The sequence below is a fragment of the Rattus rattus genome, chromosome 4 (assembly GCF_011064425.1).
Source record: "Rattus rattus isolate New Zealand chromosome 4, Rrattus_CSIRO_v1, whole genome shotgun sequence".
Lineage (NCBI taxonomy): Eukaryota > Metazoa > Chordata > Mammalia > Rodentia > Muridae > Rattus > Rattus rattus.
The window spans coordinates 131,816,427-131,888,515 of NC_046157.1; the positions used below are offsets into that span (position 1 = coordinate 131,816,427).

General features: G+C 45.0%; 1 protein-coding gene and 1 long non-coding RNA gene across 2 annotated transcripts; one reads left to right on the top strand and one right to left on the bottom strand.

Moving 5' to 3' along the window:
- Positions 1-3,448: 3,448 nt before the first annotated feature.
- LOC116899400 lies at positions 3,449-60,312 on the bottom strand. The gene is made up of 3 exons (XR_004387728.1): positions 60,166-60,312; positions 35,492-35,541; positions 3,449-3,475 (listed from the first exon to the last, which is right to left on the bottom strand). It is a non-coding gene; the product is annotated as an uncharacterized LOC116899400 (long non-coding RNA).
- LOC116899399 (60S ribosomal protein L30-like) lies at positions 26,791-27,187 on the top strand. Its single transcript, XM_032901130.1, has one exon. It carries the CDS (start codon positions 26,840-26,842, stop codon positions 27,185-27,187), a length of 348 nt encoding a protein of 115 aa, XP_032757021.1. The 5' UTR covers positions 26,791-26,839.
- Positions 60,313-72,089: the final 11,777 nt, after the last annotated feature.

Sequence of the window (72,089 nt, forward strand, 5' to 3'; positions counted from 1 at the left end):
AGTAAACTAATATAAAATAAGGAAAAAGGAAAGAAAGGGATTTCTTTGAGGACCAGGGCATACATATGAACATTACTTTCTTAATTTCCTTAACCTACTTTTAGTAATTTACCAGACGCAAGCACTCCTCCCCAGGACACTACCGTTTGCTTTCAACATGAGATAAAGATAAAGCCAAGCTCTCCTTTGGTACAGCTCTTCATCAAGGGTTTTCCACCAAGTACCTGAGTCATCAAATCACTTTTTATTGGCTGTGATTTGATTGCAGAAAAACAATAAATCCATTTGTCTTCACCGTTTCCTTGGATGCGCTGTTAACAGAATATGCTCTGTCCGCTCGGGGTCACGGTCTTCGACCCGGAAGTGTGCTTTGCTGAGTCAGCAGGGTCAGACAGCATTGTGACTACTGCTCAACCAGCAGCTTATCACGAAGTAACGGGGGAGGGGGCCCCCAACGCACCTCACATCAGCACAATAGTTGTGCCCACAGAGTTTCGTCCAAAGATAAAAGATATTCTGCATGAGGCAATAGAACGTTTAACCAAATATAAACTAAGTGTCATTTGTAGAGAGTTTATTTGGAGCACTACTCTTTTACCTCCCAATATTATTATTTCAAAAATACTGAGATTTTGCAGGAAGGTAGCTTATGGTGGCAGTGTGTGCCTGAGTGCATTTACAGCTACCCAGGAGGCTGCAGCAAACGGAACACCTGAGTCCAGGAGTTCAAGGCCAGCCTGCACAGCATAGTGACAGCATGTTTCAAAAAAAATGAAAGAATAATTTTAGTTTATTTTTGAATCTTTAATTTGTCACAATTGACATAAAATACAGGGGAAATTTTAAGACAAATTAATCCCACCTTTTAAGAATCTTGGACAATCACCTCTTTAATTAATTATATGTAAAGTATTAATGAAACAGCTAAGTGTTTAATTTACTAGTGAGAAGCACCTAGAACATGATAAGGTTCTGGTTCCTAGGGTAATATCTTTAGGGCTACCGGAGAGAACAAGCTCTAAAATGTGAAATTCAAATCCCGTCTTTTCGGCTGACAGACTCCTCTACACAGAGTTAGCAGACACCACTGTGAGCTGCTGGGGCTGTTTACAGCTGACGCTCTCACGCTCAGGACTGTCAAGCGAACAGTAGGCGCTCTCCCTTCTATCTCCACAGCGACTCTTCCACAGTTAATCACTTACGTTACCAATGCAATCTTAGTGTAGCTAAGCTCTCATTAGCTCGCTTTGAGAAAAATTAATAATAAAGATAAACCTTCAGACAAAAAGAGGACGAAGCAGACGGGCCTTTGCTCAGGGCCGCCTGTTAGAAGTGTAGAGAGTATCTTGTAGGAAGGAGAGTCGTGTTGTGGGCCGAGGACGGAATAATGAAAACATAAATAGGTGAGTCTGCTGACCATCAGTGGGTTTGAGTGGGTGGACGGAAAGACTTCAATTCATGTTGGAGGAATGAAACCTGCAACAATGCTCCCAATTTACAGTTTGTAGGAGACAACCTCTGACTTAGGAGTGTGGGGCAGGTAATGAGCTACATTAGCATTTCATATTTTATTTATGACATCAGCATTTCAGTATTTCCTGAAAAGAAGTTTTGGCCCTTCTCAAACTTTTCATTTTTCAAATGAGAAAACTTGGACCCCAAGTGTCTCAGTTAAGGAAGCTATTAAAAAAATCACATGGTGAGATGGTGGGCAAGTAACAGAGCCCGGATCTGAGTCTGAATCTTCTGTTCCTGATTTACTCATTCAGGGAGAGTTTACTAAGCATGTCCCCCAGGTAAGCCTGTGCTAAGCACTAGATGAAGAAAAATGAGCGCGGTACAGACCTCAGGGAATGGCGCTGCGGATTACCAGGCAGGGTACAGAACCCTGGGGTAAGCCACTGCGGAGGAAGCACAATGCTTTTCAGAGCACTCTGGGTGGAAGTGCAGAGAGAATGGAGCCTAAGAGGCCAAGGAGAGCCTCCAAGTGGCCGTTACATCTGAGCTGGGCCTTGACTTTGCCAGTGAATGGGATATGGTGACAGAGGAAAAGGGACAAGTTAGCCAATAAGGTTTCTCTTTGTTCTGGATCCCATATGAAAACTCTATCAGCCCTTATCACTGTATAGTCTAGACAGTTCTGAGCTCACAGAGTCCAGTGCACGGAGGATGGTTTAACACCCGTCTTTAAACTAAAAGGTTTAGTTGGCTGTTGGCCAGCAGCAACACTACACTTGTACAGCAGTTCTAGCCTGGCTTGCAGCAGTACCATCTTCCGAGAGCCCTTATTTTTGGCTGCAGATAGGTGAAGTCCTATCTCCCACTGTTTCACATTGCTTTGAATGTTAGAAGGTGGCATGGAAACTCACACGGTATTAGCATTAGGGCAGTAGAAAGCCTGTAGCACTGGCTTCTTTCCCTGATGGTACATTGTATAGATGTGACTCAGTGGACACAGCACTGTGACCTTCAGTTCCTTTGCCTCAGGTGCTGCTCCAAAGACATCACTGGCCACAGGTAAGTCAATGGCTGAGAAATGCTTCCAATTCACAAAGTTTATTCTTCCTATGTAGCCAGGTCTTGGCTCAGTAACTACTGCTCTGGAAAGGCAGCCCTCCACCCCCACCCCAGCTCAGGGGAACTCCACTCCCTTACCCGGGTTCTTAGAGACTAATTCTTCTCACCTCTGCTGCCTCCTCAACCTCTCCACACACCCCGACACATTGCCAGACACTCCTCCAATGGGAAAGGACAATTGCTTTGAGAATGGGTCTACAAAAGTACACGGGAGACATCAGAAGGAACTTTCCAGAAAAAATGTATTCTGGGAACTGAATCACAACATCAACAGAAGACAAATCCAAGGAGAGGTCTGCAAAGTCCCTTTCAAGTGTCAAGGTCACAACCAGGAACCCAGAGGTGGGCTAAGTGCGCTCAGGTTCAGACCGTGCCCACAAAACAACTTATTCTCTCCGCCAGCACTTCTGTGAGCGACTCTCCCTAGTGTCCACAACACACAGGTGACATGCATCAGTCTGGATGCCCAGGGCCGCACAGAGAACTGGGTATGTGCATTCCCTAGGGAAGCTGCAACAAGTCAGGATGAACTTGGTGCAAAAACACCTCTCAGTTCTAACAGCCAGAAGCACATGGTTCCTTCCCGAAGGGACCTTAGCTTTCCTGCACTCTGACAGACACCACCTGGCTACTGCCGTTCGCCTGTGCCTCCATCTCTCCTTCTCCTTCCAAACCCAGCAACACATCGCATCTCTGACTGCCTCTCTCCAACCTTATCACAGTTGCTGATTTTTCTACTCCCCAACAGTTTTTATCACTCTCGTTCGGAACACACAATCCGTCTGAATGGAATGGCACACCAAAGTGAGTGGAGGTTGTTTACTTGCTCGTTGAAGCTCCGGTTTCCTGTGTTCCAGCCATGTACTTGCAGCGGGGCCTTCAGCTCTGACCACAGGACCTGGGGAAGAAAAGGTCTGTATTAACCACTCCACTCCTGTGAGCAGCCATCATTAGATTATTTCTACGGTGTTCAAAATGCTAGCATTTGGGCGTCAAGCAAATGACCAGGTCAGAATCACACTTGTACATGTGATCTAATACCTCTTAGGTTCTGAAATTAACCCGATCCCAGGGTGGAGGCTATATATTAACTTTTCGTTTCTAGCTAAAATCATAGATATCCTTGATCCAATTACATCCTGCTTTTATTGCTTTTCCTAATAACGGAAGTAAGGGGCAAAATCAGATTTTTTGCTTCCACCAGCTTAAATAGATAAAAATCAGCCTGACTGTCAAAATCCAGGTTGGTCTTGTCTGGATGAGATGAGAAACAGAAAGATAACTGAAGGTGATGAATGTGGACATTAACAAGGGAAAGCTCTTGGCTAATCAAGTAAACAAACGCAGGTCCCAGATGGAGTTTCTACAGCACTGGAGGAAGCAGAGCGTCTTTTTATGGTTATTTTCCTACAGCAGACATTCCTTAAAGAGAAGCACATTTTACAATATGGTGTGAGCAGCAGTAGCATAGTTTTTTGTTTGTTTTGTTTTTCCACAAGTTTTTCATTCACCAGCACTGAAAGCTTAATTGTGATCATGATGGGCCTCAAGGCTACTTTACCGTCCCTTTCATGAGGGTGGAGCCTAGACTCAGAGGAGGATGTAAACAGCAAGGTCAGTGTGGCCTGGAATCACAGACTGTACGGTAGCCATAGGTACCTGTGGGAATGCCCCCACCCCTCCCCACTGCCATGTGTGTGCACATGCGCATGCCTGTGTGCCAATGTGGATGCCAACCTCAGGGATCATTTCTCAGGAGCCATCCTTTTTTGGTTTCTTGGCTCACGACAGGGTTGGAGTGGAAACGTATGGGTTCTTTGGAAAGTCAGGTGTGTCAGATAACATTTTGTTGGAGCAGACATGCAAAGGAATGTTTACCTGAAGCAGAATGGGTGAAAGGATGCGGCTCGAGACCCCATATGAACAACAATGCCAAGCAACCAGAGCTTCCAGGGACTAAGCCACTCCCCAAAGACTATACATGGACTGACCCTGGACTCTGACCTCATAGGTAGCAATGAATATCCTAGTAAGAGCACCAGTGGAAGGGGAAGCCCTTGGTCCTGCCAAGACTGAACCCTCCGTGCACGTGATTGTTGGGGAGAGGGTGGTAATGGGGGGAGGATGGGGAGGGGAAGCCCATATAGAAGGGGAGGGGGAGGGGTTAGGGGGATGTTGGCCTGGAAACGGGGAAGGGGAATAACAATCGAAATGCAAATAAGAAATACTCAAGTTAATAAAGATTAAAAAAAAAAGGAGGAAATAAATATAAGCCAACAGTCGGTGGACAACACTGGATGGTACTGGTACGCCTTGCCATCCCTTTAAGGTCATGACCTCATAGAAAGAAATGCACCAAAAGACTTCTGGTGGTGTTTGGCTTTTGCTAAGACAGACTCAAATTGTGTTTGGGTGAGCAAGGACCCACAGGAGGACAAGTGATACTTGGAGGGAGTATAAGTAGACAGTGAGTGACAGGGGCTTGCATGGCTAGCTTTGCAACACTCCGTTAGTCTAGTGTCTTCATCTTCACTAATCTTCACTTCATTGAGAGAGGCATAGCAGAGGACTTCAGGTGTCCCACCTGGTCCTGGTTGCTCTATTGACTCGTGCCAATTCAGCTGAGGCCTGGCTGTTTCTGCTGGGTCATGGCGCTGCTGCCGACATGCTTGCTGTCTTGACTGCTGGTATAGATCCTGACAACACAGATTGGACTTGCTCCAAAGAACTATTTCTAAGCAGGCCCACTTCCCTTATACCTTTATAACCTTTCCTTTCCTTTACCTCTGGTGGGTGGTGGACTAGAAATGGAGTTAAAGCATTTAAGAGCCATCATTAAAAGTAGGTTTTGAAAATCTAGGCCCACACAGGGTCTCTTGCTAGGACCTGGGGCTCACTAGTGAGGTTGGGCTGGCTGGCCAGTAAGCCTCAGGAGTCCTGTCTCCATCCTCATCACTGTGCTTATAAGCACGTGCTGCCTTCACTGGCTTTCCACATGCAGGTGCTGGGGCTTGAATTTGATTCTCGCTCTTGCACTCAAGCACTCTGCAGGTAGACTAATCTAGCCCCCCAGAGTGCTCTCTCTCTCTCTCTCTCTCTCTCTCGTGGGAAAGAGATTATCTTGTCACAAGTGTGGAGACCCGAGACACACAAATTTGCAATACCAAGTTCCTACTACATAGGAAGATTTTTCTCCTACTCTAGATCCTAAGGCGTTTTCTGTTCTGTTTTTAAGTCCCTTCGCTGAACTCAGGGTCAAAACATGCTTCACAGCCCAGCCCAGCAAAGCTGGAGGCAGAGTAAACTGTTGTCCCAACATCTATTCTTGCCTTCAATGCAGAGACCCAGGCTTCCAATGTCAGCTTTCCTCCCCACCCCCACTCTCTCTATCCCTCTTTCTTTTTCTGGGTGGAATAGAATCTTGTGCTTATCAACAACTAGAAGGCATCACCCAGGTCAAAGCCATAGTTCCCAGTCTCCATGCAAGCCCACAGGGCAGGCAGCATGTGATGGCCAAGGGAATAAGAGCAGAGGTGATCTGCAGGGCTGTAGGGCATCCCACTCTCTTTAGGTCCTCCCCTGGAGTGATGTGAGGCGAGGTCTTGAAATGGAAGCCAGAAAGTGAGGGCAGCAGCTGACAAAAATGTAAGTCTGAGACCCCTGGTCACAGGGCTTTCCCCATCAGAGCGCCTGGGCCATTACACTATAGAGAGACAGACTCACTTGTTTTCAGACCAAGGTTTCTGTTTCTCTGATCTTCTGCTATAGCAACTAAATCAATTTCCCAAGCAATATTTACCTCCAAAATTTCCCACACCACCTTCTCTGGATGTCCAGCATCCATGAATCTTTGGCTAAGGCTGGATGCCTTCAATGTCAGTATACACACATCCCTGCACGCTGAAGAGATTATATGGAGAGGCAGGGAACTGATTTTTGAATCACCATTAGAGTCTTTGGAAAAGCTGAATCATTGAGATAATAAACAGAGACCCAGGGAAAACATCAAGTAGTCCCTGTGTTTAATTTCTACCATGAAAGCAGGGTGCGGAAATCAGAGACAATAAAGAGAAATGCGTATCCCAAACAGTCATGTGATGACAGACGGCTGGCTTGCTGGGTCCTGAACAGATAAAATGTGGCGGTAAACCACCTCTTCCACAGTGGAAAGGAAACAGTGCAAAACTGAGTGAGTTGGGTAAGAGTTCTTTGATCCCTTATTCTATCACTTCAACTGTTGGGTCTTTCTCTGGAGATATTTTCAACTGGATGGATTTTCATTTTCCACAATAGTAGAGCTCTTCCCTGCAAGGGCAGGTAACCTCTGGAAAGCTTTTTCATGCAGGGGCCTGGGCTTCTTGTTTTAAAATGTGATTCCAACATCTTCTTTCCTCACCCCATCACCCTCCTTCTCTTATCCCAGTTCCTCTTTCCCCCACTGCATCTGCTTTGGATTCTCAGCAACTAGAAACAAGGTTTCATGTGACCATGTCAATTCTACACTGTGCCAGGGTCTGAAGAGTGAAATATTGGGGACAGGATGTACACATTTGTGTCTAGATGTGAATACACGGGCAGGTGGGTGGAGCTAGGGAGGGGCTTCAGAATGTGTGTTCAGATATGACGAACAGCTATGCCATGTTAAAGACAGACACACATATAGGTAGAGGTATGCATGGGCATGCATACATGTGTTCATGTGCGTGCACGCGCGCGTGCGCGCACACACACACACACACACACACACACACACACACACACACACACACACCAAATAACAGGAGTCTCAGGCTTCAGAATGGATACATCTTCACTGAACACAAGTCTGTTGGTTCTAACACTGGGTCTTTGTACATCTCATTAATTCTTTTGAGAAGAGAAATAGTGTCATTGGTTTGGAGCAGATATATTTGAAACTCCAGAAAACAGTATTAGAACGCAATAAAAGTTAAGCAGTGCAGGATTACTTACTAGGAAAGAAAGCACATCACCGGGACACTGCTGAGCTCCCGCTACCCATTTCTCCCACTTAATTCACATGTGTGTTTGAAAAGATAAAGCAGCCGCGCTCCACTAAATCTCCTCTTGCTTTGTCAGCAAAGCCTGCCTCACTTGTTCGTGGCCTTAAAGTAGGTTTGGGGGTAGAGGCTCTGAACCTGGTTATGGACAAAAGAAGTAGAAAAGGGGGTGTGACTGCCCTCTTTGTCCATGACTCATCTGCCCAATGCAAGGGTAAGGTATTTGCAAATCTTCCTGGCTCCGTGTTGTGCGTGACCGTTCTCTAAAGCAAGCAACTGCCACTGTCTTAGACAGTTTTGACAAAGCAGAACTTCCTTGTAAGAGAATATCTCACCTGGGCTTGCCAACTGTTCACATCTGGTTGACCTTAACCCTTAACAACAGGATCTGGGGGAAAGGCTACAGTACGTAGGCTGCAAAAGATTAGGGAGAAGACTCCATTCATATGTTTCTACTGGGAAGGCCTCCCCAATGGGCTTTGTAGGTGTGGCCTTTTAGGAGAGGTGCATCTACAATCCTGCGAGGAACCCCTCATCTATGCTTTGTAAGGAAGTTCATTCAGTAAACTCATCAGTTCCCCTGCAAGAGCTTAAATAGATTCATGCTTTGGTTTCTTGGGACTTAAGGGGGAATAGAGGTTGCTTAGGTCTCCCTCTGGGAAGGAACTTTAGGAACAGGGTTGCTCTGAAGCTTCTAGAAAAGCATCTTCTAAGTGTAAAAACCAGGAGTTTAGTGTCCTTTTGCCTGATTTCTCCAATTCAACACTGTATGGAACACCATGGTATATTGCTAAATAATTTCTGATTAGTGGATGGGGGTGGGACTCCCTGAAACTCCAATAAAATTGTTCTGACACTGAGGCTCTGCAGTTTTTGATCATTCACTCCACTAACTACATTGCTTGCACATGGAATATACACACACACACACACACACACACACACACACACACACACAGAGAGAGAGAGAGAGAGAGAGAGAGAGAGAGAGAGAGAGAGAGAGAATCATTCAGTACATTCCAGTACATTCAGTAACAGTGAGTTAGTCATCCCAGGACACCAAAATCCATGAATTCTTAATCCTTATATAAAATGATATGGCATTTGCATATAAGATATTGAGTTTTTGATATACATTAAATCATCTAGATTAACTATACTACCTAACAAACATAAATGCTATGTAGAAAATTATTACACTGTATTATTTAGAGAATAAGATCAAAAGAAAAAGAAATGTATACGATTTCAGCAGGCTCTTTATTTCTGGGTACGTTTGATCCACAGCTGGTTAAACCCACAGAATGGAGGACCCACTATGTACATTTATAAATGTCAAACATGTATTTCAGTATGAACATGTCTTATACTTTATAGGATTATTCAAATAGAAATTGGAACATGTCAGTGCATTGCAGTGGCAGCCCACTGGTTTCCTTACTCTCTCCCGGAGGCCACTGGTCCAGACTGTAAATGCGCTGTAGAAGCTAAGAGAGGAACTTCCGAAGGATTAGGGGAGTCCAGAGGGGCACCGAAGGGGCACCAGGCCATGCCATGCCATGAGCCCATCCCTGTGCACTGTCAAGCAGCTCCCACCTCAGTGGGAGCTGAGTTAATAACAGCTGACTGGGTGGGGCTTACAGAGACTGAAGGAAAGGGGGAGGGCCCAGTCGAGACTCATTTTGAAACACCTTGTTCAGGAGAAGACTTATGAACAGAGATGGGATAGAGCCTGGCTTCCATCACACTGCCAAGGTCACTAACATGCTGGAGAAGAGCAGGCACCAGAGTCAGTGACTGGGAGAGAGCAGGAGCTCTCTGGGAGGAGCTCTCTGGGAGGAGCAGGAGCTCCATCCTGTAGGGTGAAACTGAAACCGAGAAGTCTTGGTTCGGTTTGCTATAGGACAGTGGGGATTCACTGGACATTTAAAGTTAAAAGCAAAATCATGTCAATATTTTATAAAGATCAGATGGAGATCAATATGCACTGTGGAGAGAAAGGTTTGCCTTTGATTAGAGTGGCTCAGAAGTCTACTGGATAAAGCAGCAAGTGAAACAGCATGGAAATGGAATCCGCTAACGGAACACAAGGGTCGGCCATGAAGGGAGAGGCTGTTTCAGATGCCAGACCATGCTACCCTTGGCCAAAATCACAACCCAAGTGGTTTCTGGAAGTTTCTATCCTGGTTTTCTATGATAAGTAATCTCAATATGAGCTGGCGTTCCATTGCTTCTCCTTAAAAGCTTGGAGTTTGCTCTACTGTCCAAAGACCAAGTCTCTAACACAGGAGATGGGACACGTCTTCAAGGTTTGCTGGAAGAAGCAATGTCAATGCTGTTCTGCCTGGAGGGGGCATTCCCTCTGCGTGTGTGCTGTGAGTCTGTGCTGGGTTTCTGAGTGTAAGCAAATATTCTAGTCACCTACCAGACAAAGACCAGGAGGAAATTTGTGAGCCAGTTCAGTCAGGGTTTTCCTGTATGTGACCTTCTGTACTTTCAGTTTTGAGGTTTATCTGTGGGGTAAGTTGACTGGGTGGAAATGAGCTGGCCTGAGAGGGTCAGATGGTAACAGTGCTGCAGCTAAGGAAACCCAGGCCTTTCCATGGACAGGCTGATTGTGTACACAGTTACATGATGGGCCTGGGCCGGTACACTTCGGCTTTCAAACGCTGTGTGCTAGATTCTTCTACGACTTCTTCTGCAAATGGTCTGCATGTGACCAAAGCCTACTTTCCAAGTAGAGTTCTTCAGAAAATACACCCACAGTCGGGTCTGCTGGCCATCACTGCCGCTTCACTGTGAGGCAGACGGGATTTAATCCAGACCATACCATTCGTTCACTTAGTTGGTTCACGGGGCTCTCAGGACACTAGTGTCGCAGGAGTGCTTGGCAAATGACAGCCACCCTGCTCCACATGAGGGCAGGATTGTTTCTGTGTCAGCAGTTAAGCAACTGTGTTTGGGTGCCTTCAGCTACGAATGGATTAGCCTTGTCATCTCTCAGGAGAACATCTCCAATACTCGCGGAAACGTACACCCATGCTCTAAAATAAACGGAGACTTCAAACCCCCGCGCCGTTTCACACAGCGCGTTCCGACGGTCTACTTACATGTAAACTGATCTAAACCTAGTTGCTGTATTCAGTACATATGAAATGAGAATAGCTTTTTCTTTGTTCTCGCCACATAAAACACAACTGTGCTTTAACGCCTAGCCAGGAAGAACTGAAGCATGGAGAGAGGAATTCAGTCCTGGGTTATCTTTGCAAATCTTGTTTCAGCTAAGAAAGTGGGCATTCGACAAGAATAACAAAAATCACATGGCATGTATAATTGCTTTCTTTTCACTACTCCTCCCCCCTGCCCCAAGGGAGAAATCATTGATCTTTGTAACTCCTGCTTGTCTCCAAGGACAGTGACAGGCGGAGCTGAGGGTCTGAACCTCCAAACTCCTGCCAATGTTCAAGTGGCAGGGCAGCTTTTAGTGATGGTGGGTATGGCTTTGCTTCTCAGTAGCTCTCTTAGTCAGCCAGGAAAGTGACAGACTACAGCAGAACCCACACCTTGGTTCTATTGCTACTGTTAAGAAGCACCATTTGGGCTGCAAGGATCTCTCCAGAGAGGCAGATCAGACGGATAAGTACAGGGCTGAGAAAAGCCCAAACCAGAATTAGACAAAACTCATGAAATTGGACATTTGTGAAGATAGATATGTTGCAATAGTTTTTATCCTAACAAAACTCTTCTGCATCCTAGACAACGATAATTCCACGATTATTAAGGCTTCGTAAGTCCTTTATCAAGCCGTCTTCAGATTTTTATTTCCTAAGTCAGTTGATAACAAATTTATCATTCATTTATAATAATTCCATTTCCTTTGCTTTATCCTCACTCAGAGCATGACATCATAGCCTTGGAGAATGGAAACTTTCTATTCTTTGGGAGGGAAAATAGGTAATGTTAGTGACTGCTTGTTTTTTCCCTCTTTATAAGCTAAAAATGTGTAATTCTTAACACTTTTTTTTTTGGAAACCATTTTTACTTCTAGATTTATGGAAAATGTGAGGATTTTCTATCTCAGGATATGGCGCTAGCTAGTTCATCTGCTCTGATGTTCCCATTGTTCTCTCTGTCTGCAGGTCAGTGTGTAATGACATCACTACTCCTCCATCAGACCTATGCAACGTGCGTGCACAGTGGGCTCTGCTGTGTGTTCTCACGTTCAGAACTATGCTACAGAGACTTCCATCAGAAAGGCTACCACATGCAGACATTTAATGAGCTTTGCTTTCTGGTATGGAATTCCAATAAAACATAGATAAAAATGCTCACTTACCAAGAATATACTGGGTGAGTCATTCAAAATCACAGGCATAAATACAGTCAGTGTGGGCTTAAGTCAGTCTGTAAATAGGAATATAAAACAGGAACACTTGCGTGTGTGTGTGTGTGTGTGTGTGTGTGTGTGTGTGACATGTATGTGTGCAGTGAATGTGTGTCCACATGTATGTGGGTAGCATTCCCATGCACACACTTGCAGAGACCATAAAGGGACTTGCCAGCTCATCCCCGAGTCAGTGTCCCAACCCCTGAAGCTTACTGGTTTGGCTAGGCTGGGTAGCCAGGGAGCTCCCGCCACCCACCAGTGCCAGTCTTCCTACCACCACAGTCCCACCCTGGATTCACGGGCACTGACAACTAGGTTCAGCTTTTAAGTGGGTGCCTGGGACTCAAATCCAGCTCCCTGTGCTTGCACAGCAAGTACCCCTAACCACTGAGCAATCTCCCCACCCCTAAGGTGAAAAGTCTTAATAGACAAGTTTTAGTGTGTTGTATAGGTACAGACAAAAAGATCAGTCTAAAGAACTAGAAATAAAGAAAGAACTCTGCCCAAGATTAGTCTAATTTTCAACCTTCCATATACAAGGGTCTTGTAAAATAGCCAAACATTAGAATTGGGGACGGCTTGAGATTCTCTGAGTTATATTCTGTTTGCCAGTCATGTGCAAGTGCATTTGCTTCTCTGTTTAAAGAGGCAATGGCTGCACGATGCAGTGCAGAACGGGAGCAGCACACAGCTCAGAATCTAAAGCCGGAGCTCCAGGCTTGTTTTTAGCAACTCGAATATTTCAAGTTCTCTGAGCACTGGTTTCATCCTTTGTGAAGTAGCTCCAAAGACCAAATGCCCATGTAGAAATCTTTCCAAACAATGAACATGTAAACTGCCGAACCTATGCACCGATATGTGGTCAGGCATGTGTCTGTGTGTGTAAGTGTGGTCATTAGCATGACCCAATGCGTGTGAACACCTCAATGAAAACGCCTCAATGAAAGGGGATTTTTTTTCTCTTTTTCTCTTTCACAAACACCTGGTTTTTATAGAAAGTTAATTTTAAGTCCAAAAGAATCACAACATGTTAGGACAAGAGACCCTGGTAATCTATACCTGGTCCTATTTCTGGGTCACCCTTTAACTATGTCTACTTTCCACAGCTCTCCTAACCTTAGAATCCATGGCTTTCCAAGAAAGGCCGACTTTCCTCACAAGAGTTTTCACAGAACTCAAGGGCTGACAGTGGAGGGCTGCCACAGGGAGATGAAAGGGTTTACCAGCCCGGGAGAAGGAGGAGGGGCGGCCTTTTATTATGTAGACTGGAAACTTGTTTGTCAAGTTCTTGTAAATCTGAGATTGTAGGAATATCCAGCCAGACTTTACAACCATTCTTTAAAAAGTCACTCACAGCTGACATTTCCTAAATGTCATGTTTAGCTACGAAACACAAGCCCGGCTAGACGTCAAAGGTGCACCTTTGTTCCTGGAAGTTGGTTTGTTCAGTTACAAGCAAAGAACGAACACACTCATGGCTGTTTTCTCTTGAATTGGAAATATTTTCCTGTGTATACCCAGACAGTACTTTAAAATGCAGTCAGGAACAAAAGCTTCGTGCATTTCCCACAAACTGTCATCCAATGGGAGGGCAGAACAACAACAAGAACCCTTGGCAGTAATCGGTCTCAGTTCTGGCGGTGGCCTGTGAGTTACAAGAGTGAAGTCGTAAGGAGGTTGGACGAAGCCTCTCCCAGTTCTTCACCAGCGATTGTAATTGTCCATCAAGGAATGTAGGCAAAGGCCAAAGTCACCCCACTGTACAAAGCGAGCACCCCCAACATACTTTCCCACTGATGATAGAGCTTGCACAGAAACTCTTGGCTTTAGCCAAGATGGAAAGCAAGGTCTGAGCTAATGAGTCACGCTGTCAAAATTATGGACATAGGCAAATAATTGCACATGATTAGTTAAACTTAGGTCAGCTCCAAAACGCCTTTCTGAAGCAACTGCTTTCAAAACAAACTCCCTAGGTAAATGTTTAATTTCATTTAAGCCTCACTGACACCAAGAAAGTGTACGTACTTGGACATGCTAGGGGAATATGGATGGACTCAGTATCTTTATCACAGGCCTCGTGAAATGTGCCCCTCACAAAAGCAGCCCCTCAATAATAGTCACTATTTCTACTTCAGAACTATTATTCAGTACAATAGTCCTTGTTCAATACAGCCAGTTGTGTGTTTAGTCCTCAAGGGCAATGGGCACTGGTCTGAAGGACAAACACCTGTCCCCCACCCCATCCCATCCTGTTTACACCAGGGAAGAAGCTAAACAGAGAAAGACTTCTTTAAGAGGTGATATGGTTATATTTTAAAGTCTAAAAGTTAAGGGGTCATCACATCTACTGTGGGCGGAAGATAGAAAAGGGCTACATGGACTAAAACTATCTGGGACCCACCTCCATTTGTTCTTGCTTTCTGCAATAATGGTAGTGACTTCATTTAAAATGTTAGGCTTTTTTCCCCTTTTTCATAACAAGCAACAGAGAGGGGGGGGGAGGTGGGTCGGTTCTGGCCCTTGATTAGCGACAGCAGTGGCATTGCCTTTAAGATTCACCAAAATCATCTACTGGAACATAGAAAGGGGGCCTCCTCCTGAGCTGTGCAATCAAGACCCCACATTTCAATGAAGTGATTGTGCTCCTTTGAGCAAGGTTTAAATGGGGCCAAGTTTCCTTTTCCACAACCGTCCTCTGATGTGGTTTCTAGACTAGACTTTTCCATCCTCATTCCTTTGCTCCCCTAGGTTGAAAAGTCTGGAATGGAGATGTTTGGAAAGCATCATCTGTCCTTTGATCAGGAAGGGAGCTGACATGGGCCAGCTATAATTGTACAGTAGTGCTGAGCTAGAGGGAAGGGAATCCTTAAAACAAGAAGGCTCCAAGCTCCAAAGAACCATACACAGCATGGAGATCCTCCTGCCAGCAGCTGCAATTACATGTGGCTCTGAGAACACCCAGGAAAGCTCCTTCGATGGCTGTGTTTGTGTATCTGTGTGTGTCTACCCCTCCCCCACTTTCCCATCCCCCCCTCCAGTACACAGGGGTTTGTGCTGTGAATTCACTTGGAATGTAGCTCTTATCGCTACCTAGAAGAATTCATTACCCTTTAACCTTCTCTGCTGCTCTGGTCCACCAGACTGCAGAAGGAGCTGGACTGTCTGGGGAGTCGAGCTCTGAATTCAGGTGTGCCAGCACCGAGTTACCCTGCAGCTGGCTGCTCCTATCATCAACACAGATGAAGAAATTAAGAATGGTTTCCCCTCCGACTGAGTGACAGGAAAGGGAACTGGGGAAAAGGTGCTGAGGGTCTCTACCACTACGTCCAACCATTTAAACTAAAGACTCTTTAAAAAGCAGGAGATGCTCATCATGAGACAGATGCCTGTGCACAAGCCCAGAGAGATGGATCAATACTGTGCGGGTGACTACTTAAGTCAGGCGTCGTAGGTAATGATTAGAACAGAGAGAAAAATCTTGCTTACTCCTCCCTGTCTTTGTCTCATAGCCATTGCTGGGTATACCCAAATGCTTTATGTTTGGTTTCCAGAGAAAATTTGCAAAACTCATTCCACGTTTTTTCTATAGTTCTTAAACCATCAGTTTGTCCGGACAAGAAAACAAACTCAAAACACAAATGAAGCAAGTGCTTTTCTTGGTTCTAAACTGGGAGACATTGTCCCAGAGTAGATATGTACAAGTGGTGGGGCCCATGAACCCATTTTTAGTCTCTGGTTTTTGTTCAAGCATGTACAGACAAAATCAAGATGTACATACATTGAAATGAAGAACTACTTAGGGTAGGAAGGGGATCAGACCGACAGCACAGGGGCTGGAGGGATGACGCAGAGCTTGGGGACACTGGCTGCTCTCGTGGTGGAGGCAGGGTCAGTCCCCAGCACCCACACTGGCACTTTCAACTGTCTGTAATTCCAGTCCCAAGGTATCTGACACCCTCTTCTGGCCTCTGTGGGCACCAGGCATGTACATGATGAATGTATATACTTACAGGCAAAAATATTCATATTCATAAAGTAAAGATGAATAAATATTTTTAAAAGGATGCATAATATGGCCAGGATTCATTAGAAGGCAAGTCATCAGCCGAACACAGAATTTGGTCGATATGCTGGAGCTGAAATGGCAAATGGAGCTTTGACACTCTTAAGAACTGTGCCAAGAGGCAGGCCATTTATAACCAAGCCTGTAAGAAAGCCAGAATCTAACGTCTCCCGAATAAGGAGGTACACAGAACGATTTACACTGAAGTCTATGTTACTGACAAACTCATCATGTTAGTTCAAGGTGGAATTGAGGTTGCCTCAAAATAAAGACCCAATCAATAACCCCTCACTCCTGGGGGAAAGGCAAATATAACAATTTTACGGCCCCATCCTTCATAGCCTAAAGCTATGTAAATCAACCATCAACTCTGAATGTCGAATTAGTTGAATCCCTTTGGTAACAACTACACAAGTCAGAACACCAGGACTAATGTAGTGGTAGCAAAATATATCAGGTGTTGGGGAAAAGTTACTGACAAGTTAGTGTATTTATATTTTTTGTGAAAAAACATTAGTTCTTGGCAAAATAAAACATGCAAATTCACTTAATTTCAATTCTTAGGATTCTGAGGGGTTTTCTTTTTTACTTTGGATGTTTTTACTGCAAACATGTGGTTGCAGCCACAACATCCCCCATACGTTGTCTTAGCAAACATTTGTTCCCAGTGTGAACGCGCTTGAAGGACAGTTTTCCCTTGCTGCTCAGTAAGTCGGAGAATACAAACACTCACAGGGAGGCCTGCAGCTCCCACCTGCGAATGCTGGGAGCCACAGGAAAAATAGCCTGATTTCTGCCCTTGGACTGCATTGCGGTTCACTTCATTTTCAAAACGTGTTCATAAATATGATCGTGGACCATGCTGTGAGGTTAATTTTTGGTGATAACACAAAACCTGAGATGATTCATTTTGTCGTTGTTTTCTTTTCTGAAGGCTGAGCTTATGGTGTGATTTTCACGGATGGCAACTCCTTGTACATCTGAGCTGAGACATCCTTTCCTGTAGTGCTTAAGGCTATGATCCTTAACATCTCATGAAGGAGCAAACAAACAAACACAGAACCACACTCAGCCTAGGTTATTCCTGCAGTGGGAAGACGGTGTGGGGAGCTCTGCTTCCTTCCAGAGCCCACTAGATAAGAAAGATTAGAAAAATATACACCGAAAATAGCTGAGACCTGAGGCAACATTCTTGGGAAACACAGACACAGGATCTGCAGACAAGAATACAAAGAGGGCACCATGTGGTCTCCCCGCCCCAAACCCTAGGAAAGTATCAGATCTACTCTACTCAGGGCAGCTAGCCAACCCTTTTCCATCTCTGGTGAGACAAGAATGGTTTCTTTCCCAGAAAAACTGAATCCACCAGGCTTGAAGCTCAGCCAGGTGAAGGCTCTGAGAAGGGAGGGCTTTCGTTAAAGACTGGAACTAGGTCTGGGCATGAACAAAGAGCCCCGCCCCAACCCTTCTCTTCCTCTCAATCTAAGATGGAGGGTTCTCTTGGATACCTCCTACACAGGAGGTGAAGACATCGCTCTTGAGAAACCCAGGGACCACAGTGGAAAATCTCATAAACACTGACATTTTGAGCAGGGATAGTTGGCTTCTGACAACTTGAATTTGCAAAACAAATGAACTATCTTTCCATGACTGGATAAGACTGTTGACTAGGGAAGCTTTCTAGACATGCAATGTTGTTTGGTGGCTGGCACCGCCTGCACATGACCTGAAAATGGAACTCTGCCTGTGTCACTGCCTCTCGATGTGGCCTTTAGGTCACTTTTCCTTGCCAGGCCTCATTTGCAGACTGAAGGGTCATGGTCACTGGGTCCTGTTACTCTGAGATACTGAGACACTCTTCCAGAAGGCCTGGGATAAGAACATCAGTGTCCTCATTAGGGTGCCAAGAGCCTGAGGCTTTCTGTAGCAAGTGGGTGACATTCTTGGATGGGATACAGAACCAAGTCTGCACCCAAAGTATAGGACAAGATCCTGAGATTGCTAAAAAGGCTATGTGCTGTATGCTAACCCACTTCTCCCATAAAGGAAAAGCATTTTCAGCATTAATGCTTACCCACCCACAACTTCTTCAAAGATACAACGTAGTGTTTTTTAACTCTTCCCTAAAATGAACAAAGGGGAAAGATGAAAAACCCAACACTCTCCTCCTTCCTCCCAAGGTTTAGCTCTGATGGGCATGTATTGAAAACTTGGGACAGATTAAAGCACTCAGCTGGATGCATCAAGTGCCTTTTCCCATTAGTGTCCTGTGTGCCCAGTTCCAAGAGACACAGTGATGTGGTGCACACGAAGTCACAGTGTCCAGCTGAGGCCGTGCACGTGGTGCAATCACGCTCTACCTTTCTACTTCACCACCATGCTGTCACTCAGCTGTCTCCAGCCCAGTTAGATGAGCCCCAGTCACTGAAGAAACTTTTCTCCCAGGTCACTCCCTAAGGACATTCCTTGTGGTTTAAAGGATCAACATGACCAGACTTTCTGCTGAAAGGCTAGGAGGCATTCTGAAGATTTCCGCAAGAAGTTGCCTTGCCCAGAGCTGACCAATGGCCTTCTGAATATTTTCAGAACTGCAGCCGTAATCATCCCTCCATGTCCCAACATGCCTCTGAGACCAAACGCTTCAAAATCACCTTTACACATTCTCTCATACCAAAGGAAAGACAACAGCATTTTTGTCATTGCTCCTGTAACTCATCCATCTAGACTCAGAACGCTAGTATTATGTTGCATAACAGGGAGCCTGCTGACACTCCTACTTTAAAGCATTGCATTTTCAGGGTTTATCACACATCATTTTAAATTTCATTTAGCTCTAATGTATTATACAACTTTATGTTCAGAATCAACGTTCTCTGCTACATCAGCAAGCTATATTGGAAAATAGAGTTGCTGTGAGTTTGAAACTGTTTTGTTTGCTAACTTTTGAATTGATCCTTTTAGAGAGACACATGGAGAAAGGTAATGAGAAAGGAAATTTTTTACTACATGTTGTTAAGACATTGCTTTGGAAAACTAAAAGAAATATATTTTGATATCTAATTTGGATTAATGGTATGGCTTTCAGCTTTCCACTTAATTTACTGTAAACAAATCTGATGGCCAGATCATTGTTTATGAAGCTTTACAAACCAAGCAATTAGTTTAACTGTATTTCTAGTAACTGCAATGATTTGAGAAACTGGAAAACTTGGTGAGAGGGTATTCGTGGCTTGAGAACGGTATCCATCCATCCTACTTCACTAGTCTCAAAAGTGAGTGTGTTGTTTGTGAGATGCAGTGAGGACATCAAAGACCGGGGCTCTGGGGTAAGTTACATGACCCAGGGTAAACCCATTGATACCTCATTCCACGTGTCTCAGCTATGGGTTGAATGCAGCCCTCAATGGTCCATGAGGGCATCAAGCAAACATAAGACTCTACTAAGTTGTGAGGAAAATGAGCTTTCTCCTTCTTGACCATGTCTCTTGAATGGAGCACATAAAGGGAGTTACACTGTCTCTGCCATCTCATAATAATGTAGAGCTCAGAAAGGGACAAGAAAGAACTTGAGTCAAGAAGGATATAGCCCAACCAGCTCTCACTGATGATGTTTCCTGAAAAATTTCACCTGATGATTTTTTGTACTGGTCATTGCTGACTACCAGGGAGGGGAGAGCAAGCAGGCTTTCCACAAGATGCCTTTACGCCACAGACTAAAGTTTGCTCTACCAGGAAAACAGAAAGAACAGGCCATGGGCAGGCAGTTGGTGGCTTCCTCTGTGCTTGTCTGGGTTGAATGTGCTGTGCTCACTGCAGAGAACAGGCAGATCTGTTGAGGTTTGGTCTTTCTGATATGTATTGTAACGCTAAATACTAATCCCCAAGGTCTGACTGTCCCCAGGGACAAGAGAATCTGCAGTAGACTCCTGTAATGCTGTGTAACCTTGTCTCCCAAGTTATCCCTGATTGAATAAAGATGCCTACAGCCTGGCTGGGTAGAAGAAAGATAAGCTGGGGCTCTTGGTTTCTGGACTTGGGGTTGGAGGCAAGAAACCACGAGGAAGGAGAGAGAGGGAAGATGGAGAGAGGACAAGATATCATGGGATAGGGATCATAAAACCATGGCCACGAGGGCTGGCCAATTGAAGTTAAGAGCTGCCCAGATTTTGGAATGTGGCAAATTTCAACTCAGGGTTATTGATGGGGGAGTGGATTCTGATAGCTGAGAGGGTTGATAAAGGCTTATCATAAATATAAAGGTTGTGTGTCTTTTATCTGGGACATGAGTGATCGAAAGTGGGGTTAGAAACCCCCAATTGAGATTAAATAGTTACTACAAGAAGATATTTCACATATACAAAGAAGGAATGACATATTTCAGAGTCTACAAATTAGACTAATTAAAATTAAATGTACAAGTAGTTGATTTGTAAAAATCTTTCACGAGGTAAGAACCTAATTTATTTCACAGCATCTTCAGTTAAAATTATTATTCAATTTAAAAATATCCTATCTACAATTAAAAACGCAAGATCTGCACGGACATACATCAGCCCAATCTTATATATTCAAGTTAGACACTGAATGAAATGTTCCAAAATATGCTACAAATCCTAATCTCTTCTTAAATTATAGGAATAAATCAAGCTATATATTTATGAGCCCACTGTCTCTAGGCAAGAATCACTCTGTTTCAAATTATGGCTTAGATTTCTATTGGGTAGGCTAGGCATGATAACAAATGCAGATTTCTCTGAATTGATATTTAGTGCCCAGGGGAGAGCTTTTCAAATTGGAGAATAAGGAGAGTGGCTGCCTCTAAGGTTTCTTCCTCAGGAGTCACCAAGGTACATTATACATCGGAGGGAAGGAGATTGTCAAAATGAGATGTTCTCGGAAATGACCTAGTGTGACACAAGAAAAGAAAAATATACAAGGAAACAATGGTTTGTTGGGCCAGTAGGGGTCCTGGAGGAAGAGGAGTCACAGAACAGAGTGCTAGCCTGTGTTCTTCTCCCTCCTAGGGACAGAGGCAACGTTAAATGACTGCTGATGACCATGGCCGCTCAGTTTCAGAACGAAAGCAAGCCGGAAATGGCCGTATTCAACACCCTGGACCTGAAAAGGCAGGGTCATCTCCAGTGCTCCACCATGCGTCACAGCATGGGGTTTATTTGTGGGTCGAGACTCTCCCACCAATGTCCTTTCAGAGGTGACAGGATGGGCCAGTGTGTCTGCCTAAGTTCTGTTATGACCTGCCTCTATGTTCACCAAGAAGTCATCTTGAGTTTATATATTTAAACTTTTAAAATTGGTTCCTAAACTAACACACAAGGTAACAGGTTTTAGTATTGCATTTGCTACATATGTATTTTTGAATGTTGCCCATATTCTGAAGTTGTATTTTTAGGCGTGGGATAAATGAATTGCCTTACTGTGAAAATGGTGCAGGATGGTTAATGAGGAAAAAAAAAATTCAATGCCTTGCCTTGCTTACTAAACCCAGTCCAGGGGCTGGGACAGACAGAGGCCCCTTGCTACAAAGGGAAGAGTCCAGGAGGTTGCCAGGGGCCAACCGCTGGCGGGACTTTTACTTTCTGGTGGGAGTAAATTTTTGGTTGAGGTTTGTTTCAACTGCTTCCCGCCTAAAGGCTAACGTTCCTGTGAAACACTGAGCAGTTCTCAGCTATGCATCCCTTTCCAGGAAGTTCGCCGAAAAATAAAAAAAAAAAGTGAACTAGCCAGGGTGAGCATCTGGTGCTGGGACGCTACGGCTGCTGAAGTCTCTCTATAAAGCAGAAGATTGGGGATGTGATTTCAGAGCTGGCTGGTCTGAGTGTCTGCAAACAATGCCTATTATTAATACACACTTCTTATTAATGCACGCTTTCGTCCCGTGGCAGCTTATGAATATCTGCAATTCAGGGAGCTGGCCTCCCTTGAGTGGTAGCTTCGTGGGGGTAGAATTGGGACCAGATAGGGTAGGATGGGAATAGGAACGGAGTCCAGAAGTGCCCTAATGAAATGAGGGTCTTCATTTTGTTCAGGCAAGAACTGCAAGAAAACTGTACTCTCTGTCAAAGTGACTTTCCTTAAAATCACGGACCACATGTCAGCCAAAATGTTTTCAAGCTGAGTAGGTGGTACATGTCTGGGACTCTCCATATTCGGAGGCAAACACAGGCAATCCTGTGAGTTTAAGGTTCTGCTTGGTCTACATAGTGAGTCTCAGGGTCACACGGTGAGACACTATCACAAACAAATAAAATTTACAAATAAATATAGCTCAGAAGCATCCTGTGACTTTTCCAAGCTGCGTTAGAGCTAGGTGATTTCACATAGTTTGATTAATTTATTTTTCTATTTAGTCAAACAAAACTTTTTTCTCAGTAAGGAAATAGTATAACACTTGGTATGGGTGCATACAAATTAATCCCAGCCCTATGTCTTGAACCACCCCCCCCCCAAAAAAAGGGAAAAGAAGAAGAAGAGGAAGAGGAGAAAGAGGAGGAGGAGGAGGAAAAGAAAACAACATATGTATCTATTTTTAAAAAATCAAGATACAGATAAAAGAACATTTTAAATTCCAGTAACCTTACCACCCAGTGAATCACCTTAAAAGGTCTTATTATTCCTAAAAATACCTTCAAATATTAAAATGTGTTCACACTGTGCATCTTTGATTTTGTAACTTTTTTTTCCTCAACAGAACACTAACAAACATTTCATTATTTACCTGCTATTTGTCTATGGTACCTGAACAGCATTTCTACAAATGACAATAACATGATACATGTATACATAATCATTTAATCTATTACCACTGTAATGCACTTACATGAGGTGCATGGAAAACCATACAGGCCAACTGAGATTTGTCAACGGTCTCAGATGTGCTGAGAGGTACACTGTTACTGAATATTAGCTGCAGTTTCTTAGGTGAGCTGGTGGTATCACAGCACACACGCCCTACACACACTCTGGCTACAACTAACATCTGGCGAAGTCACCTCTTGTCCTGGTGTGAGTCACTCATGGTCAGCCATGTTCCAAAAACTTTAAGGCAAAAATCCCAGCAGTTGACAACCCACAGTCATCTGGATCTCATGCCACCCTGAGCTCCAGTGGACTGAGAATGTCAATGGTCCCAGGTGTCCTTGCTGCAAATGCAGTCCTCAGGACCATTTGATAAGGCGTTTTAATCAGAAAGTTCCCAGCTCCATTCCTGACAGGGTCCTGATTACACACCATCGACTATAAAATCTACAGCCAAGTTGTGCTCCCAGTTAAGAGGCCAGAATGAACTTGCAGCTTGACATTTTAATGAAGTGATAGAAATGACATCTGAAACTTAAGCAAGAAATCAACAAATACCTGTAGCACTAACTAGAGAGGATAGAATGTTTGGTCAGAACACACATTCGCTCTGAATTTTCTGTTTATTCATTTCTATTCTACCTAATTCCAAAATCGACCCCCAGCGGCCTTTCCTGCAAGCATGCTTTCTAAATTGGACATTTCGCATCACTGAGGATGCCAACTCCTTTCCTAACATAAGGACATTCTTCTATCATAACTGCTTGCTATATTTGGAGACTGAATAGCAAGGACATTGTTCTTAACCAGAAAAGAAGGGGAGGGAAATAACTCATTAGGAGCACAAACCCTGCATGGAAAAATGCCAAACAGGAGGTGATTTTAGGTATGTGATACCAGTTCTACTTAAAAAACAACAACAACAACGACAAAAAACCCAAAAAGCAGAGTTCGGATCCTGGGATGCATAAAAGTACAAAAAAAAAAAAAATCACGCAGTCAGGCCTCTGGACTATTCACTCCCTCCAAAGGGAAGGCAAAAGCTCAGGTGTCCTACAGTCTGCTTCATGAAGACAGGATAGCAAGTGAAGGGGTGCAGGGAGGGGGCTCCACAGGGAAGGCAGAAGGATGCTTGCTGTCCTGTAAGTCAGGGCAAGGAAGTGGCCAGTCTCCCATGGGGCTTTGCTTCCTCCATGCACTTTTTCCTCTCAAGCCAGATCGGCCACACTTTTCTGTGGTTCTGGGGGTCTGGTCTCTAGTTCCACATTTTGAGAGATGCTGCTGATGGTGGTGGTGGTGGTGATGGTGATGATGATGGTGGTGGTGGTGGTGGTGATGATGGTGATGGTGGTAGTGGTGGTGGTGGTGGTAATGATGATGATGATGATTGGCTTGTGGTGTCTGTGAATCCCCATCTTTGGAATTCATATCTGATTCTCTTCCATTGACTGACTTCTCTTTCAGTGCTTCATAGCTGCAGTAGGGACGTGGTCCCAAATCCCGTATGCACTCAGAAGAACAGCTAATATCAAGTTCATGGTCTATGCTAAATGGATACTTAGAAGAAATTTTCTTTTGCATGATTTAAGAACAAGAAAGAAGGGTCAAGTGCTCCACTAATGGAGGCAGGATTAAAGGAAAGCAATGGCCTTGAACTTGCTTGTCACACTACAGATATTACGGTTTGTTTTGCTCTGTCTAAATGCTTCCAAACGCCATTGTTTTGTGGGAAAGGATCAGTCTCATGAAACCTCACGTATTTTGCACCTTTAAGGCAACCTTAAGGTAAATATGTCCTCATTTTTATTTTGTCAGACTTAGCAGCATATTGAGGCAGTAAGGGTCTAATATAGTAACAAGATTCCTCTAACACAAAGCAACACATTGATATCTAGCCTACACTTAAACTTTATGTTTTAATACTTTACAACTTACTGAGCCATTTCAGAGTATTTTTGATTCTTACAATTTAGTAGGCATTATTGTCCTCTCTTCAGAGAATCATTTAGGGTTAGGAAGTTTAGTGTAACGGTCAAGAATGTGGGTATATGCTTGTAATCTCAACACTTAGGAGGCACAGGCTAAAGATCAGGAGTTCAAGGTTATTCTCGGCAAGTTAGAGGCCAATCTGGGCTACCAGGCTTTTTTTCTGGCAAAACAAAACAAAACAACACAACACAAAACAAAACAAAACATAACAAACACACTGAAGCTGGGTTGTCTGGTTTTGCGCTCAGGCTGTGCACATAACCCTACTCTGCTCGGTACCTACCAACGTCTGTAAATCAGGACACTGCTCATGGTGTCTCTCCCACAGGGCTGCGTCATGAGCACTCGCTGTGCTCACACGGTAAGGCAGCTGTAGTGGAGTCAAATCATCCACTGACGCAAGCAAACACCCAAGAAATGTCAGCGGGACTCACCCCCAGAACTAAGTAGCATTCAGCCGCAGGAGGAATCCTGATCCAACATGGCGCTGCTCCTCCGGGTCACAGTTTCACCAGTGGACAGATTATCTATTTTTTCACAAAAGCAAAACCCACGATGAAAGGAAACCTCTAGTTGGAAATAATGACTCAAGCAGAAGAGCTGGGGCAGGAGTTCAAGTGTGGCTTCTTGAGAGAACCCCATTTATTTTTGTTCCCAGAAAAACACCGTGTGCAATTTAAGTACTTGTAGGCATTTTCGGGCACACTAAAAGGCCACGCTAAATGTGTATCCCGTGGTGCCGTCCGAGTAGGCTTCCCATGGCTGTCTCCTCACTCGCACAATGCAGTCAGTGCTTCTCAGGAGGAGTCTCTATAGAGGAAGGGCTGGGCACTCCCTGGGAGCACTCTGGGGGGTACAGAGTGCAGATGCAGTTGGCACCTCTGAGTGCTGTAGGAAAGAGGGCCTCGGCCAGGGAAAGGGTGGGCTGGAGCCAGCAGCAGCACCCCAGGGAACAGGCTTTCTTTTTTCTGGTGTCTTGGAGCAGTGGGCATATAAGATAAAATGAGAAGGGTGTGACACTGGGGGACAGGGAGCAGCAGAGAGACCCAGGTGACACTGGGGGACAGGGAAGAGCAGACCCAGGTGACACTGGGAACAGGGAGGAACAGAGAGACCCAGGTGACACTGCTGGACAGGGAGCAGCAGACCCAGGTGACACCGGGGACAGGAAGCAACAGAGACTCAGGAAGACACAATGGGTAGAAAATCTGCTGGAAACTGAACAATCACAAATGAGCAACAAAGATTTTACCCAAAACAGGTGACAGGGCAGAATAGGAGAGGAGAGGAAAGAAGGAAGGAAGAGGACAGGCTGGGAGACAAGGTGGTGAGAGGATAAAGAGAGGACCAGGGAAGGGGGGACAGGGAGGAGGAGAGGGAAGAGAAGAGAGGTGACACTGCTGGACAGGGGAGGAGGGACAGACCCAGGTGACACCCAGAGACAGAGAGAAGACAGACAGAGACAGGAAGACAGAATGGGTAGAAAATCTGCAGGAAACAGAACAATCAGAGAGAGAGAACCAACAAGATTTTGCAGAAAACAGAGAGAGAGAGACAGAGAGCAGAAGAGCAGAGAGGAGAGACAGAAACAGAAGACAGAGAGGAGAGAGAGAAGGTGGTGAGAGGATAAAGGAGGAGAGGGACAGAGAGAGGAGGAGAGGAGACAGGAAGAGACAGAGAGAGAGAGAGAGAGAAAGAGAGAGAGAGAGAGAGAGAGAGAGAGAGAGAGAGAGAGAGAGAGAGAGAGAGAGAGAGACAGAGAGAGAGACAGAGAGAGAGAGACAGAGAGAGAGAGACAGAGAGAGAGAGAGAGAGAGAGAGAGAGAGAGAGAGAGAGAGAGAGAGAGACAGAGAGAGAGAGAGAGCGAGCGAGCTCGCTCGCTCGCACAAGAGTGCCACAGAAGAGAACTATAAAAGATCACCCTTGGCTCCCTGGCCATCTTGGCGTCTGATCTTGGTTGGGGGTTGTCCCGCACCTAAGGCAAGAGGATGGTGGCTGCAAAGAAGACGAAAAAGTCTCTGGAGTCGATCTACTCTAGGCTCCAACTTGTTATGGGAGGTGGAAAGTCTGTGCTGGGGTACAAGCAGACTCTGAAGATGCTCAGACAAGGCAAAGCGAAATTGGTTATCCTCGCCGACAACTGCCCAGCTTTGAGGAAATCTGAAATAGAATACTCTGCCATGCTGGCTAAAACTGGTGTCCGTCACTACAGTGGCAATAACATTGAATTGGGCACAGTGTGTGGAAAATACTACAGAGCATGCACACTGGCTATCATTGACCCAGGTGATTCCGATACTATTAGAAGTATGCCAGAACAGACAGGTGAGAGGTAAACAAGAAAGTTTTCCTTTAATAAAGCTTTGCCAGAGCTCCTTTAAAAAAAAAATCACCCTCGTGATGTCTTTATCACGTGGGTGATGGGTCAGGCAGCCATGGCAGGACTCATGGATGCCATCTGTGAATTGGTAATGTATCATCAAGGTTCTTTCTAAGAAATGATACTCCCCACTAAAGCATCATGGGAAAGAGTAAGTGTGGTCTGAAAGGTTCAAAAGGTGAGTGAAATGTGAAAGAACCCAGATAGAGCGTTTTGGCCCCCTCTGCCACAGGGTGACACGTGAAAAAGGAGATACTACTTTAAGCAAGGGCAGAGCAAAGTGCTGTGTACAGACTGTCATTAATAATCAGGTTTGCAAGCCACAGATGAGAAAGAACAATGTGCCTGCTCCTCATGGATATCTTGCAAGAATCATCTGGACAGGGCAAAGCTCTCTGTGCTACCTCCCCCTTCGTCCTGGCTTATGTGCAGGTCCTGGAGACTGAGCTGGGGCCTTCTGCATTCCAGGGCCACACCCACAGCCTATTACTTAAGTCCTCAAGGACAGACTTTGTTATTACACACAAGTTCTGTGTATGTGGAAGGGGGGACATATGTGCATGTGCCTGTGTGTGTGGAAGCAACAGGCTAACCTTGGGTATCACTCCCCAGGCACCAGGCACCCTCCTTTTTTTTCTTTATTTGAGACAGGGTCTCTAATTGGCCTGGAGCTCGGCAAATAGGCTAGGCTGACCAATGAGACAGGGTTTGCCTGTCTGCTGGGGTGACACTCATGTACCACACATCTGGCCGTTTGACTTGGGTTTTCAGGATTAAATTCAACTCTTCACAATTTAAGGCAAGTATTTTACTGCCTATCTCTCCAGGCCCCAAACAAGCCCTCAAAATCCCTAAATACTACTCATAGAAACTTATTTGTGGGACTGGAGAGATGGTTTGGTGGCTAAGAGCACTGGTAACCAACCATACCTCCAGTCCCAGGGGATCTGACACTGTTTTGGCCTCTGTAGGCACTGCACACATGTGGTGCGTAGACACACACAGGCAAAATGGAAATATATATATATATGCATAATAAAAATTTTAAAAGATCTTATTTATGACTACTATACATAAAAGCAAACTGTGTTTTAGGTACTCGATCTATTCTAAGGTATCTACTTCTGTAGAATGACTAATTAAATATAATTTATGTTAGCTAAGCCAGGTGATATCTTGCACAGATCATTAACCGTATCTCATTAAGAAGTTTCTATATCTTCGAATCCTCAAACATTCTAAGGGGCTATGATATAGATGACTAATCATGTTAAAGGGAAAGTATTAAAGGATGTCCCCGAGGGCTCTTTAAAAACAGCGCTTAGAGGCATAAACAGGAGGCATACTACAAGGTTATGAAGAATGGCAGAAAAAAAATCCGACGGTGGCCTATTTCCATAACAAAGCACAGAAAAGAATTACTTCCATTAAGCTAAAATGAACTGTTGTTTCATTAAGCAAGTGTCTTTATTTACTCTTTGCTCTATCTATGATAATAGCACATATAGCTGAGAGTCACGGTTCATTTTTTAATTTAGGAAAAGGAGGAAATCGTCTACCCTGAGGAATAGTTTTCTGGCTGACACAGTTCGGCACACTTGAGGGGGAAGTGTTCTTCATACTCGAGTCTTTATTAAACCTTCTGTCCTGAGATACAGAGAGAATGCTCTGGCCCGCGGTCAGCAGGGCGTGCGCCCTGGCGGTCTCCTGTGGGCTTTGATGAGAAATGTATGCCGATCGACCTTCATTTGGGCACTGGTTTTGTGTGACTAGTGGTGCACATCCTGAAGATCTCTGGCTCTGGGAGAGAAGAAATGAAGCAAAGGAAGTTCCCCTTGACCGTCATACCACATGTTACTCAGCCTGGACCTCCTACGGGTCCTTTATAGCCCACTAGCTATGGCTACCACGTTACCCCCTTGGTTACTTGTTTCTTATGTTGGATGATCTCAACCTCCAAGTTGGCTCCTAATTTCAGAGTTAATCTGGCTAATCCCTATAAACGGATCCCCAACACACAGATCACAGATGGGCTAACCTGATACATATTCATTCACACTGATGAACAGAGTCTTGTGCTCCAGACAGTGGGCACAGCGCTGGGAGAGCACGGGATAAGACAGAAACAATGTCAGTCTCTAGTCTGTCTTGGGATAGCTAGATCTGCCGTGTCCTACCATTCAGCTCAATCTTTGAACAGAGCACAGGGAAGGAAGGAGACCGCTAGCTGGTAATCAGAGCTAGCCCTTACAGGACAGGGCTATCCGTCTCCTCGTCTTGTGACTGCTCTGAGTAAGCCACAAGTGCCCAGAGTGCTCTTCAAGTTTTTATTTTCAGAAAATTTTGTAAGCCTCAAACTATTTTTATGCCCCAAAATGTTAATTTGTAGATACTTCTTTGAAAGAAAAAGAACATTCCTTAGAGATTTTTTTCCCCCTCAGCAACAAGGAATTCAAGTAGGCCTTTTATTGGCACTCTATCAACTTCTACAGCCAAGAATGCTCAGGGTTAGAACAAAACCACCAAGGTGCCTTTGCTACTGACTATGGCCCAGAGTTCAAAGGTTAACCTCTGAGAATGCTCAACCCCTCCCCTTTCATTTCCCTCATAAGTAACCTCCAAATACCAAGGATTAGAGACCCAGGGTGCAGAATCTTTCCATCACAGACCTGGAAAACAGCAAGTTATTGCTAGTGCTGGTCTCTCAGAGCATTAGTCAGAACACCTGCAAACCTCTGTCAGCCAGATTCCCACAGGAGGTCAGCCTTTCAAGGCTCAGTTCTTAAAACTGCCAAGTAAACCATTCTCATAACCAGTGTGAGGCTCCATGTTGGTGGTGTGCGGAGGGAGCTGGCTATGAAGTATGGACTAGGGATGGCTACAGCTCTACCCTCTGGAAAAATGGAAAATGGGAACTGAGGGAGTAACTGCCATCACCTGCTCCTTTGGTGGTACGCTTTCTCAGCAAAGACATTTCCGTTTAGAGAAAGGTGAACAATATAGAATTTGGCTATTTTATATGTATGTATACTTGACCAACAACAAATTTTGGTGCTCTTAAATGTTTATACCGAATGCTCCCACACCCCAAATCAATTTAAGATACTGTTTAGGAAAGTATCTGAAAACATTTGACTTGTTTTGGAAAGTGTACATATTTTTCTGACGTGCACATTTTCAGTATCCCACTCTTGACGTAGCAAAAGTATTCGCTTGAGGCCCAGCATTGCAGGTGCTATGGACTGGCTACTCGGGCGGCGTGAGGAGCGGCTGCACACCACAGACCTCTGCTCAGGAGCGGTGAGGAGTTAGTCACCGTTCTCAAGGGAAACCAGTCATGGAGCGATGGCCCCCGTGACGTAGACTCTACCTGCCTATCTTATGTCTTTGCCTTTGGTTTTAGGGTAAGCCAGGCTCTTGGTGAAGAAAGTGCCACCATAAGAAATGTTAAATTTGGGCCGATGCCTCCTCCTTCACAAGAGGTCCATGGGAATGTTGTTGTGGAAGTAAAGGCAAACTTTAGAGATGACAACCCAAATCCTGGAAGCTCCAAGACTCATCCCAGGACCATTCTGGACACGGGTGAGAGTGACTTGAAGCCCAGTGTCCACATCAGAAAGAGAACGAGAAGCCCAGATCAGTTATGGGTTGCTGTAACTTATTTAAAAGCAGCATTCCCAACGTATCTGTGTTTACTATTTTCTATGTATTTCTAGAATTCCCTGAGGAAAGCCGAGCCATTAGCGACCATGTAGCATCAGTACCACTTCAAGGATGAAGATCACGGGCATCCTGAGGTGTTGTGAGATGGCTGAGATGAGATGGGTGAGAACTCCAAGCACTGCAGTCACACTGTGTGACAATGTCCCTCAGCTGAGGCTGGCAGGTTAAATGGAGGCCAATCAATCCAAGTTAAATCAATTACATTCCCTCGAGAAGCTTCAAACTAGGGAACCCGGCACCCCAGCTTCTGAAAGCCATTACTGCTAATCACATCAACAGTGTTGCCTTATTAGAGAAGACACCCTCCACCCTTTGTTGCTTTGTTTCTGAGGCAGGGTCTCTAATTGGCCTGGAACTCACCAAATCCAGTAGGGGCTGAATGAGCCCCAGAGTTCACCTGGGTCTGCTAGGGTGACAAGCATGTAGTATCCCCTGAATGGCTTTATTTGGGGTTTTCTTTAGAGTTTTAGCACCGATGTATGCATACTTGGGTAACAGCTTAGTTCTTTTTTCTATTTTTATATTTCACATACATGTAGTTCTATTTCTATGTGACAACATTCCTTTGTATATTCTTTTAGTATCATGTCCATTGGTAGTTCATTTTGTATCTGTTGCTAATTCTTCCACTGCGATACAGTATTTCAACGTATGACCACACTGTTAACACATGCACTTGAATATATACTTCACTAGAACACACACACACACACACACACACACACACACACAGAGGGAGAGAGGGAGAGAGACAGACAGACAGACACAGACACACGCACACAGAGTGAGAGACAGACACAGACACATGCACACACACAGAGTGAGAGACCGACAGACACAGACACATGCACACACACAGAGTGAGAGACAGACAGACACACACACGCATACACATAGAGAGACAGACAGACACAGACACATGCACACACAGAGAGACAGACAGACACAGACACATGCACACACACAGAGAGACACAGACACACGCACACACACATGCACACACACACAGAGACAGACAGACAGACAGACAGACACGCGCCCGCGCGCACACACACACACACACACACACACACACCACACTGAGCACCTAGGGGTGGGGGCGGGGGCGGTGGCGGAGAGGGAGGTAGTTTAAAAGATCCTAAGTGAAATTCTAAAGGAAATTAATTCCAATGTGTCTCTTGCCAATCAATTTTAATATTAACTAGTTCTCACACAGCTTTGAAGAAAGGTCATTTAATTTCTAGATTTATCTTTCTGCAGAGTTAAATCCCTGCACATTGACCAAATATACGCTATGACACTAGCTACATCTTAGCTTACTCTTTTAATTCTGCGATTCTCCGTAGATTAATTGAGGTTGCTTCCCCCTAAATCAGTCCCCAGCACACACTTTTACATAAGAGCATTTTTCTTTTTGATAGAGCCAATATTGCATATACTGAAAGAAGAAAAGGTTCTTTCAAAATTGAAAGCAATTCTGCATCAAAAGAGTTTCAACTTAACACAAATCAAGGCTGTAAAATAAAAAAATATTGTTAATTTTGTAGCCAAATTAAGGAATGCAATCACAAGTAAAAAAAGATCAATCTTAAAAGGATTTTAAGTCCAACTTCCAAGCCTTGAGTGTTTCGATTGTCACCAGCGTATGAGTGTAGAAAACCATTTCTACACACAATAGTGTGTTGGTGTCAATAGTGTAGCACCGACAGAATGTGCTTACTGTTGTCACTCCTCCTGGATGACAAACAGCAACTACATCCTTCCTGTACCCGAAACTTCCCACATGCTAGTCACACAGCTATGTTAGTCTGTCAAGGCAATCTGACGAAGGAGGTACTGCTATTCCTCCCGTCATATAAGAAGAAACTGAGGCACAGTAAGAGAAAGTAAGTTCCCACATCTGTGAGTTTGTGAGTTGAGGCTGACTCAGGCAGGTGCGATGTCTCAGGGCTCAGTTCCCAGCACCCACCCACATGGCAGCTCATAAACGTCTGTACCTCCAGGGAACCCAACACCTTCTTCTGGCTTCCCCAGGCAACGTACACCTTGGTACACACACACGGATGCAGGCAAAGTGTTCATACGCATAGAGATAAGCATGTTTAAAAGCCGTACCTTTGTGAATCTCAGACTGCTTGCTACGCATTATCACCTTCATGGCGGCTGACATTGTTATTGTTATTTTGATAACAATAGATCTTCAAGATCAGGGAATAGTTTGTGAACCCTGGGAGGGAAATCTACATACATATATTCTGATTTATGAGGAAATTGTGACGATGATCGTAACTAAGCAACCCTCCAATTCTGGGAGAACTAATTAAGAAATGAATTAAGGGATTCAATGGGTACCCAAATTAGTCATTAGGGCTCAGAGATCTGGAGCTCTGGTCTAAATCCAGTTCTGGCACTTGTCTCTAAAATAAACATGACCAGATAAGTACCCCAGCTCACAATTAAAATGGATTTAGATGACTCATGTGTCCGCATGGGAAAGACCTCTTCCTAATTGAATTCGGACATCTCTTCAGTTATTGTGGGTTTCATTTACCATTTTCGCAGTCTTTTTGTAACTGCTGGCAACGGGATTATGCTAAGGGAGAAATCTCTTCCATCAGCCATGCCTGCCGTAGCAGCATAAAAAGACAGAAAGCCGCGCTATGGAGCGGTAATTAGAAAATTCCTTAAGTATGCTCATGTGGCATGTGTTTGAGACAACTACCAACTGGCAAGACCTGGTACAGGAGGGATGTCTGATGTCACCGATCTGGGGTAAACAGTCAGGAGAAGTAGTGTTCCAACACGCGATTAGAGCAATCTCTTCAGGCCAAAGCACTCCGGCTTCCCACCTCTAATATGATTAGTGGCAGACAGCTGGAGGCAACTCATCCTCCTGACAAAAATATGATCAGAATTGTTTTCAATTGGTACATCTTTCCACCAAGCTGCTGCCTTCCAGCAGAATAATCAGAGCTTCTGATTATCTGGTGTTCGTTCCAAGGAAACAGGAATTGACTATGTCCTTGCTTGTCTGGTGAGGAGAAGGCTGCCAGAATTTACATTATAGCTCTTCAGTTGCGTAAGCAAAAGACAACAGGGGGGAGAGGGGTTGTGTTCATGTACCTCTGCTCACACGCAATGTACATATGTATGGACACAGAAATAGTTTGTCCTGTTTTTATTATAATAATTCTCCTTCAGCAAATATAAAGTACTTCCATGGTGACTCACACACAAGGAAATCAAACGTCCCAACCCATGCATGAATTATGACCAACTCCCCCCACCCCCCAGAGTCAATGACTCTTTTCAGAGTTACAGTCATCCTACTGAAGTTCCTAGTTTATGGAAAAAGAATCAAGTTTAAACACTGATGGGAAACCTAGGAGGCACCTAGGCTTGCTTCACTGGACTGTGTCAATTTGGAAGTTGTGTTTTTTTTTTCTCTTAAATTTCAAGGCCAAAAATCTTTCCACATGGAATAAATACAGACTGTTGAGGAATCTCCACAAATGTATGGAACCCAAAGCAACCTGCTTTTTGTCTCCAAAGACTTCTGACAGAATCATTCACCGTGAATAGCTACTGAGACAGTTAACTCTTTCGTTATTTTTGTTTGTTCGTTTGTTTGAGGTGGGAGGTCCCACACTGTGGCCCTGGCTGGTCATGAACTCACAGGAGATCCATCCATCTGCTTCCTCCTTTTCTGAGTTACTGAGAGTAAGGACAAGTACCACCATACCTGGTGACAATTTGCATTTTACTGGAGGTGGGTTTCCTTTACATTGATGACCTTGAGCTAGCCAACACCTTTGAAGATGACTGTAATTATCATATCTCAGATGCGATCAGGAATATTCAGGATGGTTATAGCCTATCCAGATACCACAGAGAAGAAAACTGAGGCTCAGAAGAATGAGAAATAAGACCGTGCAATTATTAAGCAGCTGGAGGCTGGAGGCAAGGCCAGGCTGGCTGACTCAGTCTGTCTGCTCCCGTTCCATGCTGACCGAGGACTACAACTGAGAGACAGACTTCCAGACTCATTGGGGGTTGTCTTCAACAGCACGGGCCAGGGCTGTCACTGCCACCCTGCAAAGCCAGGCAGTCTGGCTCTAGAGCCTGTGCTCTTAACTCTTAATTCCCTTCTAGTTCACAAGGATGCCTAGAATAGACCTTGGTTTCTTTTTCTTTTTGTGGTACTCCAAAGTATCTTACATGATGATATTCTAACAATAACCATGGAAACACTGATGTAGATGGGAAGGGGAATGTGGGTGGGAAGGGTGATGTAGATGGGAAGGGGAATGTGGGTGGGACAGAAGTGGCTTGGATACCTCGGCCACATGGCCCCAACTGAATAGTCTCGGTCCTCACATTTTAGTGACAACTGTAGCCTGAAACTTTAAGAGGCAGCTGAGACCTCCTACCCATCAAAACTGACTGAGCTCTACAGGAGTCAGCCGCAAGTGAAGTGTTAAGTCATCCACAAAGACAGGAAGACCTCATAGGGAAAGAGGGGACCACCTCTACTTACCTGGGAATCCACAGAGATGTTCCCGAAAGCAGCCTGGCTTCTGGAGTCTCCTAGGAAGAAATTAATTTGGAGGGTCAGACTGGTTGGTCTCCACTAGCAACATCCTCTCCCATTCCCCATCATACTTGCCCCGCATCCCAGAATCTTGAGTCTGGCAGATAATGAACTGGTCCTCACACATGACTTAATTCAACCTTGGGTAGGCAGGGTAATTCGAGTCTGTTTACTCAGCAGTAAACTGGGGATAATTATAGCTTTCTCACCAAGTGTTTCGCTGCACGATAAGCAAAGCGTGCAATGCATTCAACACACCGAGCACGGAATGGTGATATTTAACAATAGCTGGCATTTGTTACGAATTTAGAAAGTGCCTGGCACTGTTCTAGAGTTGGCCCCCCATGTTAGTTCTCCAAGGGAGGCACTGGCACCATTGGCATTTCACAGAGACCAATAGACAAGGCACGGAAGGGTCAAATGGTCTGACTACTGAAACTATACTAGAATATATCGTTGGACTGGGAGTCTAACGGTGACAAAACGTGGTCACATAGTATTTGCCTAATTAAAAATAAATGTTTGCTATTGTTTCTGTTGTGTAATATGATCTTCTTTCTACCAGACTTAGCCTATAATGTATGATGACTGAAGTCACCACTCAGCCAGTTACTACTCAACCAGCCACTCATTCACACACCACTCCATTTCTACATTTTTTAGTAAACCCAGTGTCATCAGTAATCCTCAGAACACTCTGTGGGGGTTCAAATGCTTAAGGGGTCACAGATCCCACAGTTATAAGTTCAAATTTAATGAGGCCTTTATAAACTTTATAAACCGCCATTTCCCTTTGGGCCACAGCTGTCTTCCCTCTATCTAGAGGAGTCCTTTGCCCCAATTCCTGGAGAACAAGAAGAAGGGACAAGAAGAAGGGTGCTTGAAAGAAGAAAATGTGGATGGGGCTGGAGGAGGTAAAGGAGAGACGAAGACTAAGGAGGGATTGTATGAAAGCCTAATTCAGTAGAAGATACTTAAAATGTGTACACGCATGAAAGAAATCTAAAGTGGAATCATTGACTAACAGGAGAGACAGAGCTCAAACTAGACATTCCCTGCCACCAAATGAAACCTTGAATGCTGGGAATGGGTTATATGTGGGTGAGTTGTGGTCACAGAGGCCCCATGGAACCCCCAAACAACCTAGGCTATTGGCAAGGGTGTTGGTTGCTCCCCACAAGCTGGTGATAACTTACTGCTGAAGATAACACCTTCATAACCCATAAAACATAGAAAAGACGAACTGGTGCTTACACAGAGCCTTCACCCCCTACTGACTCTCGTCCATGGTACTGGAAGGGATTCTTTCAGAGGAGAAAGGTGAACATCTACTGAGCCACAGTCCCTGCAATCTCTAATGATGACTTACCTGTAAAATACACTGGCACAATCTTGACACAAAAGCTGTGTGAGTCACCCACCACTATCTGACTGGAATGTAAGGCCAACTCCATGGGATGGAACCCATGCCTGACACTCACTGCTCAGGTGTTCAAGAACCTGAGAGTGGATAGGCCATAGCCCTAGGGGAAAACCAAACACTACTGCACTGCTCAAGGAATGTAGCAATGACTCCTAATGTCGTTCTGCTATACTCATAGGCCAGTGCCTTCTTAGCCATCATCAGGAAAGCTTCTTCCCGATGTAGAGGGGAAAAAGGACAGAGACCCACACCTGCTGAGAATCACAGACCTTGAAACACTGCACACCCTAAGTGGGATATCATCACCAAATTCCTCCTTCCAAGTCTCAGAGACTCTGTGGAAGAGGAGAGAGAAGGATTATGAGAGCCCGTGGGGATGGAGCACACCAAGGAATCGAGGCCTTCCTGACACAAGATGACTGATGAGCTCAAAAAAGACTGTGGCAGCATGGACAGGTCTAAACTAAATGGAGTCTTTGAAGTGATCAGAGTTAGCCCAGGACCCACCAAGGCCAAGTTCTTAGCCCAAAGGAAGAGTTATTTGCTCCAGAGGGACAAAGGATAGAGAATAAAAGACAAAGACAGGAGATAGAAGATGAGGGAGAAAAGGAAAGGAACAAGGGAGAGGGAGTAGGGGTATTTGCCCTGGGGTGGAACAAAGGAATCCCTGTGGGTACAGGGGAGATGGATGTGGCCCAGAGGAAAATGGCAGTTTATAGAGGTATAAGAAGAAACCTTGTGTTGGGATGGGGTGTTTAGTTTTAATTGGACATGTAATTAGGGTTGCCAAAGGGAGCTGGGATTCAATATTTTGATACCTGGACCTTGGTGTCAGCTTCAGGAAAAGGAAGTGGCCAAATAAGGGCACAGACCTTGGTGGCTAGCCTTAGCACTGTAATCTAATGGTTTTTAGCAAGCAGGGAAAAGGGTAAGGGACAAAACCTTTGCGCCTGTGTTGGCCATGCTCAGGCCTGCTAGAGCCCTTCAGTCCCAGTGCTTCAAGAAGAAATGGACACACACCCCATCCCTAACCCAGACGCTATCTCGAACTGATAATCATTTGCAAATGAAAAATTAGTTTTCTCAGTAGGTATGAAAAGCACATTTAAGGGTAAGCCCCATGCTCAGAAGCCAACACAAAACAAACTCAAAGGAATCTTGAAAGCTTCTGTCCCACAGTGCTGTCTTGGCAATGCTTTTCCCTTATATATTTGCTTATATATTATAGGTTTGCAATTTTGTTTTAAGAGGGTTGTGTGTGTGTGTGTGTGTACGTTAATGTCTCAGCATTAGCTATATGTTCATTGTGCTTTTTCTTTGGATCTTTTTCCCAATTGTTTGTTTTGTCCATTTTAATTTTATCCATCATTATTATTATTGTTATTATTATTATTATTACTACTATTATCAATGTCTAGCTGCATTTTGATTAGAAAGAAAGGCTGTGGGTTTGGGTGGGTTGGAAGTGGGGAAGATCTGGAAAGAGTTGGAGAAGGTGAGCCATAATCAGAATTGCATAAAAATATTTTTAATAAATTTTTTTTTAAAAATGAAATGATACGGCATGCCTGGCTATGATACCACTTCTCCAGGTATTTCTCCTCACCACTAACATCTCTGGGTTTCGTATTTACATGAAAAGATTGACCTGGACATCCCGAGACACTAATCTGCAACTACTTCTTTTAATCTTTTCTCCCAATAATCTGGCTTCCAAGGGAGAATAAAACACTTCAGTGGCACGAACAGTGTCAGGACAGTGCCGAGGTCATTCACATAAAACACAAGCCACATTTCATAATCAGCCTGTGTGCAGGATCAATTCTTATCACAGGAAATATTGGCAACCAGAAGACAAGGGAAGAACGCAGCCTGAGGACAGGCAGGGTGCCTACCCTGCTCTATCCTGAACCCTGGGAGTGACCCCAGAGAATCAAGACCAATCTGAAGAAACCCAGGGTCACGGGTGTCCAGCAGTTGGTGGATAAGGTAATTAGGCTGATGGGGTAGATCAGAATACCTGTTAAAACTAAAGCAGAAAACAGCCACTTAATGAGATGCCTGGACCATAAGTCAGGTGAGGACGCCATGGAATAGAGCTCCTGGGGCTTCCTGACTTCAAGTATACCAGGAGCCATTTGATAGCTCTGTGTGTGTGTGTGTGTGTGTGTGTGTGTGTGTGTGTGTGTGTGTGTGAGAGAGAGAGAGAGAGAGAGAGAGAGAGAGAGAGAGAGAGAGAGAGAGGGGGGGTATCTTTGGGAAACATTTACTTCAACATAGGACGCTACTGACTTTATTTACAGATCAGTTCGTCACACTTAGATCCATTTGCTTTCACAAGAACCCCTTGGAGGGGAATAATTCAGTGAGCGTAATACCTCCATTAAATAGGAATTGATTTCAAAATATGCTTTTCAAAGTTTTGACAAAAGCAATTTTCTGATTTTCTTTATGTACCACCAAAGGCAAACACTGTTGTGTTGACAGTGTAATAAATGAGTTGTCAAATATTAAACATTTATAGATTTAATTTTTAATAAAGGCTTTTAAACACACCCCAAAATATCCATCAATGTTTGACATGGAGAGCTGCCTTTTGGTAAATCCAATCCCCCACTACAACTGAACTTGGCACAGGATATTTATGGTTCTCTGACACAACAAGGTGGGATTCCTTATGGGGTAGTGAACAGCTACAGCACGGACGTTTGGAAGGCAGAGAGTGGCCGCACATGTCAAGTATTATTTTACTAGGGATGGATACGCTGCCTTTGTAGTTTCTATTCCCGTGCCTGGGAATCATAGAGGCTTTCACTCCTACCAGACTCTGAAAGGAGCTTTATCTGATGCAAGAGCAATATGGCTGATTCCATGTGTCAGCCCCAAAGACAATGTTGTGCTATAAGACTCATTTAGACATACAAATTATAGCTTTCTTAAGCCTGGAAGGAAAAAAGAGATGGAATTTGGTAGTGGTTATCCCTAGGGTGCAGGATTATAGGCAATTGTTTTCTTCTCTCTAATTTGCTTTCTAAACTTTCCATAATGAATGCGTATTATTTTAACGATTTAAAAAAAAAACCTTTTTCCTATCTCATATATTATTAACAACAATCTCATGCAGTAAAAAAGTGAGAAGGCTTTAGAATCAAAAGCACTGGGGTTCGAATCCCAGCTTGTCCCATTCTGACCCTGATGCCCTTTGAAAAGTGACTCAGTAGCTCATCTTGCACACACCGGTGCCATGAGGACAGCATGTATGCGTGGATGACAGACTTCCCAGATAACAAACGCTAAAGCTGTATGTTGGTATCTGTGGACTTGTGCCTTGGGCCAACTGTTCATAGAAAGGCTCTGAGTCAGACATTCCCCAGCGGTTAAAAAATCCATAAATGATAGCAAGGCTTCAACTCCTCACTACCCCACATTTCATCCCGCTACAACCACTAGATTCCTACAGGCCAAGACCTCTGCTTTGGAGAAGCTTCCGTTTGCACTGGGTGGCAGCACTAGTCAAAGGACAGAACAGCCAACAGCTGCATCGCCCCTCCAAGGCTCAGACAAAATGGTGGAAGAGAAAGCGAGAAGAATGTTACATGCTCAAAGACAGGACGACTGCTGTGAAATGTGGCAGTAAATGTGGCTGCTATTTGGTGGTTTCTACCCCACCTTAGATAATTTAGTCCATAAATAAAAAGACACAATGCCTTTATATTTATAATAAGCCTTAAAGCACTAGAGCTGGGCAGATATCAGCCCTCTTAGCTATTTTGTCTATTTCCCTATTAACAACCCTGAGATATCACTTGTCGTGTTCCTCCTAGGCCACTCCTACTCCAACAGGCTGTCCCCCTAGCCATGCACTCATGACCCACCTACCCCATGGTGGCCTTCTTCCTCTTCTTGCCTCAGGGTCTCTCATCCTCTCTCTCAAGACCCCCACACCCAGGACCTCTAGACCCCCTTACACTCTTCTGTCCAGCTATGGGCTGTAGTCATCTTTATTAACCCATCAGGGGTGACTTGGGGGGCAAGGTTTACACAACCAAAGCTGGTATATGTGAGGGTCTAGAGCAGCCAGATCTCGGGGTGCAGAATTTAGCATTTGAATGTAAGTAGCACCAGAGCAACCCACTGCAGTGAAACCCCAACTTCTGGACATGATATGACTCTTACACCAAGAACCCACAGTAGCAGTGGCTGCCTGCATAAGGCCTCACAAGCCTGACACACCAACCTCCATTATGGGTTAAAGGGAATTTATGAGGTCCCGTACTTTCTTAAGGAAACTTAGACAGTTAATGGCTGCTGGAATGCAGGGGTCCTATCTCTTGGTTGTACCACAATTGGTAAGTTGCCCTTGCTCAAGTGAAAAAAAAAACCCCACAAACAACCCTAAATTAAACTTGGTGGGGCACACAGAATTAGACATGAAAGTAGGAAGGGGATTTTTCTACTACAAGTGGTTTGTGGGGAGGGGAAGAAGAAAAATAACAGTGAGGGGGATATATCAAAGTATATCATATGCACGGATGAAACTGGGAAGGAATTCACGTTTAAAAATTAAAGCCAGAAGGAAGAAGTCCTCAGGTTGGGACAGAAGTTGGGGAAGGGTAGAGAAAGAAATCATAGCTACTGTAATCAATTCCAAGGCTTCACTTGTATTTTCTTACAATCAATGTGGGTAAAATGAATTATGAGATTGCTTAAATGAGAAGTAAGGAACAAAATTATAATTCTCTGACATTCTTTTTAAAATATACGTTGATATTGTCATCCTATCTACCCAAAGACGGGTTGGTCAGCTAGGCTTATGATATAATATACCATATGTATATTTATATCCAACAAAATATTGTGGTTGGGGGTATGCTGCCTTTGGATGTGTGCTGCTCTTGATTGCAGCAAGAAATATTGATTTAACTGCCTTTAATATCCAGGTATTGGTTGACATGTAGAAATGTATAAATGAAAGATATCAAAATCACAAGTTTGATACACAAGTCAAATCCCATTTTGGCTCTCTCTCACAGTCTGTCCAAAGTCTTCTGCTACACTGGAATTGTGTACTGCAGATACTTCCTGAGTCATAGTAAAAATAAATATGAGAAAAAAAAGAAAAAAAGAAAAAGGCTTTTCATCCTAATGGGATCAGCTACATTAACGAGCACTGTTACAGAGCTTTGCATAGTATAATTTATTATAGATAGTAGTATAATTTATTATAGATAGTATACAGCAAGTGAAAAAGTTAGAAATGTCACCTTTCCCTTTTCTCAACTCTAAGTCACATCTTACAGTCTATGGAAGTGAGCTTGCTTCTTTTCCAACATCCGCTTTCTCCCTGGCCTTTAACCAGGCCCTGTACAGTGTGAACACTCAGGAAAGGTCTGCTGGAAAAATGGAGGAGATGAAGCTTTGGCACCAAAGCAAAGAAGGGAATTTCATGATAGTTTCCTGTGTGGAAGGAAAAGCAAAACCCAGACACAGCTCCAAAATGAGAACAGCAAGCAGGTTTAGGTGCTGCCAAGTGTGCCCAGCAAGTCCTGGGCCCTGTGGGCCTTGTGTCAGCTCACCCAGGTCAAAGAGATTTGTCTAAAATATCTAGTACTTGGCTCCCACCCCTGAGGGACCTGACAGATGCATTTCAACCATAAATTATCTGTAGACCTCTTCATCAACATCCTACAACATAGCCCAATCAACAGTGGCCAGAGAACAAATCCCATCCTAGCCATTCCAGTGTGCAAGGAAATAAAGGCAGAGGGAGAAGGGAAGTGGGGTTTCTGGTCCTGACATGAGGAGCATGAGGGGAAGATGGGGGGGGAGAGAGAGAGAGAGAGAGAGAGAGAGAGAGAGAAGAAGAAGAAGGAGGAGGAGGAGGAGGGGGGAGGAGGAGGAGGAAGGGAAGGAGGGAGAGAGGGAGGGAGGGAGGGAGAGAGAGAGCCACACAGAGAGAGACAGAGAGAGACAGAGATACACAGAAACACACATACATACACAGAGAGACAGACACAGAGACAGAGAAGCAGAGACACAGAGAGAGACACAGAGAGAGACAGAGACAGAGAGACACACACAGGTCTGCTTTTCCCGGTGTCCTAACTTCTCCATCTCTTTCCTGCCCTCCAGCAGCACAGTTATTTGAACAGCCCCAGCCTCCTGCAATTTTCTACAATGTCATCTTATCAGAATATTTCCCCCCTTTTTCCATTTTTCTTTGAGCCTTTATATTGAAAACTAGAATGCATATCAAATATGTTAGCTATGCTTCTACTTCAGGACAGCATAGTAAATCCAAACATCTATGTTTTAAGTTTGAGGTGGAGTCTTGTGATACAGGTCTGGCTGTCCTAGAACTTCCTGTTTCTCCCCGGTGGCCTCTAACTCATGAGTGATCTTAGTGACTCTGCCTCCTGAGTTCTGGGATTACAGCTGTATGTCACTACGCCAAGCTTAAAAGTCTACTTCTACAAAGGACTCCAGTATGTTCCAAAGACTGATCTTTAAGACTCCATTTTAAATTTAAGTCTCCATCCTCGGATGGCTGTGCTTCAGGAATGAGCGTCCAACTTTTGAGAGATTCTAAGCTAGGCAGTTGGGGTTTTCAGAGCAGAGAAAAGGCCTGTGCCAGCCAGTATCACCTGATAAGGTAGCAAAGAGTCAGAAATGCCTGTGGGGTTGGACCTAGGGGAGGTACCTGATGAATACATCTTTAAGAATATAGCCACTGCTCTCCTGAAGATATTTAAAACTGGCTCCTCTTCGAGGATGGTCTATGACCATTAACTAGTAAGTAATGGTCTATGACTAGTAATGGTCTATGACCATTAACTAGTAACCAAGAAAACAAAGCACGGGAGAACTTCAGAGTCAGCCAAATGGGTCCTTCAGTATATTTGATCCTTCAAATGATCTGTGACTTTGCAATCCCCACTGGAGAGTCAAGGACCTGGAGCACATGGAAGGATAGCTCTTTGTCTGGTAGACTAAGTGATGGGTCCAATCTGTAGAAAAGATCTAAAGCTTGACTGGTTGGGCACTTCCCACCTATAAACACCTCCATGTGGATGGAGACATTATCAACAGTCCCAGTGGTTAAAGGCGTTCTGTACCGATCCAAAACCTTCTGCCCAATGGGACTCTGAAGCGAACGCTTCTCCTTTTCAAGCATGAGAGTGGCCGGAGGAAGCAGATCAATGACAAGGCAGAGGTGTGGGAGCTCAAGAGAGGGCAGCCCCCAAGAATTCAAAAGCCAAAGCTGGCTGTCCCGACGAGAGAGACAGCGACTGGCTAGAGCAAAGCATCTCTCACAGATGCAAGGTTACAGCCAGCGTTTCCCTCTTCCTCACTGTTACTAGGAACTGGAATCTGTGGAATGACCAAGCACGATCACTCTACCTCAGTTGCCCCTCTGTTAGGAAACGATGTAAGGCACTGACTGGCAATACCTGTGCCTTCTCCGTCATATTAATTACATGCTTTTCCTACGAGATTGGCTGCCACACCGCACTCTGTGAGTCAGATCTGAGAGCTGCCAAGATAAATGTTCCCGAAGCTGACTTTTTTAAATACGACTTGGCAGCTTGCGGATAGTTCTTTGGCGGTGGCGCACCCCAATATTCTAGTTTCCCTGTACCTTTACTGATACTCAGAGTTATTCTCACCCCTCCTTCAGGTTGTACCGTCTTATGGCTTAGGCTAATCAATACCAAACAAGCAAGAAGAGAAACGTGCAATTTCTTTTGACAGTATCAATTTATTCTGAGTGTCCTTACTGCTTAATTCCTGAGCTGATTTATGTGAAGCACTCTGATTCCCGGGCAGATAAGTGATCCTGACCTCGTCCGTACAACGAAAACAAAGAAGCGTTTTGTTGCGTTGACTAAATAGATGTCTTCTACACGTGTGCTGCTTTCACCAAGCGATCATACCAAAGCCGCTTCCCTTGACATAGCGCCTTATTTTAATGAGGCTCCATTCCAAGACCTATAAGAACATCTGCCCACAAAGAGGAACTAGACTGAGCAAGCCAAGAGTTCCAGCCAAGTGTCCTATCTTTTACGTGGCACCCGGTGACATTTTGAAGAAAGCACAATAGTGACTATTCATGCTGCTGGCCTCCATGAGACAGGCATGAGTGCCTGGCAGACTGGAAAAGACTTGAGCTTCCTGACCAGACAGCCGACTGCATGCTACCTCCACTACCTATCTGTGACCCGGGCAAGCAACATGCCTGCCCTCAGACCTTCTTCCTCTGAAAATTAGGGCTGATGGAGCTCCGTCAAAGAACTGTGCAAGGGTGACAGGGGAACTCTACTGTCAAGAACACACAGCATATAATGTGGCCCGCTGGTAAATGTTAAAAAAATTCTTAAATCTCTTCTGTTTCCATAAAAATGCCATCAGTAGTAGATTAATCTTTGAATCTGTTATCTATGCACCAAAAATGAAGTATGGGATATTAACTGTGGTGTTCTTTTGGGTGGCAAAGAATTAGAAACGAGCAAACTATAGGGAAATGATATTCTTCGGGTGTATTCGTACAGTGAAATGCATGCAGTCATTTAAGTGTTTTCAAATACTTTATGATGAGGAAATTTTGACTCTAGAATTTAAGTGAACAAAGCAAGAAAAAGGACTCATCTAATAACTATAGCTCATGTGTATGCAGCACAGGCTATAGACCAAATGCCACACTCTTATTAATTCTAATAATAAATATGCACTATGACCAGCCCATTTCATAGAAGTGGAAAAGAGATTTACAGAGTTCCGGAATTGCAGTCGCTATTTAATAATAATTAGTAGTATTAGTATTAGGACTAGAGTCTCAAAGTGGCAGAACTGAAACACTCCAGAGTGGGGGTATTGTTAGGGACTCAACCCAGGAACCTTTGAGTTACACCCTTAGGATTTAAAGCATTTTTAACTACTATTCTACACTGGTTCTTCAGCACTAACCTCTGTGCCTTTCATGAGGCTGTTGAGAAGGAACACACACACACACACACACACACACTCTCTCTCTCTCTCTCTCTCTCTCTCACACACACACACACACACACACACACACACACAAACACACACACACACACCACATCATGTACTCTTACAACCACCCCAAAATATGTATCAGGAAAGCAAACACACCACGCTTCACCAGTGACTGACTCCAGGTGGTAAAATGTTAGCTGTGTTTTAACCTGTTTGCACGCATTTCTGTCTCTCCTAAAGTGAACAAATATGTATGCCCCCATATTTTCCACAAGAGAAAATGTGTGAGAATGCTTCCAAAACATTAATATGAATATCACTCTTATAACGAGGCAAGATTCACGCCCTGACCATACATATGGATTTGAGTTCCTTATGACTACTAACCTTGTCCTCTTTTCTACATCTAGTCCAAGGGAAAGAGGAAAACATATAAAAGCATTTTGTGCAGTAATGAAAGCGCCGTGTGTTACTGGAGAGGTATTTGACATTAGTCTAAGAAGCCCAAGTTTTTTTTTTCAAAGGGAAGAAACAAACAAACAAAGAAAGACTTTGCAAGTAAAACAGACTATTCTGCTTGGAGAAAACACATCCACAGTTGACACTATGCCGTCAACACAGTCTCTGTCACAGTCATGCCACCGATACTGTCATGGAGTATGTAGGTGCCAGCTTACTGTCTGGACCTGTCTCAGCCCCGTACTGTCTCTCCTAGGAGGTGTGAACATGACAACATGCCGGAGAGACACGTAAGGAATAATTTCCTGTCACTTCAGCGATTTGTTTTAAGAGCATGCTTCTGTGGAAATGAGATGAGTAACGTGCTAAGAAGCAATTTTCAGTCACTTTGTTTTCAAAAGAGAAAAAAGTAATGTAACCCAAAACTAATTCAGCCTTGTTTCACTCACAAAAGGGATCCTTTAGTGGGTAATAAACAGTCCAAGGTGAGCGCCACTAAGGTGTCGTGCTAAGACACACCCTTGCCACACCCTCTTGACAAAAAAGGAAATGTGAGATCGTCACACTAGGTATCTTATTTTTTTAAAAAGTAACAAAATTCTCACGATGAAGTCTCTTGGAGCAATAGACAGACTCCAGGGGTTTAGAGCTGGGGTGGGGAAGGGGTAGGGGTGACTCAGTGACAGAGTCCTTGCCCAGTATATGGGAAAACCCTGGTTCCATTGCCCAAACCAAACCACAAACTCAAAGTCAATGAAAGTATCACTAGCAAACAAGTAAAAAGCTGGATATCAAAACTGTCTTGATAATGAGGAAAAATAACTAGAAAACAACAACAAGCCTAGGGATAGGCGTAGAATGATTGGAATGAATCCTCTGATTCAGAGTTGATGGCTTGGGCAGGGAAGGGTCCCAGCATTGTAGCAGGTCTTAAGAAAAAGACCCGGAACAGTGATTTGTCTTCACACATGAACTAGAGATGTACTGACCTTGGCTTACAAAGGAGGTCATCACAAAATCTGGCTAATGAAGATCACCCACAGTGAAGGGAGCTAAGTAGTTCTGTGTTCTTTGCCCCTCAGAATCTTGGGCCCAGGATGCTAGAGTGGCCTTTGCCATGCCATGGAATAGGGTGGTGCCTTTGGAGAACTCCGTCGGCAGGAGGAAGGTTTCTCCGTACTGTGAAGAAAAGCTCTTAAGAGATACTTTTGTCCACTTGTTCTTACAGTGGACAGCAGTGTGTCCACACTCCTACATGGTCCAACATTAAACAAGCTTCAGACTTAGGAGCACGGCCAGCTGCTGTCACTGGTGTTACCTGGCATCATTAGTGTGTGAAGTCCCCATTCCTAGGTGGGTTCAAATAGGCTACTGTAGAAGTTCCTGCATTTGGTGGGACACTGGGACATGGTATTGAAAATCTCTTTCTGATTTCTTCTTAGAAACTTTTATGAGGGTGCTGTAAGTACATTTTATATAAGCATTACCTAAATATGCCCTGCCTTAATCAATGGAGGAAGGGCGTGCTTGAAATGCAACCCAAAATACAAAACACTGTCAAAAGCTTGAAAATTATGAATTAGTATAGCAGTGGAAAACTGAGTTGGTGTTACTCACCACAACTGAAACAGTTCTTGCTCATGGACCATAGAACAAAAAACGAGTTGATTTTATTCAATGCCACAGGCTAACATTAAACAATATTTTTACCCTATCCAGGCATGATGATACATGACTTTAATCCCATCGGGGAGGTAGAGGCAGGCTCTATGAGTTCGAGGCCACCCTGGTCTACATAGCAAGTTTCAAGCCTGCCATACACACACAGGGAGGCCCTAACTATACAAGGTTCTGGCGTTGGCATTGAGGCAATCAAACGCAACAGGAGTCTGAAGGTCAGGAACATGCACTGAATTCAGTCCACCACTCAGATCTCATCAGCAAGACAGTGGTCCGGGCAACACCTCCCAGTTTCCCTTTTAAGGAATACAGAGCTACCCACACACACAGGCATAGCTGGCTTTCACGTGCGCCATCACATCTGGACCCTCACTCTTCTGTCCGGAACGTCAGTCAGAAGGGTCCCGTGGTCAGGTACTAGCATTCAGTGCACTGTGCAAAAGTCAGCCCGCGCTGGAGCAGCACTGCCTCTAATCAGAATTGCTCTCCTTTGATGTTCTAAAGCTTTTCTCTCCCTGTAAGCAACAAAGCTCCCAACAAAAGAACGTCCCCAACACCCACAGCTAAGCAAAGAACAGGTTCCAACCAAATGAGTATAAAGAACTTTCCCTGCTCTCTAATTCTTTCATGAAGCTACCTTTTCAGGGTATTTTAGTGACTTCCTTTGTTTGTAATTTATCAGCAAAGAAAAACCTCCAGTTTATTTTGACGGCAGTGCACCTGACTATTCCAGGATTCAAAAGCCTGCTTTGCTTACTGTCAGAGGATCCTGGCAGAGGATGCAAACAGGCCTCCCCTCCCCATAGCTTCATGTTGCACCCACAATTCCAGATGAGAATTTTTCACAAATGCAAACCATTATACAGGATTGGGCTTAACTAAGAGGTGATGTTAGCTTCCTTATGATCCTTTCTTCACCAATGAATGGGCAGAATTTGGGCTCCTTGGTCTGGATTTGTATTCTCTTTTATCAGCCTCTGGGAGGGGCTATAAAACTGTTCTCGTTAAGGAGCATGTGTAGCAAGCATAAGTCACCACTTGCATAGCGTGCAGGTTTGAGGCTCTGGGACTTTGTATTGTCTTATTTAGTCAAAATGAAATCATGGCATAATGGTAGATATTGCTAATTTTGCTTAGTGGAATCAAAGTTCAGGAAGGCTAAATGTCTTGATCCAGCCCATATAGCCAGGCATCAAACCAAGACTTCCAAAGGTCCAACTGGGGCTTCTTTTGCCTTTAAAATACATTGGCTTTAGGAAAAAGGATAGATTGGTAATGTAGATTTTCCATGCGCTAATGAAAGGAGACTATTGATATCTGAGGTGCCCTTTAGGAGTGTGGATTCTGAAATCACATAATGAAGGCAGCCGCTTTCCCTCTCCACCCTGCCTTCCATCTGGAGGTACACAGGCAGGTGGATCGTCTGTGAAAATGCATGATATAGTTGCCTCCCAGTTCCACATACAGTACAGATGGGACCTAAACCAGCAGAGGGGTCACCTATGAGGTTATCTCTTGTCAGGCATCTGGAACTAGGGAAGAGTCAATGGTACAATGGTATCAACGTAGTTTTATCTCCCAAAGCTTCATGTATTGGGAACCTGGTCCAGGGTGTGGCAATGTTGGGGTTCTGGGGCCTTAGAAGGTGTTATAGAGCCTTTGGTCTTCCGGCTTCCTGTTTTAAGATACAGTCCCTTCCTCATACCCACATGCACTTCAGCCATCCTTTCTTGGCCAAAGCCAGAGCTGTGTTGTTTGAACTTTCAACCTCCTGAGCTGTGAGCTGAATAGGCCTTATGTGCCTCCTTAGGTGTTAACCACAACCAGGAAAAAAAAATGAACTAAGGCATCCGGCATGCAAGGAAGAGATTCCATTCTACGAATAATCTACTAAATGGTGGATAGCAATATCAAAATGATCAATGGGAAAGTCACAGAGTCTGCTCTAGGGTCCTCAGCTCACAGACAGCACTGCTATCCCAAAGAGGTACACCAGGATCTTCAGTCAGGATGGCTGCACAGGTGAGAGGAGGTAGAGGCCGACACAGACAGAAGACTTGACTGCTCAAGAACAAGGCTAAGCTATGATTTCCAGAGCGAAACGCACGGTCACTGCATGATGGGTCACCAAGGTAGAGTGGCATTCCTCTGCAAAAGTCCCAGAGGCTCTAAACATGGAACAAATGGCCGCACCCACATGATCGCTACCCCACTCGGCCCATGGGAGAAGATGTGTGACTTTCAAGGTTTTATTTTTGGCGTAGGAACATTTCCTCTTGACAACATCTTATACAAATGCTCACCAGGTAAAGCAAATCAAAACAGTTGCTCACAGAGAAATCCAGGACAGGAGGAAGTTCTTTTTAGAATTGTAGGGTTCCACGCGACACCATGCAGTCCCCCTCATGGCCTCTCCATGACTGTCCCAGGAATCTAGTCCTCTGAAAATGTTCTCTTAAAAACTTGGCTTATCCCACCATGTTCTCCTACAGGGTTCTTTCCTCTTTCAACCTGACAAGGAGCGCCATCATTTTCTCACCGTGAATACATGAAGCTCTGCACGTCTCTTAAGACACAGCATACCGTCTGCTGGGTCTTCCTGTTAGCCCACAAACCCTTCTCCCAAAGCCTTTGGGGTTAACGGATGCACTGACGGTTTCCTTCGGTATCCGGCACAGGTTCCGTGAAGCACTTCCCAGCTTTCCACACAGTATTGTTTGAAGCACGGTGACTGCATGCTATACACGCTATTGACTCTAAACCCTCTGATTCATGAACTGACTCAGGATCTCAAGAGCTAAAGAACTGGAAGACTGAGTCTTAACCCATCAGGAAGGACTGAGATCTCACGGCTCGGCATCTCTCCTGGTTCCTCACAAGGAGGGGGCTTCCAGGAGAGAGCCTCCACTTTCTCTTCTTGTCTACCTCAAGCCCTCCCTTCCTACACCACCGGACTCCTAATCCCATAACTGAGGAGGCCTGGGAAAACAGTGCATCTGCACTTTCTCCACGGTGCATGCTGTGTGTAAGACTCTGGGCTATGGTGTTCAGAATCCGTCTCTCTGATTCTGAACCTTATCTAAAGCACTTTATACCTCTGGATTTAAGAAACTGAGCAACCAATGCTTCCCTGTACTATGGAGCTGACTTAATCTTTCCAAAGGCTCATGGGTTGAGCTTGTTCCAGTTCCCAGGAAGGCAGAAATACTCTGTAGTGATATTGTCTAATAAAAATTATAGTACAACCCACACAGGTGATCTCAAATTTTCTAGTAGCTAGGCTAAAACAATGAGAAGTTAGTTTAAATAATCCATTTTATTAACTGATTATATACAAAATATTTATATCTCAATATCTAATCAAAGTTAAACTAACGAGGGGCTTATTCAGTGCACAAGCATAAGAGACTGAAATCAATCTCTGGCACTCATGTGAAAAAGCCAGGCACAGAAGTGTGCATAGAAATGTAATCCCAGAGCTGGGGAGGCAGAGACAGAAGGATCAGCCGTCGGACACAGCTCAGTCAGTAAGCTGTAGGCTTAGTGAGAGATCCTGTCTCAAAGAATAAGGTGGAGTATGACTGAGGAAGACATCCGAGGTCAACTTCTAGACTCCACATTTACACGCATACACACGCATATACACACTTATTATGACATATTTTAAAACCACTTCTTTGTCCCATAAAGTCTTCTTTTGCACTCCCAGAGCATCAGACTTTGAACCAACCATGTTTCAGGTGCTCCCTAGGCACAGGCAGTGGGAGTAGGGTAGGTATTATGGTACTGAACCCACAGTTCTGTACTCTCTCCTCCGTCCCAATGCCTCCCACCATTTCTTTCTATAATAACGCGTTTCCTTTACTAAGGATTCTGGGATGGACGCAGACAGCAGGGCCCAGGATCATTAGAAGTGATGGCTACACACTTGAAAGAAGGGCCTGAGTCATAAAGGAGCTTTTGTGCTCTGCCAGGGAGCTTATGCTCTCTCCTCAGCTACAGTCACCATGCTGAAGGGTTTTAAGTGAAGAGCCATGATTAGATTGGCCTTTTAGAAAAGCAGTACTGTGAGGAACTGATTGGAAGTAAGCCAGACAGAAGCAGAGAGACCAGAATAAAACCCAAGAGAAAGACTGACGACCTGACCCAACGCAGCAATGGGAGTCACTGTGGAGAAAGGAGAGGGCAGACTCTGGGGAGTTTTAAAAGATGGTCACCTGGCTTCTACCAGGGCAGTGGTCAAGAAAAAGCAGATAGGGAAGAGAGGCTTCTAGGGCGACTCCTCCTTGCTGAAGTGGCTTCACTAAGCCAGAGAACACAGAGTCCTACACTGGCTTGCGGTCAGATCTAATTGTGGACTCAGTTAGTTGATAGTACTTGAGACAATAGTAGAAAAGGCTCTGGGCTAGACACAGATTTAAGAATCACTGGCAGGCAGAAGCAAAACACAGGAGCTGCTGCAGGATAAATTCGAAGAGTAAGCAGAGGAGGAACTCCAAAGAATGCTGAGGCCGGAAAAGAGGGGAGGGGCTCTAGCATAATTCCACATCAAGGCAGTTTTCTTCTTCCTTTTTCTGCATATCATTCATAAATCAGATTGGAGGTACAAAGAATTCACTAGTTTGCTGCTGCTGCTGCTGCTGCTGTTGTTTCTGGGTTTTTCCCCACTGCAGGTCTTTTCACACACCTGTGGCAGTCCCCTGACCATCAGTGAGGACCTGTCACTCACCTGCAGAAGCACAGTCACAGGGAGTTCACTGTGGCTAGCAGTCATTGAGTGGTCAGTGTCTGTAAAGCTGATAGATGCTTTCGGTGTCATTAATGCACCACTCCCAGGGTGCTGTGTGCAAAGGCAGGTGTCGGGGGTGGGGGGTGGGGTGGGGGTGGGGGTCAGACACCAAGCAGAGTATCCAACACTTAGCAACTTTTCAGTCAGGTTCTGTAACTTCCCTGAGCTCTAGTGTCCCCATCTCTAAAGGGCATATAAACTCCAAGTTCATTGCCAAGTTGAAATTTGTAAGTGATAAAACTGTGGTACCTATGTTCAGTTGGTTCTGGATCTCTGGGAACCAGGCACCACTAACAGTGAGTTAGTGCCTTGCCACAGTACCTTGTTCACTGCAGAGGATTAAGCAATCGACCTTTTAAATGGAGATGTATATTTTTGTATCCTTTCTTCAGCACGGAACGTATTTGGTTCCTGCGCTCAGACTGCCTGGGTTTAACATGTCCTTTATAAACTGCTATCAACTTTTCTGGACTTGGGTTTTGCTTTTCAGTAAAACAGGGCTTCTATGAACCCCCAGCACTATCTGGGGACAAAGGGACATAGTACATGTAAGTAAGAAAGACACCACCTTATAGAGTAAGGTGCTTGGACACATGTTGAACGACCGGTGTTTTCCCACCTCATAAAATGGAACGATCTGTAACGTACAACTTCCCTTGGAGCCTTAAACCTGAGGTTGGTAACCACAGCTCCTACCTTCAGAGTTCATGAGGGTAGTTGTACAGGATTAACCCGGGCCTCTACATTAACCGTGTGCTGACACGTTCCCAGCACTCCAGTAGAGGCTCTGGGAAGTGTCCACCTTGGCTACTTGGGCCCACAATCTGAGAGATTTACTCATTATTTACTCATCCCTCGGCAACTGTCAGCTTTTGTGACATTCATCATACAGGAGGTCCTCCTGAGCATTCTGAGTGGGTTGGGTCGTGCACAAACCAGAGGTATACTGAGTTACGCAGTGTATGGGGCTTGTTCTGTGCTTTATTTCATGGTCAGTTCAGAACCTGGCATCACACAGGATTACAGGAGGCATCTATATACACTTTAGCCTCTGTTAGCGAACACGTCACACCACCAGTACCCAGAACTCTAGGTGGGTTTCATCATAGGACCCAACGTAATGAAACAGAGGGCTGGTATCAGGTTTTTTAAAATATAGGGAATCGAGTTTCCATTCCACACAGACCCTTTCTCTCCCCCATTATATTCCCAACAATAGCCACTGGAATTCTATCCAATTCCTTTGGATATCAGCCCAAACAACCTTCCGTCCACAAGCTTCCCCTCTGAACTCCCTTAGGCTTCTAACTCTGACACCTGTTATGTTACATGCTAGAGCAAACCCTTCAGAGAAAGGACACCTTCTGCAAAGTGAGTCTTAAAAATAAACTTAAAGACCTGGACTTTGCCTAGAATACACGCTAATGCAGTGGTTCTCAACCTAGGTCTAGATCTCCTTCAGGGAGGGTCAAATGACCCATCCACAAGGGTCGCCTAAGACTACTGAAACACACAGATAATTACATTAGGATTCCCAACAGTAGCAGAATTACAGTTATGAGGAGCAAAATTACAGTTATGAGGTAGCAACAAAAATAATGTTTTGGTTGGGGGGGCCTCCATGTGTCACCACAACATGGAGGAAGGTTGAGAACCATTGCTCTGGTGGATGTGGCAAGCTCTTTGCCTCACTTTTCACTCCCAGATGAATTCCAGAGGATTCTCCTCCAGTTTAAAGGGATGCTTTTAACTGAAAAGGCTGGGCAGCCCCGCCTTATATAGTCTGGAGTTTTAAGGTCAATTAACAGGATCTTTATGTAACTGATGGCTTTAGCCTGATTATTTTACATATAAAACACTGGCATTAAGCCTGATGCTTTTCATTTTTGCTCACTCTGGGGACCCATCATCCCACCTTAAAATAACTGCAGCCTCCTCAACTCCAAGTCACAACTGCCAGACTCCATCATCTTCTCAACCCTGGAAATGCCAAGTCCTCAGAACCTCACAGCTGATGAATGGAGGGACTGATGAGAACCACCCAAGAAAGCCGAGGAAAACAACTTGGCAGATGCCACCTTCCAATGCCTGACCCTTTCATCCAATGTCCACACTAAGTTCTGTTAATGAACATTTATTGAGGTCGTGACTAAAAGTCAGGCTGTAGTTAGGCCCTTGGCTTACTTGTGAGCAAGGCAGAGATGGTACTGAAGCCGGAGATTTAAGGACAACCCTCTTCTAGCTTATACATCTACAGGGGCATCTGGTAAGCACCAACGGCTATAACTGTTTCAGGTACAGGTATATTGACCCTCAAGAAGCTTGCAGTCTACCTGTGAATGCAAGAAGCAGCAGTGTAGGAGAACTCTAAGCAAGGGCCTAAACTTAGGAAGGATGCAGACAGAGGGTAGAAGAAGAACCAACGATGGCAACATGACCAGAATCTGACTTTGAGGACTGGTTGGTCACTGGGAAACAGGCACAAACAGAGAGGAAGAAAGGAAAATGAGCAGGGCAGAAGGGTAGAGGGCAGAGGGCAGGAGGGCAGAAGGGCAGAAGGGCAGAAGGCAGAAGGGCAGAAGGGCAGAAGAGAGAAAGGAAGAGGGCAGAAGACAAAAAGGAAGGTGAGGAGAAGGGCAGAGGGCAGAAGGGCAGAAGGGCAGAGGGCAGAGGGCAGAAGGGCAGAGGGCAGAAGGGCAGAGGGCAAAGGGCAGAGGGCAGAAGGAGACAAGCAAAGGAACAGAGGTCCATGTTCAAAAGAAGTAGGAAATAAAACAATTAGGGCAAGAGTATAAAATACATGAAAAACAGACTGGGAAGTTGGACCTTATGCCAACCAAGAGTAGGAAGACAAGGTATTTGAACTTGTAAACTAAGTGCCTTAGAAAAATATCCCCTAACTTGCTAAACATCAGTGCTCATTCTAGTTTACTTTACACATACTCAGGACACATATATTAGCTTACTGATGGACAAAACCATTTGACACAGGGACTAGTTTATAAACAAGGGTTTAATTTGCACAGTGTATTGTGTGCTTACATCTAAAGCCACTCGAAACATAGAAGAGGCACCTGGACTTTCAACATTACGAGAGAATTTTGTTGCCTACACTGCTTATACTAGAGAATTGTACAGCAATACCAACAAATAAATATCCTAAGTTAGTTACAATTCTGTGTTGGGTGCCATTCAAAGCTATCCTGTACCACATGGGGCCTACTGGCCGCAGGTTAGAAGGTCATCTCCCTCCTGACATAAGGGCTCCCTAGAAGCTGTCACTCAAGGCTACGACTCAGCATCCCAAGGGAGTGTCACACTGCTTATCATCACCCTGGGGAGACAATGAAAATTCAGAGTATGGTTTCCGCTGAACACACATCGCATTTTCACCACACAAAGCTGAAAAACTTAAGTCAGAGCATCCTCATTTAGGGAGCATCTTGCATCGAAAAGAGTGGTGGCTTTGAGTCAATTAAGCCCAAGCTCACCACAGACAGATTTCCTGTAGAATATCTTGGAGAAGCATTCTCAAGAGTTACATGTTTGTGAAAGGTTGTGGTGGTGGAAAAGCATGGGTTGGGGGACTCAATGGCAAAGAGAGGAAGATGGGGAAGGCTGTAAAAATCGCTAGCAGACAGCAAAGGCTGAGGGCATGGGCTCTAAGGAGGAATGAGGGACAAAAAGGAAATGTAGATGTCTTTGTCAGAGTTTCTATCCCTGCACAAACATCAGGACCAAGAAGCAAGCTGGGGAGGAAAGGGTTTATTCAGCTTACACTTCCACATTGCTGTTCATCACCAAAGAGAGTCAGGACTGGAACTCAAGCAGGTCAGGAAGCAGGAGCTGATGCAGAGGCCATGGAGGGATGTTTCTTGCTGGCTTGCTTCCCTGGGGCTTACTCAGCTTGCTCTCTTGTAGAACCCAAGACCACCAGCCCAGGGATGGTACCACCCACAATGGGCTGGGTCCTCCCCCCTTGATCACTGGTTGAGAAAATGCCTTACAGCTGGGTCTCATGGAGCCATTTCCTTAACTGAGGCTCCTTTTGCTGTGATAACCCCAGCTTGTGTCAAGTTGACACACGAAGCCAGCCAGTACAGCAGGGCAGTCTACTGGGAGAAATTGTCACAGCAAAAGGTTAACAAGACCTAATACAGTTTCCTATTTGGAAAAATGGAAGGGATTCCTTGATCAGGTGATCCAGAGAAACCATAAAGTATTAAGAAACAGAAGGGCCGTTCACCGCCGAAGGCACACGTTTAGTAGAAGCTGTGAAGAAATGTGTTATCATGCCTGTAACCTGTAGCCTTTGGCCCGAGACTAGACAACCACCACGAAAAGTCTGTTATGCAACAGATAAACAGGAATGGGAGTTATCAGTACTACAGCTCACCATCTGCTGTGATCGAAGGGTAGATAATGTTCAAGAAAGTTTTGTAAGAAGTAGACGCTATCAAATAGGCACTGTGGAAGTGCTACATACTGTAGGTACACACCTTCACAGACCATTTTTCTCTGCCAAGGTACTTGGGGGGGTCCTAACCATTAAAATACACCGAATGGATAAATCTTGGTAGGAAATCAACATATGGCCTATTTATATAACGAGCTTCACAACTCTAAATTAGCCATTTTGATGTGTTACGGAAATAACACCTTCCTAACAGTTGTCTGCAAAAGAGGAAAGGGAAGAAAAGGTTTTTTTTTTTCTCCTATAATGTTTACTGTTTCCTTTAACTGTTTGTATAATGAAAATTCCATTTTAAGTCTGCAATTCCATTTGACAGTGGAGTGGTGGGAGAAGTAGCTGATTAGGTGAATTACGCCCAACCATTCAGAGATCGATGAACACAACCACTTGGTATTTGCCCTCCCCTCCTGTGTCTTGCGTATAGACACTCCTGTTCCGTGTATACACATAGATTAGATTATCACAGTTACGACACAGTGAAAGTACCAGAGATGGTACCAGGGAAGGGAGACCACAGAGCAGTGACAAAGCAGTACCCATCAGATACATACAGAATGTCCTCTCTCCTCACGTGGGGAGACCAGTGGCAGCAGTCGAAGATTGACCATAAGCAGCTTCTACCTCTTCCATTTGATCAAAACTGGAATGGATACCTCTTATCCTGACTTATTCCCTAAGATGTTAACTACAGTTCTGTCAGGGTCCTCAAGGGAAGACCACCTTTGCCTGCCCCCAAACTCAACCATCAGTGAACACCCACTGTTAACAATGGTGCTAGCCTCTGACTGTAGACTACGAAACTGATTTTTTTTTTTTTTTTTTTTTTTTTAAGGACCAAAAGCGAGACGTTTCTAAGGCTTACCTGCCACTTCCATGTAGAGGTGACCTACCTGGCTGGCTTCTCTGACTGCCACGCTGTGCCTTAGGTATCTGTTCCTTTGATCACCTCTTTCCACAATGGCCACTCCAAATTAGTATGAGCAGAGAAACTAGCAATTGAAGACGGGGGGGGGGGCCCTCCCCACAACAAAACGGACACAAAGGAAGTCCTAGCCGCTTTGCTTGAGTAAATTAGCACATTACCTAAATGGATTTCTAGGCAATCATTTAATATTTCAGAAATTAAAGAACAAAAATTGCCAATTAATACACCCCCTTTCCAGATGTTCAGTGCCCCCCATCTCTTAAATATTCTCTGCATTCAAGTTAATTGTATTTTTATGCAAATTCTCTTTTTGGAGCTAGTGGTGTGTGTGTGCGTGTGTGTGTGTGTGTGTGTGTGTGTGTGTGTGTGTGTGTATGTGTGTGTTTAAAACCATACGGAATCTGACATGTTTTCTGTTCTGTTGCTCCACAGAAAAAGGTTTTTAACCCAGCTTGAGTTTATTTCAAAACTCTAATTAGAGACTAAAGTAGTATTTGCCTTGTCCAAATAGAAAATCATCCCCAAAGTTGATTTTTTTCTAGTTAAAAAAAAAACAAAAACCCATCAAACACCAGATACAGATTTTTTTTTAAAGCATTACAGTTCCTTGATAAGACTGCCTCCCACTTCACAGAACACTGCTTTCTGGTTAAGTAACACAATTTTATAAGGCTCATAAAATATTTTATCCAGAAGGCAACTTTAAAAGAGTTTTTTTTTTTTCAAAATAATTGGTTTTACTACTTGAATAGTCCTTTTCTATTTCTGACTTCCTGTCCTCTCTTTTCTCTGCCATATTGCACATCTGCTTACTCTCTGGAAAACAGAGTCTGGGTAGCAATGAATGCGCCTCTAAAACAAAACTGAATGACAGTATAAAGACCACACGACCTTACTCTTTCTCTGCACAGAATCTAAAATTTCCGTGCCCTCCAGAAAATCTTCGGGGCTGCAAAGGGGTCAGATACTTTAGTATTTTAAATAAGCAAGTAAAATACTGCATGTTTTATGAAAGAGAAGGACGTCGCTGTGGTTGAAGTTCAAGGGTTTTCGCTAGTCTCACACTATGGAGATTGCACTGCACTCAAAACAAAATGCTGTCCAGAAAGAATCTTTAATGAGCGTGTCGGGTCTCCACAACCTTGGCACCTGCTTAAAACCAGGACCGCTGAGAGCCTAAATCTCATCAAGTTCACAAACGCCAACCCCACTGCGCACTGGAAGACTCCACTTGCAAGGAGGGGAAGGAAAGAATGGGAGGTTTCCGTCGCATCCCGGTCCAGGTGAAGGCTGAATCCTTCACCCGAGTGTCCGCAGTAAACGCGGAACTCCCAGCAGAGCGCCAGAAGCTCTGCGATCTCCCCAGACACGCAAAACTCAAGTTGTCTCCGCGCCCCGGAAACGACCCTCGCTCTGGGCTGCAGTCCGCGGCGCCCGCTGGCTCGGGGGGCTTTTCCACCCAGACCCGGCGATGACACCGCTCGGTTCCGCGGCCCGGGCGCCCGCTCCCGCCTGCCCTGCGCGCCCTCGCCGCGCGCACGCGAATGCTGGGACCCAATCCCGCGGGCACCGAGGGGTGCGGGGTGCTCGGGACCAGCGGCCCCGCTCCGGCCAGGCAGCTCGGCGCCACGGAGCTGGAGCGCAGGGGGGCGCCCGCACAGAGCAGGGCGGGCCCGGTCCGCGTTCGGCTTCGCCGCCGTCCCCACCACCCGCTGGGGGAAAGGCAACGACGGCGACCTCCGCGTCCGGTCGGCCGAGCGCGGGCCACACCCAGCGTCCCCCGAGGCGGCCTCCGGGCGCTCGGGTGGTCGATCGCCCCCACCCTGGCCGCGCAGGCCCGGGTGAGCCTCCCGTCCCGGGGACCCCGGCTTACCTCGGTGCGAGCGCGGCCGCTCTGTCCCGGGCCGGGGCGCAGCGCTGGCGGCCCCTGCGGCTCGGAGGGCGAGCGGAGGGAGAGCGGCGGCAGGGCCGCTGGGCCAGCAGGCGGGCTGAATTCCTTCACTGCCTCAACTCCGCGCCGCCAGCCTCACGCAGGGACACTCCCGCCCGCACAGCCGCCCCCGCCCCGCGGCCGCCCGCCCCTCCGTGTCACTCACCAGGAGCACACACCCCGCCGGCGCCCCTCGCTCGGGCTTGCACACACGCCGCCGATCACGCCTCCCTGGGTTTTGTATCCGTTCACACGCACGTTCTGACACGGATCCCGTCCCTCCACACGCCCTCCCTAGCTCCTTTCCCACCCTACTTTCTAGAAGAATCCCCCATACAGCTTCCGCACTTCGCTGGCGTGCCCCGCACCAACCTCCTCCCCTTCCCCTCCAAACCTCCACCTACCCTAAACTGCCCACTACCCTCCAAACACGGGGCACTACCAGCGCAAAGAGCAAGAGAATCGTTCTTCCCTACCGGAAAACGAACTTTGCTGCCCCAGTACGGTCTGCAAAGGCAAGATGCTTCTCCCGACAGAAGGTAGTAATGCTTTCTGGGAGTGAGCCAAGCTCAAATGTAAACAAAGATAGCTTATTCGGAAATGCCGCGGAAAATCAGGCCCGGGGATGAGCACTGGCGGCTCAGCCCGACCTTTGAAATCAGACTGAGCTGAAGTGTTCTGGCCCCTCGCCCTCGCCCCAGGTCTCACGCGGGGTTCTAATCGTGCGTGATCACCCACCGAGCTGCCCCGAGCCTCCCGTGGCATCCGCCAGTGGTGTTTCTGCCTGGGAGTGCAGTAGTCGGGAAAGGAAAGGCAAGCATTATTCATGATGGACGCACTTTAGATCGCACACCTCTTCCAGAGGCAGCAGAGGGAAATGCAGGCTGCTCTCAGGTTTATTTTTGAAGGGTAACTTCCTAGCCGCCTTTTCTCTGGGCAGTTACTGTTCCTCAGGGGCTTCGTGGCTCTCAGAGCCCTCCACAAATACCAAGCCAGTCGGTTTCGCTTCTCAAGCTCAGAACAGCCGGATTGTATTCCACTTAGGAGAGTCGTGATTTGAAACGAATTACACTTTCAGGTAACGTCGGATCTACAATACATCATAGCCCAGTTGACAAAGGTCACTTTTGTTAAAAGAAGAGCTGAAAGGAAATAACTCATTTTGGTACCTGGCTGGGGGGGGGGTGTCCTACCTCATAGGCTGGATTGGTGAATGAGTAGACTTTAGTATCTGATCCATTCCTTTAGATAACCTCAGCAGGAGGTATGGGCTTTGTCTGCCTTTTTGCAGATTAGGAGACGAGCAAGTTAAATAGCTTGCCTCAGTTTATAACTAGTAACTAGAGGAAGAATTTCAAGCCAGTCTGGCCCTATCTTTGCAGCCAGCTCCTGTACAAGTCAAGGACAAATGGCATCCTATTGCTTATTGAATTTAGAAGAATTAATTAGTAAGTTGGAACGATTCAACTCAGAGTGTAGTGCACATTTCAGGGCTTCCTGCGAAGTAAGTCATTTTAAGTTTTGAGAGGTTCCCCCATGACTAGAATTCGAAAACAAGTAATAAATTATCACTTCCCTCAGGATGGGCTTTGGAAATAACACTGAACTCGGGCTTCATTCCTTTCTTCTACCACTTCATAACCTTCCCGGGGACTCCAAATCCAACTTGCTTACTGAAGTCTGACAGAAAAATGCTTTCAAGACCAGAGGGATGAAAGGGTTTTCAGAAGCCAGACCTGGCCTTTTCATATTTGAGGGTGGCTTTCCAGTAAGTCATACCTATAATAATAACCGCTTTGTGGGCCAAGAGCAGAGAAGTCAAAACGTGGGACTGATGTAAAAACAGAGCAACAGTTAGCTACAGCATGACAAATCCGACTCCAACTCATCTCCAGCAGGGTGGAGGCCCAGCCCAGGAAAGCACAAGGTCAGGTGGAGATAACCAAAGGAAAACAATAGTATCTTTCAGGGTTAGACACCGCCCAGTAAAAGAAATCAGACTGCTGAACGTTTCATAGGTAGTTTCAAATCACACTTAGCCCTTTGGTTGCTCAAACTAATTAGTCTGAAATCAGTAAACGTTGAGGTTTAAGGCGGTTGCTGAGTGAAAGCTTCTTACACATCAAATGACTAAAAAGACTTTTGCTGAGTCAGGCGTAAACGATTTTTAAAATCATATGAACTAGATCCGCACTAATGTCACCTGGAGAGCTAAAAACTCAAAGAAATGGAATGTGAGGGGGGTGGAAAAAAAAGGCAAATTTGTATTTTTAAGTAGATGTCCGAAGGTCATTTGAAAAAAGTACATTGTTTGAAATAATAACCAGGAGGTTATGTCAGTGACTCTCTTCAGAATTATTCTGTAAAATTATAATCCACGAGTCTCATTTTACTGTTTTATTGACTAAACTTAAAAGACAAAGACCTTTCCGAAGCAAAGAAATAGCGCATCAGCAAATGTCTAAATGTTTAAGGGCAAAGGGTGTCGGTTTATATGGCCTAATGTTTATATTTTTAAAATGGTATTTTAAATCTGCAGCTACCGCTTCCTTCCATGTTGTCTCCTTCACTTTCTACCCAGTGTGCTCCACTGTAAGCATGGGGGTCAGTAAAGCTGACTGAACAGTATTGATTTCCATAAAATGTCACATTCTCGGCTTTTCAATCCCCATTGTTCTGGGTCCCTGAGTCTGTGGGTGTGGGTCATTCAGAGCAAGGTACACCTTCAGGCGAGTCAGCTTAAGGTGTTCACCAGCTGCACAGTACCCCTTCGAAGGTCAGTATCTGAGTGAGTGGCATAGACAGGGAGTGAAGTAGCCGCTGGGCTCCAGGGCACCAGGCAGCATTTGCCCAGATGGGGCTTGGCTACCATAGAGACATCCTGGACTTTGACTGGGTACAGTCACTGGGTGGGATCCAGGCTATCTTCCTTGGGGAGGTGATGGACAAACCATACCTGTTTGCAGATATTCCAGCTCTTCAGTTGATGGGATTTCACCCCTTTGTTTGGCTGGATCACGGCCCGGAGCTTGCTCCAGGCAATGACGTGGACGGCGGTGACTGGAGGCGTAACTGGGAGAGTCCAAGTCATCTCCTTCCATTACCTGGAACAGAGGTGCATAGAGGTAGCAGCTCCATCAGCCAGGAGCCAGTGACGACACTGAGCAGTGCCATGCCTGTGGCCTTTAGTGGACACATAGTACAAGTAAGGCACAGAACTTGTTCTGAGCCACTGAGTCCTTGGCTTCTTCGTTACAATCTGTGCCACTTTGGTTACAAGTAGGGAGTTAGTGTAACCATCCCGCAATAATGAAGAAACTCTAAAGGGAAGCAGTGTTCTCCCCACCGGGGATCAGACTATGGAAACAACAGTCCCCGAGGAATTAGAATTTCCCTTGGAGTCTTGTGCTGAGGAAGGAAAAGTGCTGGGAAACAGAAGGGGTACTTGTCTCACAGGAAAAGACTGCATGGAATTCTGACAACTCGTCCATCCACTTTGCTGGAGAGAAGGGAATGGAGACAAGGATGGGTCAGTGCTGGGCAAGGCCACAGGTGACCAGGACTACTTAGTTACGAATGCCTCCAACCCAACTCTCAAGTGAGACTTCAGTCCTGTGCTGGGATTTGGGGAGGGTCTGACTAATTCATATACTCTCTCCATCTCTCTTTCCCTCCCTCCCTCCCCATCCTCTCATAGCCCAGAGTGCCTAGAGCTATGTTGTCAAGAGTGGCCTTGAATTCATGATCCTGCCTCTGCCTCCTAAGTGCTGTGTTATAGGCCTCTACCACTGGGCCAGGCCACTGTTACTTGTCTCTTTATTGCAAATGGAGGATGGACTGCTGAGCCTACCTTGTTAGGGCTGTCAGAACCCAAGCTCTGGCCCTGTCTTCATTAGGCTTTCTATTGCTATTGTGAAACATCAAAACAAGCTAGGAGGGAAAGGGTTTATTCAGCTTACATGGCCACATCATTGTTCATCACTGAAGAAAAGTCATGACAGGAACTCAAGCAGGGCAGGAACCTGGAGGCAGGAGCTGATGCAGAGGCCACGGAGGGGTGCTGCTTACTGGCTTGCTGCTTATGGCTTGCTCAGCCTGCTTTCTTATAGAACCCAGGACCAGCACCCCAGGGATGGCACCACTCACAATGGTCTGTGCCCTCCCTCGTAGATCACTAATTAAGAAAATGCCCTACAGGTTTGCTTCTCTTATAGAGGCATTTTCTCAGTCGAGGTTCTCTCATCTTACTTGACCTTACTTTGTGTGAAGTTGACATAAAACTATCCAGTACAGACCCTAGCAACACTGGGAACAGTAAAAATTCATACTTAAAGGCAGTGCTGTGGCCAAGTGGCCAATCACTCCTCTCCCCCTGGTCACACTCTAGCACATGTTTCTCACCTTTCAGGTCATGAGGTGGGGCCATGGCTGCATTCTATTCATTAGCAGGAATGTGGAATGCCTCACTATACCTCCAGTTTGCACTCAGGAAGAATCTCCCACATCAGTGCTTCTCAACCTTCCCAATGCTGCAATCCTTTCATACAGCTCCTCATAGTGTGGTGACTCCCAACCAGAAAGTTATTCGTTACTTTGTAACTGCAGTTTTACTACTTGTTATGAATTATAATGTAAATATCCGAGTCTTTCAATCATGTTAGGTGAAAGTGCTGTTCAACCCCCAAAGGGGTTGTGACCCATAGGTTGAGAACTTTTGCCCTACATGGTTTCTCTCCCCTATATGGAAACTAAGGACCCTGAGACTACAGGAAGGAGCCAATGAACCTTCTCTGTGGAAAGGTAAATAGCAAACACCGTTCTCCTCATGGTCAGTATCATAAATACTCATCTCTTCTGCCTGGTACACTATAAACATAGCTATGGGCAGTGTAAATAACTGGGCATGGTTGTATCTAGAAACGTGTATCAAGAAAAGCAAGCAAGCAAGCAGGCAGACAAAGGCTGGGTGTGCTCTGAGGTGATGTCTGAAGACTGGAATAACTGGTCTCTTAGTGATGCTAATATGTCTGCATGCCACTTACCCAAGTAAACGGTTATGTGAATGAAAAGTCCTCCTCATGAGTGACACATACATATCTCACTCCATACTTCAGAAGAAATTCCAGAGAGATTAATAATGCAAACATTTTAAAGCTGTAAAAGTCCTAAAAATAGTAAATGATTCCCTCACATGGTTGGTCATCTTTACGATATTGGTGAGAAATCTAATATTAGTTAGAAATATGATTCTAAAAAACGAGACGCTGTAACAAAAAATAAACAAGCATGGTAAAATTATTATTTCTATGCATGAAGTAAAGGGCTAACACAGATTGTAAAAATTTGTATGGAAAGGAGGAGCAGTGAAATATTTCAAACGACGGGAGGATATGCAGAGGCAGCCCTCAAGAAGAGGAATCTGATCTACTGCTAATGCAAACATATACAAACTCACCAATGGTCAGACTGTAAATCAGCAATGACAACATGGGCTTTACTTATTATGGCAAAAATATGTCTTTCTCCTAAGTGCAAGTGTACATAAAAAGTAAGAACTCTGTGTATCCAGCTGGCTGGGCTATGATCTGATAGAAATGCTCAGAAAGCAATTTACAGTACTCACAAGCACTAAAGCTTCACAAGCCCCCGACTGCCCTTTGCTTCTATCATATGGAAATACCGTGTACAGAAACGCATTCACACAGATGTCCATTGTAGTGTTATTGTAAGAGACAGAAAACGTGGAGCGCACCTCAACATCTACACACAGAAAGATTGGGAAATAAGTCGGGTGTGTCTACAGTTGGAATACCAAGCACTTTAAAGTAAGGGAGAGACAGCTAAGTGGTTGAAAGTGCTTGCTGCTTGCAGAGGAGAAGCGCTCAGCTTATGCTGCCTATAATTCCAGCTCTAGGAGATCTGACAGCTCTGGCCTCCATGAGCACTGATATACATGTGTACATGCACACACACATACATACATACTACATACATACATACATACACATATAAATAAATAAATAGAAATCTATTTCTAAAGCAGAGAGATGTACATGTTGACAAGGAAGAATGTGGTACATTTTTGAGCAGTAAGTCAAGTCATGGCATTCGGTCCAATGTGAGCTCTAGGAAGAAGGAAAGTAGAAATTGAAGGGCATTTCCACTGTCGCACCCTCAAAGCGAAGCTGACATGTAAGAGACTTCCACTCTAGTCTTTGCGCGCTCCTGGCTTTCCCCTTATTCATTATTTGTGTATCAGCGTATTATTTTAGATGTGGAAGGACAAAACCAAGCAACACTGAGAGAGGACATTGGCCAAGTGGGGTTTGAGGGAGAAACAGGCAGTGAAGGTCCACTCAGGTGGCTTCGAGGCTCACTCAGGTGGCTCTGGAGCCCTGAGTCATGCTCTTGACATTCGGCTGCAGCTCATCTGGCTGTCACCTGGAACCAGGGCTCTGCTTGGAAGTGTTCCAGAAGAGAATGAGACTCGGGTGAAAAGAAAAGGCTTGAGCTTGCGAGCCCGGAAACAAATAATGACAAGACCAAGAGAAAACCTCAGTGTGATTCGGCTAAACCTGTCAAACTGTCTTCACTGCTTCTCATTCTCTCAGGCTAAACCCTGCTTCTCGGAAGCTGCTCCCTGAGGAACATACATGCAGCACAAGGTTGGGCTTGATTTTAAAAGACACATCAGTATGCATTTTAAGAAGACAATTCTAGGCTCAATCTACCTTTGTCGTGTTAGTAGGAAGACAAATGGTAAGAGTTGTATAAGTTACACACGAATAGGCTGCCATCCACTCAAGATAGACACATTCATTCTCTAATGTGTGGTAACTTCCGCAGGGAGATAGAAAGAGTGCTTATATCTTCTCACCTTTTAAGCAATGGTATCTTGGCTGTTACTTAACACAATGTGTCATCTATTTAAGTCAGCTGTACTCTAAAATTCTCCTCACTATTGTATAGTATTTATCTTATCAATAGCCCTGCTTAATGTCGCTCTTGGATGCCAGGGCAGTGCAGGTGTCCTTGTAGGTGCAAGTGGCTGTGCAGACTCAGAGTCTATATTTGAAGAGGAGAACTCTTCTGATTCCTCACCGTCTCCGTACAAGAATGAGTCAGAGGCAGTGGTACACATGTATCTGGTTGGTTCTTTTCTGCATGCTTGTACCCAAATTCTCTCTCTTGGTCCTTGCCCTTCCTAGAGTAGATTCTGGAATGTAAAATGTGTTTATAACATTGTGTGTATAATGTGTTTACAGTGCGTTCACTTCCTGTGGGCTGAGGACCATGTGTAGGAGGGCTAAACAGTACATGTGTGCTAGCTCTTTGTGCTGGTGGCTGTGTGTCCCAGACCCATGGGCTACCGGTTGGTTCCTGTCAAGGGCTGAGAAGTAAGGCTCTCTTCTTGGTCTTTCTCCTTGGTTGGAGATGGGCAACTTCTCCTTGTCTTCCTTCTCATTGTCTTCCCACTATCTCTGTCTGTCTGTCTGTTCACACTTCTCTTTGCATAGGATTTCTCTTTGCATATTGGACTAGAGACCACGCTGGTGACTTCCTTTTGAAGACTTCATCTCCAAATAGGGTCATAGTCAGGGTTAGGACTGCAGCAGATCTTCCCTTGGAGGACCCACAACAGTCCGACCCACCACAGAGAGCACTCCAATGAGTAGTTGAAATGATATCAGGGCCACAGCCTGGTTACCTAGGGGTCTTGATCAGATCCCTCTACCTGCGTATCTTTACCATCATCACAGTCCTGTGGATTCCTGTACCTTGCTGTTTGAAGTAACTGCTCACAGGACTCCATACTTTCTCCAAGCATTTGTTCTTGAAGCCTGCACCATGCCCAACCCAGATCAGATGAATGAATGAATGAATGAATGAATGAATGAACGAGTGATTAACATTGCTACATGCCCATCTGTAGGTAGCATAGTGTAGACTGCCATTTATCTTCCTGATTATAGGACCCAATCTAAAGGAGTTTAGGCTTGAGCTTATAAAAGAAAGTGTCAGACAAAACTGAAAATTTCAAGACTCCTTTTAAAAATACGTTGTGGTCTACCGTAGTCATAGCTTTTAGATAGGAAGCTGGAGGAAGAAGGAGGTCCAACATGAGGGGGAAGGATCCTGTGTTCATTTCTTCCACAGACGAAGCAAGTTCAGCCAAAGGATGCCGTGCCCTAGTTCCCAAATAAGGAACTTTAGATTTAAAGTCTAATTGAAAAGTTACTGGGAGAGAAAGTGCAAGTGCTTCTGTTGAGATTATTCCTTGGTTAATAAATAGGATTCCTGGGTAAAGCTTACAGTGTTTTTAAAACCCAGGGAAGATAAGTCAGAAGGGCGACTTCTCAGAGTCTTCAAGTGAAAACACACAGGCGCTGATGGGCTTTGCGGTCTTTGCCAGAGACAGAACAAGAATAGTTTATGCTCCGGCATGCGAGGGCTCAGTTGACCATGAAGGAAGATTTCCCAGCAGAATACTAAATATTGGGATGGCTTGGATTTTAATACAAGCCATGGGTTTACATCTTTCTGTCGTTTAAATGGAATCTAAAATATAGCGAACCAAGCTTTTGCTCTCTACTCACAAGAATGTGGAAGAGTTATGTGATTTGCTGAAGATTAGTGTCCTTACTGATAAACTAGCTTAATGTCGCTGCCTACCTGAGATTCCCGGGGAAGATTGAGTGTGGAGCATGTGGCACAGTGTAAAGGCTAGAGAAATGCCATCAAAATTGAATGTGACCGCATTCTGGTTGTAGAGCTAAGTTTTCATCTGGTACTGCTAAGAGTGGGAGCAAGGGCTGCCTAACTCTGTTGCTTCCCTTGGGGATCCTTTCCTCCTACTGGGTTGCCTCAGTTAGCCTTAATAGGATAGGAGGTGCCTGTCTTACTACAGCTTGAAATGCCATGGCTGATTGATATCTTTCATACTTTTTTAAACTGCGATTTCTTCCATGTGTGAAACGATGGAACGATTTTACGTACTGAAACGATTCAGCGATGAGAAGAAATTAATTTATTTTCCATTGTTATTAATCAGAGATATAGGTCACCCAGCTCTAAGTCAATGAGGTAACAGTATGATCTGAATTGCTAACTCCTGCTGGGGGCAAAGCAGCTCAGCGTTGCAGTTGGCTTGTGCAGTTTCGTCACTGAGCAGTTTGCACTAACTAGTCTTTTTTGAAACACCTATAATAATTAATTGGCTCTTTCCCTCCTGCTAGTGATATTTCAGAAGTTAATACTCTACGATGAGGCATTTCTCACGCTGATTGATGAACTCACCAGACTGCAGCGTCATTTTACGTAGGCAGATTTTGCCCCAACAAAAGAGACCTCTGTCTTATTTTTGTGTGTTCTAAAGGCAGGCCGATGGACTGCATTAACTGTTCTAAACAGTATTGTGAGCAATTTTGGAAAAGACTTTCTAGGGACCAGCATGCATTTTCAAAACACATATTCCATTGTCAAATGTTACAACTGGATGCTTGGCTATAGAAGTCAAAATGCTAAGTCACTGGAGAGAGCAGAGTATGCCTGGGTAGAGGTAAAATGGACTGAAAAACTAAACTCTGGGGTAAGAAATGGCCCCTGTGCGTGAGCCTTCAGATAGGCAATTAGAAAGAAGAGCAGGAAATGGTGTGCTGGTGAGCCACCATTCAGGGAATCCGAAGGCCCTGATTAGTAATGCTTGCCAATTTCCATGTTGTCAATAATTCTCGCGTAGCAAATTTTAAACTACCAAAAGCTTGACAGATGATATTTTGCATTTTTTTATTTCTATTTATTTATTTATTTATTTTGTCATTGTATCTCTCAAGACAACACCTGCCTGTTCCAGTAGCATCCCTGGAAACAAACGAGCTTATCAATAGTCTCGGGATACGCTCAGGAGGCGCCCTTAAAGACAATGGGTGTCTGACAGGCCAGGTGAGGGAGAAAGTCAGAAATATCATTTCCAGGGTGAAATTGAAACAGAAGACTTGTGACTGGAAATGACATGGCTCCAAGGAGGCCATGAAGGTGAGATGTTTTAGAAGGCGGCACTGTCTCTGCCAGACAGGTATAGAAGTCACGGACACGGAGATGGATCCGCAGCTGTTGATTGATTAGAGAGTGGATGAGAAGGGAAGGGGTGGGGGCAGCCATGCCAGGTAAGCAGGATGAAGACGTCTGCCCCAGAGCAGTCGTTCTTCTGCCATAGTGCCTGTGCCTGCCTTCCTCCTACACTCGCTTCTCCTGCGTGTGCCCATAGTGCCTGCCCCTGCCTTCCTCCTACACTCGCTTCTCCTGCGTGTGCCCCAAGAAAATCACACACATCTTTAGCAATGCTGGAAGGTCTTCCTTTTCAGGATGTCATAAACAAGTAGTTCTAGTCTGGTGCCAATGGATCGAGAGGCCCATAAGGAGTAAGCAGACAATTTAAACACACAGGGACAGCATAGCTGCAGTTCTACAAGGCGACACTTTGGAGAGACCCTGATGGGTAGTCAGCAGAAAGACAGATGAACAGAAATCCAGGAGCAGACATAAGGGCAGAGAGGTAAGGTGGTGTACTGAGACAGGAAGGAGAGAGGCCAGGACAAGAATCATATGTTTCTAAACTGAGCGGTGATGTCTGACAGAGGTGCTCACTGCCCACCCTCAGTCTACTCTTCCTCTTGCCAAGAGCCCTGCTTTCATTTTGGCAGTGTAGCGAGGTTTGCCATTTGGCAAATTTCTAACCAATGAAATAACAGAGGAACTTAGAGGAAAAGCTGTCTAGAAAGTTCTCTTGAGAAACGGATAAAAAGGCACTTTTCCATATTTGTCCCTCTCTGTCCTCACTCTCCAGCCTTTTTCTTGGACAACAACATTGATAGCTAGGGCTTGAGCAGAGAGTTTAGACCATGAGGCAAGATGAAGAGGGAAAATCGTTAAGGAGGGTGTTCTAGAAAACAGAAACACATTGGACCCTGCCTTAGTCAGTGTTCCATTGCTGTGAGAAGACACCATGACCAAGGCAACTCTTGTAAAGGAAAGCATTTAACTGGAGCTGGCTTACAGTCTCAGAGGTTTAGTCCATTGGTGGCACACAGGCAGACATGATGCTAGAGAAGTAGCTGTGACTTCTACATCTGAACCCATAGGCAGCAGGAAGAGAGAGACGCTGGGACTGGCTTGGGGTTTAGACACGGGAATGACACACTTCCTCCAACAAAGCCATACCTCCTAGTTCTTTCACACAGTGCCACTCCCTGATAAATAAGCATTCAAATCTATAGGGGCCATCCTCATCCAAACCACCATAGTCCTTGGCCACTGAGAAGCTGTCATAGCATTTCTATACTGTCTACACACACACACACACACACACACACACACACACGCACACGCACGCACGCACGCACGCACGCACGCACGCACGCACACATTCACATGCACACACATATGCACACACACATGCACACACATATGTACACACATGCACACCCACACATATGCACACACATATGCACACATTCACATGCACACACACATATGTACACACACATGCACACATACACATACACACATACATGCACACACATATGTACACACACATGCACACACACATATGCACACACACATGCACACACATATACACACATTCACACACACACACATATGCACACACATGCACACATACACACATACACACACACATGCACACACACATATGCACACACATATGCACACACACATATGCACACACATATGCACACACATATGCACACACACATATGTACACACACATAAGCACACACACACACACTTACATAAGAGGAAACTTTTTGTTTAAGTTACTGATATTTTCAGACGAGATCGGGCGCGTT

What these genes read in the sequence shown, in the direction of transcription:
- LOC116899399 (XM_032901130.1), top strand. Translation starts at nt 26,840, where the DNA reads ATGGTGGCTGCAAAGAAGACGAAAAAGTCTCTGGAGTCGATCTACTCT.